Source organism: Triticum aestivum, chromosome 2B (assembly GCF_018294505.1).
Source record: "Triticum aestivum cultivar Chinese Spring chromosome 2B, IWGSC CS RefSeq v2.1, whole genome shotgun sequence".
NCBI classification, from domain to species: domain Eukaryota; kingdom Viridiplantae; phylum Streptophyta; class Magnoliopsida; order Poales; family Poaceae; genus Triticum; species Triticum aestivum.
In genome coordinates this window covers 786,573,639-786,644,917 of record NC_057798.1, presented here as the reverse complement: position 1 = coordinate 786,644,917, position 71,279 = coordinate 786,573,639, and the positions used below count along the sequence as shown (strand labels likewise).

General features: G+C 46.1%; 4 protein-coding genes across 8 annotated transcripts in view; all 4 read right to left on the bottom strand.

Moving 5' to 3' along the window:
• Nucleotides 1-11,358: 11,358 nt before the first annotated feature.
• Nucleotides 11,359-18,522, bottom strand: LOC123047412 (WD repeat-containing protein 44). The gene is made up of 7 exons (XM_044470960.1): nt 16,767-18,522; nt 13,355-13,445; nt 13,088-13,245; nt 12,948-12,999; nt 12,735-12,817; nt 12,490-12,583; nt 11,359-12,306 (listed from the first exon to the last, which is right to left on the bottom strand). Exons 1-7 carry the CDS (start codon nt 18,159-18,161, stop codon nt 11,714-11,716), a joined length of 2,466 nt encoding a protein of 821 aa, XP_044326895.1. The 5' UTR covers nt 18,162-18,522; the 3' UTR covers nt 11,359-11,713.
• Nucleotides 18,523-36,847: 18,325 nt separating this feature from the next.
• On the bottom strand, nt 36,848-41,159 carry LOC123042751 (mitogen-activated protein kinase kinase kinase 3). 4 transcript variants are annotated; one of them, XR_006418895.1, is made up of 11 exons: nt 40,990-41,159; nt 40,725-40,875; nt 40,429-40,643; nt 38,685-39,170; nt 38,496-38,583; nt 38,303-38,404; nt 37,871-38,031; nt 37,687-37,766; nt 37,545-37,604; nt 37,201-37,308; nt 36,848-37,117 (listed from the first exon to the last, which is right to left on the bottom strand). XR_006418895.1 is itself a non-coding variant. In XM_044465142.1 (11 exons), the coding sequence occupies exons 1-11, from the start codon at nt 41,076-41,078 to the stop codon at nt 36,926-36,928; spliced, it is 1,728 nt and encodes a 575-aa protein (XP_044321077.1). In that variant the 5' UTR covers nt 41,079-41,159; the 3' UTR covers nt 36,848-36,925. The 4 variants fall into 4 exon arrangements, 2 of the variants coding, with proteins under 2 accessions (XP_044321077.1, XP_044321078.1); XR_006418896.1 differs by having other exon boundaries at nt 38,342-38,404; XM_044465142.1 differs by having other exon boundaries at nt 37,691-37,766.
• Nucleotides 41,160-43,133: 1,974 nt separating this feature from the next.
• LOC123042750 (isocitrate dehydrogenase [NAD] catalytic subunit 5, mitochondrial) lies at nt 43,134-44,889 on the bottom strand. Its single transcript, XM_044465141.1, has 2 exons — nt 44,721-44,889; nt 43,134-44,425 (listed from the first exon to the last, which is right to left on the bottom strand). Exon 2 carries the CDS (start codon nt 44,398-44,400, stop codon nt 43,312-43,314), a length of 1,089 nt encoding a protein of 362 aa, XP_044321076.1. The 5' UTR covers nt 44,401-44,425; nt 44,721-44,889; the 3' UTR covers nt 43,134-43,311.
• Nucleotides 44,890-68,426: 23,537 nt separating this feature from the next.
• Nucleotides 68,427-71,279, bottom strand: part of LOC123047411 (uncharacterized) — an 8,869-nt gene continuing 6,016 nt past the window's right edge. The window contains exons 1-3 of one of the 2 annotated variants that reach the window (XM_044470959.1): nt 70,369-71,140; nt 70,054-70,259; nt 68,427-68,926 (exon numbers count right to left, since the gene is read on the bottom strand). In XM_044470959.1, the coding sequence (XP_044326894.1) occupies nt 68,668-68,926; nt 70,054-70,259; nt 70,369-70,458 (555 nt within the window). In that variant the 5' untranslated portion in view covers nt 70,459-71,140 and the 3' untranslated portion in view covers nt 68,427-68,667. Of the gene's footprint in view, nt 68,927-70,053; nt 70,260-70,368; nt 71,141-71,279 lie in introns of those variants that run through there. The other variant, XM_044470958.1, reaches the window with a different exon arrangement.

The following is a 71,279-nucleotide window of genomic DNA, read 5'->3' as shown; positions in this document are numbered from 1 at the left end:
TCTCAACCACCTACCTCATAGTCCCGCACGTCCCGCGTGACGGTTACCACGCGTTCCCGCAGTTGCTATGGTCTAGACCCTCTTCAATGTCCGTTTAACCGCAGTTGTCGTGGTTGCTCAACTGCAGTTGCCATCTCAGGTCAAGTGCCAGATGCCATTTTGGACAACTGCAGCTGTTGTCATGTATCGTCTGGTTTACTATAGTTGCCATGATTTGAAAACTTTAGGGGTTGCCACCTACTAACACTAGGCAGTTGCCGTGTATGATATGGTTTACTACATTTGCCATGATTTGAAAATCTTAGGAGTTGCCACCTACTAACACTAGGCAGTTGCCGTGTAGCACTACAAAGAGACATGGCAAAATAACATGTTTCGGGTAAAGAGAGAGTTGCCATCTGCTTACAAGCACACTAGGGCAGTTGCTGTATACCCTGCAAAACACATGGCAACTGACATGTTCGAATAAAAAAAGAGTTGTCATCTTCTTACAAGCACACTAGGGTAGTTGACATGTATACTGCAAAACACATGGCAACTGGCAGCTTTGGATGTGGGAGAGGAGACGGGCGTGTGGGCGAGATGGCAAATGCCCACACACCAGCCCTTGTGCGTGAGTGAAAACAAACATGTGGGCGAACTGCTAAACGCCCACACATCGGTCCTCCCGTGTGGTGAAACGGACGTGTGGATGAATGCCCACACACCAGCCCAGTCCTATGTGGCACCACAAATATGCCAAGATTCGTGCAACCACAAACGGACGTGGATCCACGCGTGTGGGCGAGATGCAAGCGCACACACGTGTGGGCGTTAGTATTTCCATAAACAAATAAGATGGCGGCTGCTACAAATCACCAGGAAATCAGCCGGGTCACGCGCCGTTCGATTCATCCCCTGACAGTCGTTGGATCAGGTCAGCGCACTAGTAGAAAAAGTCCCATTTGTCCCGATTCATAAGTCTCATTTGTCCCGGTTCACAAACCGGGACTAAAGGATCAATACTAAATCCCCCCCCCCCTCTCTTAGTCTCAGTTGTGTCACGATTCGGGACTAAAGGCCCTTCACGTGGCCGCTCTCTGGAGCTCCACCTTTAGTCCGGACTAAAGGATTTTTTTAAAAAATTTCTTTTTCTGAATATTTTTGGAATTTTTTTTGAATATTTTTTGATTTTTTTTCTTATTTTCAAATTTCTAAATTATTTGACAATTCAATCTCTAATAACCCACTCTAATCACTCCTCATTCCAAATCTTCTAACTTCCCAGCCGGTCACCCATCCTCTCACTACTCCAGCCTTAGCACGCTTAACTTTCGTGTTCTATTCTTCCTAGTTTTCAAGTCTGCACTTGTTGTTTTCCTAACAATACTAAGATGTTAATCCTATTAACCCTTAAGAGTTGAACTTGAGCATTAAGCATTGTTTGAGTTTGAAACTATTATTCTAAAAAAGCAATAATTATTTATTAACACTAATATTTCTTGAATAAGTAGTTTGACCATAGTTTGACCACAGTTTGACCAGATTTGAAAATAGTTTGACCACGGTTTGATCAGATTTGACCATAGTTTAACCAAAAGTCAAAAAAACTAACAGTAATTATTTATTAACACTAATATTTCTTAAATAAGTAGTTTGACCATAGTTTGACCACAGTTTGACCAGATTTGACCACAGTTTGACCAAAAGTCAAAACATGAAAATAATTATTTATTAACACTAATATTTATTGAATAAGTAGTTTGACCATAGTTTGACCACAGTTTGACCAGATTTAACAAGAATTCAAAAAACTAAAATTTGAGCATATCTTTTTTTTCCTTTCAGAATTTGAGGATTCTAAAAGTTTGCAAACAGGCCTACAGCAGTCAAAATCGGATGCGGATTTTTGTGCTGATTTTTTTGATATATTATGCGGGTTTTTTCGACATCATGTGCAAAAGATATGGCCGCTTTACTTTTTCATAACACTTTTTTGCAAAACATGTCCAAATTTAATTATTTTTTTAATTTTCCTAACTAGTAGATGTAGTAACATAACTACATCTCGAAGGATTTTAATTTTTGAAGTTTCTATCACTTTCTTTTGTTTTTTACAAAACTGAAAAGGCAATACACCAGGGGGCGGTAGAGTGTGAACCTTTAGTCCCGGTTTGAGTCTCAAACCACCTTTAGTCTCGGTTTGAGAAATGAACCGGGACTAAAGGGCATCGCACCCTTTAGTCCCGGTCCGTGTCTCAAACCGGGACTAAAGGTCCCATTTGAACTGGGACTAATGCCTTCCCGATGCCTTAGCCGCTCGAACCGGGACTAATGCTCACATTAGTCCCGGTTCGTGATCCAACCAAGACTAATGTGTACATTGAGCGGTGACCAAAGCCCTGTTTTCTACTAGTGACGCGAGCAACGACAGTGTCGCTGTAGGAACGCAATGCCATTGTAGGGACGCAGCGCCGCATGCTCGAGGCAGGAGCGCTCCCCTCCCATGCCGTCAATGAAGCTGCACTGCAGCGTAGGTGAAGTTTCATTGCAGCTCAAAGCCGCCGGCGAAGCTCCACTGCAGCCACCAACCCCACTGCCTCGCAGCTCATGACTACCGGTGAAGCTCCATTGTAGCACCGCCCCGTTGCATCACCGCTCCGGGCTCGCCGATGAAGCTCCATTGCAGCACCGCCCCGCTGCATCACAGCTCCGCGCTCACCGGTGAAGCTCCAGTGTAGCGTTGATGAAGTTTCATTGCAGCCGGCGCCAGCGCCAGCGATGCTACACTGCATCGCCTGCCCCGCTGCATCACAGCTCGAGGCAGCCGGTGAAGCTCCATTGCAGCCACCGGCGAAGCTCCATTGTAGCATCGTCCTCTGCATCACAGCTCCCGGGCTCACCGGTGAAGCTTTCACCGGCGTCGGTGAAGCTTCGTTGCAGCTCCGCGTACTCAAGCTCCGGGCGCCGCTGGTGAAAGCTTCCTTGCAGGACCGAGCTCCAGGACTCCGCACGGGCGCAGTATCGCAGCACCGCCACGCGCATGCAGCGGCGATGCCTGATGCGACGGAGTACTGCGATGAAGCTCGCGGCTGTCGACTTTGGATGCTGCGACGGAGCTGCTACGGCGGAGATGTAGCAGACAGTTGTCGTCGTCGTCCTCCGCTTCAAAGCGACGATGGGGTGGGGCGTCGCAATAGGAGCTTTCCTCTCCCGGCGTGAGGATCGGAGTGGAAGGGAAAAAGGAATGGATGAGAGCTGCCCGTGCGAAACGCTAAGATAAGGTTTGAGAGCAAGTACAATAAGGTGATGTAGGCGGGTTGTAAGACATTAAATATTATATTCTTGCTTACTTGGAAGAGAGTGAAGAGGAGAGAGAAGAGAAGCGGGCCACTAGTTAACAGCCGGCTGCAGCACGTGCTCCTAGGTACTTTGTGAGAGAGTGAGGTGGGCCATGTATCAACAAAGTAATACATATTTATATCTAGCTATTGTACTTGTTAGCTATAAACTTGACTATATGTAACATGGCAACATTATATAGCCAGCAGCTGGCTATATTATTAACCATGCTCTAACAGGAGAAAAGCGGTGGTGGGTCCACAAGGCACGTGTCCATCGCGGGACGCGGCTTGCATTCGGCAGTTTTCATCCGGCTTATAATAAACGTTTTCCAATAAATAAATAAATAAATAAGAGGATACGATACTTAGCCCGTATTGAGCTGCAATAATATGCAGCGCTAGCTAATTGTCTATGCATTGCAAATAAGATTTTTGATGCCCTGCTTTAAATTGGCCACTTAAAACGGCGGCAGAGATGGTTTCCCTGGTCGATTCTACCAACACATAATGGGGCAATTCTGAAAGCGAAGATTATTGAAGTGGTGTTGAATTTTTTTAATATGGGAGTTATGCTAGATAGGATTAATGACACGGCTATTATTCTAAGGAAAAGGTTTAAAAACAGCCAGAATATTTTGTGTCGTGTCAACGGCGCGCTATGAGCGCCACACGTCCTATTGGGGCATGCTCGCTGGGCAGTGTTATCTTCTTAGAGCATCTTCAACCGCCGCGCTATATAAGCACCGTGCCGCAAATTAGTGGTTTTTACCGTGCGCCCAGTCAGTAAACTAGCTCCAGCGGAGGCGCAATAACCGCGATGCCATTTTGCTCCGAGCGCTGAACCACTTATTCCGCGCGCGCGGTTTTCGCGCCTTCGCTGGAGTGCCCGGAGCGGCTGCACGCGCGCAAAAAAACACAAATTTTCCAACGCGGCGCTTATATAGCGCGGCTATTGGAGATGCTCTAACCCTGACGTGTATATTCTTCCTGTTTCATCCGTTTCTAAATATAAGTCTATTTTAGAGATTTGAATATGGATTACATACGGATGAATATAAGCGTATTTTAGAATGTAAATTCATTTATTTTACTCCGTATGTAGTCCATATTAGAAGGCGAGTACTAGACGCCGGCGTGCCGGCCCAAATTTAGGACGGACGTTCCGTGCTAGTCCGATGCGCTGCGTTCTAGCCGTCAGATCAGGGTGTGCTTTGTCCTCAAGCGCGCTCTTCTCTTTGGCTTTTGACGCCAGCGCAATGCGGGACCAAAACGAGACGACCGGCCTCCGGAGCTCACTAGACCATCGCTACTTGTCGGATCGCCGTCGTTAGCCGAACCACTGCGCTCGAAAGAGCACCGTCGCTGGCCGAATCGCCACCGCTCGCCGGCTTGCAGCCCTCGCTACCGTGTTGCATCAAACAACCTCCCCCCCCCCCCCCCCCCCCCGACCATCGTTCCAACAACCCCGACATCCTTGCAGCGTGTCTCGCCGTGGTGGTCGGCACAGTTCGCAACAGTGACCCTAACAGGGCTCTAAAAAAGCTTCGGTTGTTTCAGCTTTGGAATTGCTAGTTCTAGCAAAACTAGATGCTGGTTGAAGCAAATTTTCTCACTGGTTGTATCAAAAATTGTGTGTCGATCCCAACAGAGATAAAATCCATCGCCGCCGTGGGTGGATATAGCAAAATTTGTCTTTGGTTCCAGCAAAATCAAAGCATGGTTGTAGCAAAAATAGACTAGAAACACCATCGTGGAGCAATATAGCAAAATCTACAAAACACCAGTAGTAACAAAAATGAAAAATGGATGTAGCAAAATGGTTCGCCGGTTCCAGTAAAATCACCGTGGTAGCAAATTTTGGGTGGGTAGGTGGTAGCAAAACATGGGCTGGTTCTAGCAAAATTAAAGCATGGTTGTAGCAAAATCCTGCGGCGACGGCCATGAAGAGGAATGCAACCAGCTGCGGGCGGCCATAGCGATGAGCGCTGGCTGCAGCGCCCTCTTGATTGTAGCCCACTCAGCGTCGGCTACCGCTCGCAGCAGCGAGTGGCTATTTTTCCAGCACGCAACAAATCAGGGGAGAAAAGAAAAGGAGAGGAGAGAAGGACGGCCCGAAAAAAATCCATGGCAGTGCCATGGAACAGAGCCGCCAGGCAATGGAAGAGAGAAAATGTTGTGGGGAAGAAGATAAGTCGCGAGCTGCCCACGAGCTTCGGGGCTGCGTGGGGATGAAAAGCGGTGTGAGGGGCACGTGGCAACAGATGGGCATGCGGTTTCAGTCCAGATTCACGACTCACGCGTGTTGGCGGAACGTTTTAGCCGGCACTCCGGCTGAAAACGTTTTTCATGTTAGGATCTCTAAAAATACTTATATCTAGAAACCGAGGGCGGAACGTTTTAGCCAGCACTTCGGCTGAAAACGTTTTTCATGTTAGAATCTCTAAAAATACTTATATCTAGAAACCGAGGGGGTAATTTATACGAGGGCTTTGGCATGCATGCAAACCGACTGACAGTTAGGGCGTGTTTGGTTGTCGTGTGCTACAGTACATGCGTTGCATACCCCTCCTCACTTAACCTGGCTTTGAAAAAACATCTTAATATGCGACATCTACGAGTTGTTTGGTTGCCTACATGCCCTCTTACCTGCATGCAGCGGCGGAGCCAGCATAGAGCTATTGGGTTCAAGTGAACCCAATGAATTTTACCTAATACGTGTGTATATGTACGTATTTACTTGATGTGAACCCAGTAAAATATCTTGGCTGACCCCAACAAACAAAAATACATCTCACGTGAAACAAAGGACCCAAAAGAAAAGAGCCCACAAATCATTCACGCAAACATGCAGCCGCACGGGGCACGCCTCATGCCCTCATCTATCGTCTACTTAGCCCCTAAAAAAATCTAGCGTCTGCTTCTTTTCATTGTTCCCCTGTTTGTTTCTCCAATTTCCATCTAGCCTATTCGTGTTGCTCCGCGACTCGGCCGCCGCCGCACACCCGCGGCAAGCAGCGGATGCAGATTGACATCTGCAACGAATCCCAAAACTTAAGGTAATTAGATTAAATTGCCGCATCTTCTCTCTTTTGTATGTGTTCTATCTAGACTAGTAGCTTAGTACAAGTACAATAGCTTTTTTTTGCGGGGAGTACAATAACTATTGTTATGCCCTAGTCTTTTTTTAGAAAAATACTACATGAACTTTGATTGATATAGTCTACAGAGCCGTATTTTTTGAAAGGAACTCGCCCACTAGATTAGGCGTAGGCAAAGTGCATCAAATGTCACTGCAGCTAGTCTCCCAAAGCCTACTATTCATGCAAAAATTAACTTAGATGAGTTGCCTTATAATCCGGACGATCGGAAGAAAATTTTAGAGTACACAAGAAATCCACAGAAGCAAGATGAGATTAGGCGCAAATATTTAACGAGGGACCTTATAGGCCACCGTCTAATTTTAATTACCCATAGAGGAAGATTGGAGATACTCAAGAAAGATTTAATCCAGATTGTTGATGAATATGGTCCTTGGCTTGAGTATAGTGATAAAGTGCATAAGGCCTTGTGTTTATGCTGCTACCTTTTCAAATATTACAATAAGGGACAAGCTGGACTAGCGTATTTGCAATTAATGACTGGAACGGTTGGAACAAGAAAAACAGACTATATACTCATGATGGTAAGGCTAATGTTATTAGCTTTCGTAATGCTAGTAAAAAAGATGTGATGCTTTGATGAATCAAGTTGAGTCAATTAAGGTTGTCTTGATAAACGAACTGATCTTACAAAAAAGCAAAATCGAATCCGGCTTAATGCTTTCATTAATTCAGTAAGATACTTGTTGCATTAAGGCTTAAATTTCTGAGGCCATGACGAGTCAAAAGAGTCAAAAATATGGAAAATTTTTAAGAGTTAGTACATACTTTGGTAAACTAAAATAAAGCTATACGGAATGTAGTTATGGAGTGAACCCAATGACCAAATTTTCTAGCTCCGCCCCTGCCTGCATGGGCTTAACCACACTGCCTGGTGTTTGGTTGTCTGCATGTTAGTGGACAAATTCAAGGCATGGTGTTTGGTTATATGCAACGGCTGATGTGTGGTAACCTCTTTGGCTAGTTGGTGAGGTTACCAACACACTTCGGCACTACCATGTAGCACACATCATAAGTAGAGCAGAGTATAAACAGAGCATCAACTACTTAACAGCATAATTCAGATAAGCAGTACCACACTTCATAATAGTTCAACGCATAAACCATAAACAGTTCAAAGCAGACTCGATAATAATTAGAAAGGAGGTGCCCCGGCCCTACTCCTTGGTGGCGAAGGCTTCGTTGTGCTTCCCGCACTTGTTGACGACCTCAATGCCATCCTCGTCGAAGATGATGACCTTGAGGGTGTCGGGAGTGAGGAGCTTGGACGTCACCATGTAGCCGATCTTGATCTGATGAACGACTGCGTAGGTGGCCCAACCCTGATCCAGGGTCACCCTATCGTCCATCAGCTTCATCGTCACCTTCCAGGAGCAGTCAGTGTTGTTCCTGAGCTTGAACTCCACCGGCACCACGACGAAGTGCTTGGCGAAGTCCAGGGGCATGGGGATGCACTCAAGCTTCGGTGCAAGGATGACCTTGCAGAAGTGAGTCGGTCCATCCTCCTGATGGTAGTGGTCGTAGTTGCGGCGCTTGTTGCTGGGGGGGGGGGTCCTCCATGCCCTCGTCGTCGCCACCCTCAGGCGTCTTTGGGTCTTCCTCGGCGGTGGGCGGCAGCACAACCTCGTCGGGCATTGGGTGAAGGGGCTGCTTGCCCTTGTTCTCAATGGCCAGGAGCACCTCATTGCTCTCCTCGGTCTGCACACAATTCATGGAGTCAGGCACAGCACAGAGTTCATGGCTTATTGAAGAGCATGCAGTTAAAACGACATGACTGTCACTCTTCTCCTCCTCTCCATCGCCCCTATATTTACTCACCCTGCCCAACACTACTTACCCACCCCCTCTCTTCTCTCACTGTCAACCTTCCTCCTCCCATCTCCATGAGCTCTAGCTCCAGCTCCAACGCCAACCCCTTCCCTTGGGGTATTGGCCGGAGGGCCTTCTTCCTAGGGTGGTCGGCTGGTGACCGCACCAAGTTCAAGAACACCATGGAGGTGTGCTCGAACTTCGGCTCCATGCCTGACATGTAGAAGGAATCTAATGCAGTGCTCATAAAGGCCACTACAGAAGAGCTAAAGACGTTGATTCCTGACCTAGCGAAGGGCGCGATGGCAGTTGACATCATTCGTTGGGCCATGAACCAGGCCGTCTCCGAAGACGCTAAACAGAGAAATAAGTGGTGCAAGTACAAGAACTACTGGGCTCCTAATGACCGTTGTGCCACAGTGTACTGGGAGACGGCTATCGCGCCGCCGGCGGTCATCGATGGGGAGCCTAAGGAGGAGGAGGAAGAAGAAGAACCGGTGCAGATGTCAGCGAGGGAGTCGGAGCCAGGCCTTCGTACCTGGCAGATCGACCTCGACTCCGCCGAGGACGACGACGACGACGCGCCGCCCCGCACGCGATGAAGAAAAAGATGAAGGACAGCCAGTCGACCTGCCGCTCTGCACGCAGGCGACGGCGGCCGCGGTTATGCACCCCAATCCCCCTTCTACTATGAACTACTATTCCGATCTACCTCTATTCCGATCCTGCATGAACTACTATGAACTCCTAGGTACTTGTATGAACTACTATTAACTGTCATGCTTATCTACCTCTATTCCCCATTCCCCTCTACGCCGTGGATCGAATCTACTGTCGGATCGAACGCGAAAAACTAGTGTGACGAAAAGAGAAGTTCTTACCGCCATTGCCGCTGCCCGGGTGATGATCCGCTCGCCGGTGATGGAGTCCGGTGGTCTTCTTGCTCTGCTTCGATCCACTGCCGCCGGTGAGAGTTGGGAGAGTGGAGAGAATGGGGAGAGGGGGCGGTGAGGGGCGGTGAGGCTAATAACTGTCGGCTCTTAGTGTGGCCGCGCGCGTGCACCGCTCAGGCCTGGCCCTGGAGAAACTGCCGATTCGGGCGTTCCCAGGGAGCCATGCCCAGGAGTGCTTTAAGGTTCGTGCCATGCGGGCCGAACAGTGAAAACAGGCAATCAAACAGGCCGGATTCTTCCCGCGCGGGCTTGGTTGGGCCTCATGGAGGCAACCAAACACGCCCTTAGCGTGTGGAATGCCGAGTTGTAGTATATTTTGTTGAACTTCCAGGCTCAAATGTATGTTTGGACATTGAAACAGAGACCTTTTTTCCCCCTACCATGAATGAAAGTGAGGCTGTTTAACCAGTAGTAGAAGGAGGACTCACGCTCAATTTTTGGCATATTTCAAAATGCAGGAGCTGGCCACACATGCGCATTCATCCTATCCCATTGAGGGAGGTCTAATGGTCAAGGATTCTTTGGTGCATCGTATCACCTAACAACCCGTATCACCAGATGTTCTCTCAGCTCATACTCGGCGTGAACCCAATAACACCAAAAGAAAATGTAGATTAAGTTGGGTTGGTGCTTTTTGAATGATGATGGTTGCTGTAATAGACAGCGGTCAGTGGAACACTTCTGGCCTATGGACGTGTGTGAGATTTTGAAGATACGGTGCCCTTGCAACGAACCAATGCAAGGTCTATCACCACTTAGAGCATCTCCAACAGCCGCGCTGGAAAATTTGTATTTTTTACGCGCGCGCAGCCGCTCCAGCGGAGGTGCAAAAATCGCGTGTGCGGGGCGAAACGGCGTCGCACGCCGTTTATTTGTTGTGCCCGCTTCCGCCCGCTGCACACTCGAGCGTCTGTGTTGCACCCTCTCCACCGCGCCGCTTTCGCCCCGCCCGCGCCGCTGCCGGCGAATTCGCCCGATGGACGGACGCGCTGACATCCCCCTTACCCCTTTCTATACCCGCGACCCCTCCGCCGCCACCACGTCGCAAACCCTAGCGCGGGGAGCTTTGGCTTCGCCTCCGCTGGTGCTCCTCCAAGCACCGGTATCGCGCGCGGCCTTTTCATGCCGCCACGGACGACCTCGGCGGCTGGTGGCGTTGCGCCGGCGCCCGCTGTGAAGCCACGTGCCCCCCTCTCGAAGCTCCTAAATGCGGCGCGGGCAAAGGCGGGCAAGGTGCTCGGGAAGAAGAACAAGGTGGCGGACGGCTCCTCTAGGCGGCTGAAGAAGAACCTTGCAGGGCGTGCGACGGATGTGGCGGCGACTGAAGCGCATGCGAGCTCACTTGTTGTTCCGGCGACCGACGCGCACAAGGTGTACGATGAAATGCCCACAAGGTAAAATTTTGCCCACTTTTTGTTGTTGTTGTTGTTGTTTGAATGCATACATATGGATAGCTTATTTGCTTTGTTGTATAGACTTTGTAGTTTCAATGATGAGACATATATGTCAACTATGGGTGTTGGCTCCAACAATTCTCATTGGTAAACCAATGATATGCATTTCGATGATCATGAGTTTGAGGTGGACGAGGATGGTGAGGGCATCGTCGATGCACCGAAAGGAAGAGGGGCCAACTACACCATGAACGAAGACATCTTGCTATGCAATACTTGGTTGCAAGTGTCGAGGGATCCCGCCATTGGAGGAGATCAAAGTAGAGATGCATATTGGCTCCGGAAGAAGGGGCACTTTGAACTACACAACAAAAGTGGTCGACAATCCGAGATTGTCAAAGGTAGGCGGACGCACTTAAGTCAGTTGACACGTTGAACCCAAGTGGCACTAATAATAGAGATAGGGGCACTTTCATGATTCTTCCATATTTCACTGTTGAACCCAAGTGGCACTAATAATAGAGATAGGGGCACTTTCATGATTCTTCCATATTTCACTGCAGTTTAGCGCGTCCGCTGGACCGGCTCTCGCGCGCTATAACTCGCGATTCCGGCACAGTAAACGCTTGTTGGAGATGCTCTTAAGTAAGCAAAGGTAGGTGCCCGATCTGTGGTATTTAGCTTCCACACACTAATTACGTTTTCCCGCCGTAGTTCGATCTCAGGCACACACTAAAATTATGGTATATATTATATTTACAATAAAATTAAGATTGTTCCAATTCCCACAGCCACACTAGATAAAGATAAAGCTGTACAATGGTTAACGATCTTGCTCCGTGTTGGCAGGAAAAACTAGGAGGAAACAACCAAGATATGAACAAATAAATGCATTGGCCGTCAACCACACAACTACACAAGCTTGTATCAAAGTATAGTGTGGTTTTCGGAGGGAGCTCTCAAGGCATCAAAACGGAGAAAAACTTTCAGCTAGTTCAAATCCTAGGTGAACTGCTCAAGAACTAGAGATATCTATACAGTAACAAAACCAACAAGTCCCCTCTCTCATGCTTAATTTACACTTGAACCGGGAAACCAAAATTCTGAAACACTCTGATTTCTCCTCCCTGTCCCGCCGTGACGATCACCAGACCCCACGCGGACCGGCGCTGGACATCCATAGCTCCGATGCAAAGATCCGATGAGCTGTGACCAGGACTGCTCTTGGCAGACGGTAATTGGTCGTCGGGCAAGGATGGGGACGCTGCTTCGACCGGATGATTGCTGGTGCTTGTGCTCGCGCCACCTTCGCAAACTGGGCTCTCGATGTATCTCTGACTGTGAGCAGTTCCACTCGATCCATGCTCCTTGTTTTGTATAGGAGTTTCAGGAACAGAGTTCACTGCACCATCCGAATCGCTGTGCCTGCTGCTACGACACCCGAGCGATCCACGGGCTTCAGCACCGGGCCATGTGATTGCCACAGTTACATCACGGCAGTGGAAATGTTCATACGAGTTGGTTACATCAACTGCACTCCTGCTTCTGCTCGGATGGGAACTGTTGTCATGTCTCCAGACGTACACATGAGAGTCCTCACTGGCACAGACTACGTATTTCCCATTTGGAGCCACAGAAGCTGATATTTGGCTGCTAGTATTGCGGAACCCTGGTGAAAATATCAAACATCAAGTAAATGAATCTTATTCCATCCAAGTGAATCAGGACAGGACAAATCACATTACACAGAATGACATTTCTCATGTGCTCTAGCTTCGTGCAGAACAGAACTTTATTTTCATCAGCAAACATATCATAGACAATTTACAACGGGAGGAGAATGAGATGTTACCTTTAAATTTGTGAACAAGCTCATCGCCATTAACAACGCGGATTCTTGAATCTGCAGAAGTAATCAGGACTTCCAAGGAGCTTCCTGGAGCAAACTGTTGCATGAAACACAGATACTTAGGTGGTATTGCTGGCATCACATTAGCATTGTGAATTTTAGAGTCCAAATTTTAAAAATGCTAAGCATGTGTGTTTCAAAACAAAGTATTTAGTTCCCTAAAATGCATGCACTGCGCAATTATGTACCTGGAAGCCAGTAATCTTCTTCTGGCCTGACTTCTTTTTCCTGATTCTTAGGTCTATTTGGCTGTTGTACTGAAGCTTCTTTTCTGCAGTCATCGATGAAATAGAACACTAGGTAAGGTTACTTCATCTGATTACTTTTTTATATCAGGATACTGTTACTTAACTGTAACAAAAGATAAACAGATGCTTTTAACTACGATTAGAGTGGCATACCAGTTGTATCAAATAAATGGCAGCTTCCCTTGTGAGATCCCACCATTGCAACCTTCAAAAGTAACAGAGCATAAGCTCATCTAGGTTCATGGTCAGTTGGTCACTACACATGTTCACTACCATCATGAAAATAACTATACCTGTCCATCGGGGGAATAACATGCAGCGGTAACCATCTCATGTAGATCATTCCAATCTTCAATCTTCCGATCATGGACATTCCAAATACGAACTTTCTCATCCAGTGACCCACTAATGAAGAAGTTATCGTCTACCGGATTGAATTGGATGCAAGTCACTGCAACAAAATGGGTGCGCAGAAGGAAGTCAATTGTGTGGTTCCACCAAGCATATATAGTTAATGGCCAAAAGGTGTTATGTAGAAATGATCCTGCAACTAGACTGACCATAGTCTGTGTGTGAGAATGTCTTCAAACAAGTACTGGATGTGATGTCCCATAGCCTAACAGTTTTGTCCATTGAGGACGAAAGCAAGTACTGCATGAGAGACAAACAACTGGTTAGTGCCTTTACATAATACTGTTCATTTTAAGCTGGGGCCCCACAAAAGTCAAGTCTACACTGGGGTATGTTTAACAGACTCAACTACTTTAGTTTGGGAAAAAAATGTATTCAAGAAATTGTTCACATAAAAGGTTTTTAGCTGTTAATAACACAATGGGTTATATTGGAATGGTGAACACATCTGAACACACCATGGGTTATATTCAACTAGGCTGCACGATTGAAAGCCAAATATGAAGCAAAGACAAGATAAATATGCATATGGTGAACATATCAAACCTAAGTGACTTTATAACTACAGCTGATGGAAATGCAAAACGGTCCCAGCGTAATAAACAATTTTGCAAATGTCAAATGAATCAGGGAAAAGTAGGCATGTGTTTTTGCTTGTGTGCTTTTGGTTGTCTGCAAAATATTATGGTAAAAACAGAAAATACAAATTTGTGGCCTGTACCAATACAAATACAAATATACTGCTTTGGAAAAGGCCTTTTAGAACACATTTTTTCCTTGGGCCCAGATCACAGCTTATGCCATTTCTTGACCAAACTTTGCACGCAGATAGAAGATATGAACATGTATGTTGTCAAAAGAAATTAAGATTTTTTTGAATTTTTAAAATATATTTTTATGGTTTTACTGTTCATATGCTCCCGGGAACCAAAAAGGCATCCCTGCTGACGGAAATGCAAAATGGCTTCTGGGAGAATTCAAAAGAAGACAGTGTGCAAAAATGCAAAAGTATAGCACGCATGAATGCCAAAGAAACCTCCCTGGACACCGAAGGTCAATTTGCTACTGATGCATTTGTTGGTATTATTTTGCAAACATGTAGGGTCCCACTATGTTATGTTTGATATTATTCAATGCAAAGAAGATCAATTATTTTGCATGGTAGGGAGAAGTGTATAGTACGACAGGAAGGCTATTGTTTATGACTGCCTACTGTCTTGCTTGCCAGATCATGAACTACAATCATATGCTGTACACATCCTTTGGGATATGTAAGCTATATATAAATGGTAAGCATTTGTCTTTAGGACAGACATTTACGCACCGAATATAAGCACACCAATTTCAACCATATGCAACCATTAGTGTTCTTTACCAGTCTATTGATTATGAAAATGATACCCGGTTTTCAGGTCATAACCATAGTTAATCACGCATAAACAACTATTTGAACTATCTTTAGATCTGCAGTCTAAGGATTAATTAATAGTATTATTCACCAGTTTACAGAGCATTAAAATAATGTGACAATGGATAAATCAAATTTAATGCTGTAACAGATTCACCGCCAATACAGAAGAAGTGAATCTTACAGCAGTGCAAAAACTGAAGCACACAACAGCCAAGTCTTTGGTTAAATCGGCACTTCGGCAGGATGCAGTGTGTTGTTGCATGCTGAGGCCTATCACCCACCAGTTAGTGTAGCCAGGTGAAAAGTTGAAAGTGGCATTCCATATAGTGCATAGTTTAGATTTAGTCATTCTGATAATCATGGTCCTTACAGCCGTACCATACACCATCAATTTTTTTTACCATTCAGTTATGTTCTGAAGAAGGTTGCAGTGTAATTGTTGATTCTAAATTTTCAGAATGTCTAACAGAGTGACAAAAAAGTAAGATTAAGCAGTTGGCTATTCAATTAAGAAATACCATAGAAAGTCGATTTGCTGCTCGTGCATTTGAACACGACCGGGGCTGTAGTTTTTGTGAACAAGTAGGGTGCCGATACAATTATAGTTGACATCATCAGATGCAAAGAAGGCCAATTATTTTGCGTGGGAAGGAGAGAAGTGAATGGTAAGACAGGAAGGCGGGCTTATTCAGAGGGGACGACGAGGTTTTGCTGTGGAGGTCGCAGGGCGGGTAGATATAGTTAGCCTGGTTCTACGGTGGCGGGCGGCGTAACGCCCCCGATGTAAATATGCTTGTACGATGTGGATCTTGGGAGTCTTCCCACCCCTCTTTAATGAATGATACGCACACTCGTGCGTATCCGAGAAATAGTAAGACAGGAGGGCTATCGTTTATGACTATGCCTACTGTCTTGCTTGTCAGATCATGACTACAGTATACTGTACAGGTCATTTGGGATTTGTAAACCATATACAATGGTAAGAATTTTCTCAAGGACAGACATTTACACACGGAATATGTACAGATCATTTTCAACCAAATGCAACTATAAGTGTTCTTTACTAGTTTACCAATATTCAGGTTCTAACCATAGTTAATCATGCAGAAACAACTATGTGAACTATCTTTATATCTGCAGGCTGAGGATCAACTAATAGCATTATTTACCAGTTTACAGAGCATGAAAATGACAAAACAATGAACAAATCAAATTGCAACAGATTCACTACTCATACAAAAGAAGTGAATCTTACAGCAGTGGAACTGAAGCACACAAGAAACAAGCCTTTGATTCAGTCGGCAGGATGTAGTGCAACGTTGCATGCTGAGGCAGTGAGGCCTATTGCCCAGTTAGTGCAGCCAAGTGATAGAAGTTGGAAGTGTGCATAGTCCGACAGGAAGGCTATTGTTTATGACTGCCTACTGTCTTTCTTGCCAGGTCATGTACTACAACCATATGATGTACTTGTCATTTGGGATATGGAAGCCATATATAGATGGTAAGCATTTTTCTTTAGGTCAAACATTCACGCACCGAATATAAACAGACCAATTTCAACCATATGCAACTATTAGTGTTCTTTACCAGTTTACCAATCATTAAAATGATATCCAGTTTTCAGGTCATAACCATGGTTTGATCACGTGTAAACTATTAGAACTATGTTTAGATCTGCAGTCTGAGGATAAACTGATAGTGCTATTCACCAGTTTACAGAGCATTAAAATTGACACAATGGATAAATCAAATTGCATGTTGTAACAGATTCACCACCAATACAGAAGAAGTGAATCTTACAGCAGTGCAAATACAGAAGCACACAAGAGTCAGACCTTTGGTTCAATTGGCAGGATGCAGTGTATTGTTGCATGCTGAGGCCTATTGCCAACTAGTTAGTGTGGCCAGGTGAAAAGTTGAAAGTGGCTTTCCATACAGTGCATGGTTTATTTTTAGTAATTCTGATGATCACGGTTCTTACAGCCGTATTAGACACCATAAAAACTAAAAATTACCATTCTGTTTTGTTCTGAAGAAGATTGCAGTGCAACTGTTGATTCTAAATTTTTGGAATGTCTAACTGAAGTGCCGAAAAAGTAAGACTAAGCAGTTAGCTATTTTTTCAATTAAATATCAGACAGAGTATGTACCTGTGATTTGGACCATGATAGATCAAGAACATCAGCAGCGTGCCCCAGGAGCGAGCAAAATGGCTTATCTCTGAGCCCAAACACGCACTCGGGCACAACTAGATGATCAGAACCGACGGACTTGCGACTGCTCTGCACCCTCGGCCTCCTCTTCTTCTCCACAAAGCCCTTGTCTGCACTGCTGAGCGGCAGCATTGCCACCTCCGGCGACCCATTTCCAGCAACTGCCACAAACGGGCTGCCTCCGCCGCCGCTCTCCTTTGAAACCGCGCCTTCCCCGAGCAGCTCCCCCTTTCTCTCACCCTCGGAGACCTCCCAGACATGGATGACACGGTCCTCGCCGGCGCTCGCAAGGTACCGTCCATCGAGGCTGAAGTTGATGCACCACACAGAGCCGGAGTGCGCGGCCAACTCCTGTGTCATGAACATGCCGGTGAGCTCCTTGCACGTCTTCCCGTACTGCCGCACCTTGACCCTGCCCGCACTGCGCGTGCTGCTGCCGTCGAGGCTGTCGTCGGTGGCGGAGCTGAGGCGGCGTGCCTCCCTCTCCTTCTTCTCCTTCTCCCTGTCCCTGACCTCGGTGCTGCCGCGGCGCCCTCCGTAGGCGACGGTGCCGGCCAGGTGCCTGATGCCGCGCAGCCACCCGCCGGACTTTCGGCGGGGCTTGGACGACGCGGGGAGGTCGGAGGCGGAGGAGGAGGCGCCGCCTGCGGTGGTGGCGCGGCGCATGAGCTCGTGGACGATCGGGGAGCGGCCGAGGCAGAGCTCGAACTCCTCGAGGGTGAGCTGGCGGCCGGTGCCGACCTCGCGGACCACCTCCTCGTGCACCTCCCCGAGCTCGAACTCCGTGCCGTCGTCCAGGTTCCGGATCCGGCACTGCTCGCCGCCGCCAATGCTCGCGTTCCGGGCCAGCGGCGGCTTCCCGTGCCCGACGGATCTGGGAAGGCCGTCCTCCTCCGCGGGCCCCGCCGCCTCCTCCGGTGGAGGCGATGCGGGCGGCGGCGGGGAGGGAGAGCGGGAGCGGGGCGGCGGCGAGAGAGGGGAGGGGACGGAGACGGAGCGGCGGCCGGGGGAGGCGGGCGGCTGGAGGGAGCCGGACGCGGAGAGGCCGAGGCGGTTGAGCAGCACCCGGCGGCGCTCCGAGACGGAGGTGGGCTCGGAGATCCAGACGTCGTACGCGGGGTCCTGCTGCGGCGACTGCGGGTGGTGGTGCTGGTGCTGGTTCCCGTGGCGCCGGCGGCGGTGCAGGAGCAGGTCGGCGTCGTCGTCGGAGGCGGAGGTGGAGGAGCAGGAGGAGGAGAGGATCCGATCCAGCGACTCGTGGAACTCCTCATCCTCCTCGTGCCCCTCGTCCCCATTCCTCACCGCCGGATCCAGCGCCGCCGCCTCCGGCATTGCCCCGACGCCCGCACCAGAGCCGCCTTTCCCTCCCTCCCTCCTCGAGGCCGTGCTCGGCGGCGGCAGGCAGCGGTCGGCGGCGCCCCGGGTGAAAGCGCGGGGCTTTATACCGCGGGAGGGAGGCTGTGGCCCTCCACTCCTCCGCGCCGTGCCCGTGGTGGTGCTGTCAGCGGTGGTGGTGCGGCGCGCGTCGTCGTCCAGCTGGATGGGAGTGGGAGGCCGGCAGCGGGAACGAGGAGGAGGGGGAGGGGGAGCAGTGCGGCGTTGGTTTGTCGCAGGGGTGTGCGGTGTTTTGTTGGGGAGGGAGGCTGCCGGTGCGGGGGTGGCCACCAACACGACGAGACACCAACAGCAACAGCCCAACCTCCTCCTGGTTTCCCTCAAGCTATTGTTAAGTTGTGGGAGTCAGATACCTTCGATCGTTCGGAGATAGCTGCCATTCTTCAAGAGATCAGGAAGCTTTCTGATCAATTTGAGAGTTTTAGGCTGAAATTCATACGTAGAGAAGCTAATGAAGCGGCTCATTTATGTGCGAAGCAGGCGACAAGTATTAGAAGAAGATGTTTATGGCTTAATTACACTCCTGTTTTCCTAATGAACATGTTGTATCGTGACTGTTTGCCTGCTTAAGTAAGCAATAAAACTCTTTTATGTTGCAAAAAAAACCTCCTCCTGGTTTCCCTGGTATCCGGGAGCCGGTGCGGTGCGGCGCGGCGGCATATCCATAACCCAGATCTCCTCCTGTGCCTCACCATGACCGGCCCAAACAAACATCACAATCAGCTGCATGGCACTAACATTTTTCACCGTTCAAAATGCAAGGGGTACACTCCGTTTGCTACAAGACAGAGCTTTGCTTTCATTATGAATACAAGCTTGAAACATGTTTGTGGTTGCACTGGTTTTCAAAATTGTTTAGGACGCCGAGATTAGCACGATTTGACCCCGTTTCGGCGATGTTCGTTCGATACGAGGAGACGTTTCCATCAACTACGATGTGTTGTGACTTCGTCAATCCGCCGACTCGGCATCTCGGAGGTACTCGTAGAGATGAGTGTATTATATGTGTATGTGGACACTGCGTTATAATGTGTTAAAGAAACTACCCGGAAAAAGATCTGCCGCGTTTTGGTTGCACGGGAGACACTACGGACCATGGTGTATCCCCTGCCCCACCCTCACCGGCCGGTTGACCGCCCGACGTGCCAAAGGGAGAAACACCAGGATCCCTAGCGTTTAGCACCCCCTCCCCCTCCCCTACCCCCCCCCCCCCCCCCCCCACACACACACGCAACGCCACAATCCGTGTTGTTTTCGCTTGGAGAGGGTTAAGCCCCACGGGAGAGTCGGTGGGGCCCACTCCACTCACTCTCCCCAAACCCAGTCCAAGCTGGAAGAACTACTACTGCCCCCCCCCCTCCCCCAACCCAACTCTCTACCCCACCTCAAGCCCCCTCAAATCCACTCCAAAAGGTGCTTCTTTTCGGTGGATCTTTCCCTCTCCTTATTGTTTGAGGTAATCAAAATTAGTAAATGTTGTTATTTTGGTACCATTTTTTACATTAATGTGGAACCCTAGTTCATGTTTTTTCTCCAAATGCTAGTGTATTCGATTTCTTTGAATCCTTTGATGAAGTGTGGTAGCAATGGCATATGCATGGTTTGTAGTAGGGATATTACTTGGCATGTAGAAAGATTATGGTTAGGGTTAGTGTATATGTTAGGCTAAACTTAGGTTAGTGTATGTGTTAATTAATGGCAAAATTAAATGAATACATTACTAGTGATGTGATGTGGACATAATGCATTATCCAAGTATAGCTCCCGATGCAATACATTAGCCATGTTATTGATGCCTTAAGTTTATTCATATTTTACTAGACGGACAGACTCATTAATGTTCATTATTTGGACAAGATGGCATTCTTGAGTAACAATGCCCAGAATGTTGACGAAGCCACCATGGTATTTGATACAAGCCTATTTAAGAGGACATTGTTGAAAAAGTGAGAAATGTGTTGAAGTGGATGGACCCTAACGATGGTGCTAAACTAATATGAGGGTATGATGTTGGAGTTGTATCAAAATTTCAATTGAAGAGTATGCCTATCACCTAAGATTTGAAAATTCGATGGAAGATATTGAAAATTCTCGGTCGTGACGTTGACAGGAAAGACATATCTCTCAAAATTATATTCATCTTTATTTTAAGCTTCGAGCTCTGGCACCTCTGCAAATCAATGTTTCCTCTGCGAAGGGCCTATCTATTTACTTTATGTTATTTTACTTTTATTGTTGAGTCATCACCTTCTCATTCGAGCATCGGTTGGAGAGCACTATTGTCATTTTTATGCATTGAGTATAGTTAATATTTGGGTGCGACTTAACTGGATCTCCTCTACCATTACTTACACTATTTAGTCGCTGCTTAAACTTCAGAGGTGCTTTGCATTTATATTTTGCGGTCTCAAAAAAGGTTAGCGCGATACCATGTTATCATATTATATCATGATTGTTTTGACAAATTGTTGGCATCCGAGATATCTTATTATCGCTCGCTAGTTGGTTATGATATTGACATGGGTAATTGTGACTTAAATGTTATCATTCATATGGTTAGTTCATAATACTTGCTGAAAACATGAGCATTAGTTAAACATATATACAATAATAAGAACAAAAGGGGTTTGTAATTTTTTTTCTTTATCACTTCCAGTTTGCCAGCTGAACTGCTTGAGGATAAGCAATGAGTTAAACTTGGGGGAGTTGATACGTCCCAAACGTATCTACTTTTCCAAACACTTTTGTTCCTGTTTTGGACTCTAATTTGCATGTTTTGAATGGAACTAACCCAGGCTGATGTTGTTTTCAGCAGAATTGGCATGGTGTTATTTTCATGCAGAAATAAGAGTTCTCTGATTGGGTGGAAACTTTACGGAGAATATTTTTCAGAATTTTTAAAAATACTAGCGAAGAGAATTACCAGAGGGCGGGTCACATGGGCGCCACAAGCCCCCCCCCCCCCAGCGCGCCTGGAAGGCTTGTGGGCCCTTGGCAGCTTTGGCAACCCTAACTCCAACTCCATAAGTACCTATTCATCCAGAAAAAATCAGAGAAAAAGAATTATCGCATTTTATGATACGGAGGCTCTGCTGACCCTAATCTCGATACTATAAATTCATATTCCCAAAGATAAAAATAGGAGAAGTCTCATCGCGTTTTTGTGGATTTTTTTGGACCAGCAGACACCTATTGGGCCAAAGAAGTACCAGAGGGGTGCTCCGAGGGGAGCACAACCCACCAGGGCGCGCTTGGGGGCCCAGGCGCGCCCAGGTGGGTTGTGCCCACCTCGGTGGCCTCCCGCACCGCCTCTTTGCTCTATAAATACCCCAATATTCCTGAAACCCTAGGGGGTCGACGAAAATCAATTCCAGCCGCCGCAAGTTCCAAAAACACCAGATCCAATCTAGACACCACCACAGAGGGGTTCATCATCCTCATTGGTGTCTCTCCAATGATGCGTGAGTGGTTCATTGTAGACCTACGGGTCTGTAATTAGTAGCTAAATGGCTTTCTCTCTCTCGTTTAAATCTCAATACAATGGTCTCTTGGAGATCCATATGATGTAACTCTTTTTGCGGTGTGTTTGTTGGGATCCGATGAACTTTGAGTTTATGATCAGCTCTATGTTTTTATCGATGAAAGTTATTTGAGTCTTCTTTGATCTCCCATATGCATGATTGCTTATAGCCTCGTATTTCTTCTCCGATATTTGGGTTTTATTTGGCCAACTTGATCTATTTATCTTGCAATGGGAAGAGGTGCTTTGTGATGAGTTCGATCTTACGCTGCTTGATCCCAGTGACAGAAGGGGAACTGACACGTATGTATCATTGCTATTAAGGATAACAAGATGGGGTCTATTTCTACATAAATAGATCTTTTCTACATCATGTCATCGTTCTTATTGCATTACTCAGGTTTTCCATGAACTTAATACACTAGATGCATGCTGGATAGCGGCCGATCTGTGGAGTAATAGTAGTACATGCAAATATTCTTTGGCTTCCCTTGTGTTGAATCAATAAATTTGGGTTGAATACTCTGTCCTAAAAAATTGTTGCGATCCTCTATACTTGTGGGTTATCACACCCTTGATGTCGACTAGGTTATGGACGCACAGATGATGCTTGTAGTTCAGGCAGCAACACTGATAGCTGTGATTCAGGCATGGCTCATGTTGATCCACAAGAGAGTTGTTCGTCATAGTGATAAGCATGTCATTCGTTATAGTCCAATATTAATCCGGGAAATTTGAACTACATCTACAACTGCAAGGACACAAAGGCTCTGTGAATGCTTCGAGTGAAAAGAGCACCTTTCGACAGGCTTGTGTAGACCTTTAGGAGCAGGGGCAGCTACAAGATACATCAACATCAATATGGAAGAGCAAGTAGTCATGTTCCTCCATATTGTTGGTCATAACCAAAGATACATGGTTACGAACAACACGTTCAGGAGATCAATGGAGACCATTTCCAAATACTTCAAGAAAGTGTTGTATGTTGTTGGGGAACTCAGAAGAGAGATGATCAAGTCATCAACTAACCGGACTCCTAGGAAGATTCACACTAGCCCAAGATGGTATCCATACTTCAAGGTGAGCACTGATAGTATGTGGTTCATACCTTGACACTAGTAGAAAAGAGGGCTTTGGTCCACCCCGAGTTAGCCCATTAGTTCCGGTTCAGTCTAGAACCGGGACTAATGGGGGCATTAGTCCCGGTTCGTGCGCCCAGGGGCCACGTGGGCCATTTGTCCCGGTTCGTCTGGACCTTTTAGTCCCGGTTGGTGCCACGAACCGGGACTAAAGGGTGCGATGCCCATTAGTCCCGGTTCGTGGCACCAACTGGGACTAAAGGGTTAGACCTTTAGTCCCGGTTCGTGCCACCAACCGGTACTAATGGGGTTTGAGGCATTAGTACCGGTTCATGGCACGAACCGGTACTAAAGGTCCCATTTTCAAACTCTACCCCCCCCCCCCCCCCGTGGATCGCCTTTTCAGTTTTAAAAAAAATAAAAGAAAATGATGAAAATGTCAAAAAAATAAAAAAAAATAAGTTTCCCATGTGATATGTGGTCTAGTTGTTGGGAAATTTTGCAAATGTGAATTTCGACTTTATTTGCAAAATCTCTCGAGAATTTGTAAAAATGGGCATAACTTTTGCATACTGACTCGGATGAAAAAGTTTTTTATATGAAAAATCATCTACTCGAAAAGTTACATCCAAATTTAATCGGGGGAACCCCGTTAAACATTTTCAAAATCCTCAAAAACCTAACGGAAAAAAAGTTATGAGGCTTTTAAGATCTAGAGTGGAAAAAATCGAAAAAAATTCAAATTGTGGTCAAACAATGGTCAAACTAATTATTCTAGAATATTAGTGTTACTAAATAATTATTTCAGTTATTTTGAATTTTGGTCAAATCTGGTCAAACTGTGGTCAAACTGTGGTCAAACAATGGTCAAACTAATTATTCAAGAAATATTAGTGTTACTAAATAATTATTGTTTTTTAAAACAATAGTTTCAAACTCAAACAGTGAAATGTGTCACTTCATGCTCACGCAAAATTCCTGAGGGTTAATAGGATTGACATCTTACTATTGTCAGGAAAACAACAAGTGCAGACTTGGAAACGAGGGAGAATAGAACCCGGAAGTTAAGCGTGCTCAGGCTGGGGGAGTGGAAGGATGGGTGACCGTTCGGGAAGTTAGGTGATTAGGAATGATGAGGGGTGATTAGAGATTAGAGGATAAATTGAGCAGTGATGTGGGGTGGTGATTAGAGATTAGAGGTTAAAATAATTCAGAAATTTGAAAATAAAAAAAATTCAAAAAAATTCAAAAAAAATCATAAAATTTCCTTTAGTCCCGGTTGGTGTTACCAACCGGGACTAAAGGTGGAGCTCCACGTGGCCGCGACCTTTAGTCCCGGTTCCAGTTTGAACCGAGACTAAATGGGGGAGGCATTAGTAACGACCCTTTAGTCCCGGTTCAAAAACCAGGACACCAACCGGGACTAAAGGTGGAGCTCCACGTGGCCGCGACCTTTAGTCCCGGTTCCAGTTTGAACCGAGACTAAAGGGGGGGGCATTAGTAACGACCCTTTAGTCCCGGTTCAAAAACCGGGACTAAAGGGCCTTACCAACCAGGACTAATGCCCCCTTTTCTACTAGTGTGATATGCTTGTATTGTTCATCTATAGCCATAACACCATCTTGTAAGGCCATTTCATGACTGCAACGAGGCAATAGACGGTACTCACGTCACGGCTAGAGTATTGAGGTCATAATCTGCAGCATACAGTGGTAGAAAGCACTACATAAGCCAGAATGTGCTTGTTGATGTTGACTTCGATCTAAAGTCCACATATGTGTTGGCTGGCTGGGAAGGATTAACATATTATGCTAACATTCTAAGTGACAGCATGAGTCATCCTAATGGCATCATTATCCTCGATGGCAAGTTCTACCTAGTAGATATTGGATATGCATGTCGTCTAGGTGTTCTTCCACCCTTTAGGAAAATCAGGTACCATTTGAACGAGTTCGCTGGTAGGAACTATCCTAGGACTCCACAGGAGTTGTCTAATCTCAAACACTCCATCCTTAGAGTTATGATCGAGAGGGCATTTGGTGCTCTGAATAATAGGTTTAAGATCCTGGATCAGAAGCCATTCCACACTTTCCCCTCCCCAGGTCAAGCTTGTTCTTGTTTGTTGTGCTCTGCATAACTGGATTCTGCAAATGGGGGGGGGGGGTTGTGATGAACTGGTGCCAGAGGATGAAGATGTGACACCTGACGATGTTGTCAGCTCCGGCCATGGTGTAGAGGCATTTGACAACGAAACCTAGAAGAACAAAGGATGAAGTGGACACAAGGAATGTGGAAAAACAAAGATAAGACAAGGATCTAAAGAAGAAGAAGAGCAAAAGAAACAACAAAAGAGAACAAGCAGCGGATGAGGAGGAGGAGGCAAGCAATAACTGGCACCTCTCCGCCGACCGGGTCCCGATCCCGCCGGTCCCGATGAGCGGCCGTGCGCGCCGCGAGGAGATCGAGCGCCGCCGCCACCTCCTGTTGGACGACCTATACTACGACGACAGGTACGCCCCGACTCCCGGCTCTGGAACACGTGGCTCCAGGACGAGCACGACGTGCGGCGCGCGTCATTCTTCGTCGGCAGCTCGTCGGAGCCGCCGCGGCCACGTCGAGAGTGCGTAGCGCGTGCTCCCCAGGTGTGTGGGCGTACACGGGTGCGCGGCCTCACGCCCACGCCTTTGCCTTCACCGTCTCCGTCTCCACCACCACCACCTCGCATGACAGCGGAGGAGGAGGCCCGGCTCATGCAGCGTGTCATGGAGGACTCGATGCTCACGCACGATGAGCGCCAATGGGAGGGCCTCGAGGAGATGATGGCCCTCTCTGCGGCCGGCGACGTCGCCATCCCCGAGCTGAAGATGGTGAAGGCGGAGGAGGTGATGGAGGAGGAGCCGGTGGCCACGTTCCACCTAGGCCTGGTGGGCCAGCACTGGAGCTGGTTGTGCACGGCTCCGGAGATGGCCGACGCCGTGGGGGGGCGTGAATTGGTGCCCCACACCGTCGCGGTCACCGGAGGCGGAGGCCTCGCGATGGGAGGAGGTGGTGCAGGCACCTCCGGCCTTCCAGCCCTCCACCGTGTACCACGCGCCACCGTCCCACCTCTGGACGCTGCCGGATTACGTCGACCTTGTCAGCGACGACGACGACAATGGCGGCCACTAAAGACGGCGACGACCACGGCATCGACGGGCACGGCAGGAGCGCGCGGGCGGCTTTTTTTTGTTTTTTATGTTAATTATGACAACCTGAACCGTGGAACTGGGCCGTTTTGTGGCCGTGATGGTTAATTTATGTTTTTGTATTTGTGTTTATTTACATTTTAGTTTTTCTGTTTTTTAATCACGTCCACCCTGGACATGATTTGGGGTCCGGCCGCGCGTTGGGTGCACCGAAAACCTAACGGACAGTAGCGGACATGGGCGAATCCATTGCCGCCCCAAAGGGACGAAATCCGGCCAAACCGGACGTCCGTTTGGGGTCGTACGCTGGAGTTGGCCTCACGTAGCCAACCTAGATGTGGCCAACCAGTGGCGGAGCTAGGTAAAAACTGCTGGGGGGCCCAAGGCTAAAACATGGGTGTTTGAGGGTATAAAATGCTAGAAAAAATCTCATCTAAGCCCTCCTCCAAAAAAATTGTTCACAGTTTGGTCCAAAGTTGAGGGGCCACTGCACCCCCCTGCTTGTACATAGCTCCGCCACTGCGGCCAACCAAATTATATGCACATGCTGATTTTTGGACTATTTTACAACAGTCAGGCTCATCACATGCAATGCAGGCAAAATCGCACCACGCAAACAAACAATCCCTATGCCTACAAACCTGACGTTCACTGGATATTCGAAGCTCCTTTCTTAGTCCAGTGCATCGTGTTTCTTTTTCTTTCTTTTTTAGATGCAGTGCATCGTGCTGGTGGAGGGTTTGGAGACGGTTCAAGCGGCCCGCTGGCTAACCGTGTGGATTAGGCAACGCATCGTTCGCGGCGTGCGTGTCTGGCGCCGTGCATGCCGGCACGACGGCGATCGATCGGGACGCGGATCGATGGGTGTGGAAGGCATTACGTGGAGGGCAGTTCACGCGTTGCCAAAAGCAGGCACGCACGCAGCTGCAGATGGGCCTCCATCGCTCGCTAGCTAGCTGGACATTGCTTTGCTTGCCTTGTCCCCGGAGGGAGATTACTCTGCGATCCACCCAACACTTTGGGTCGCCACCAGCACGTCCGTGTCCTCGGAGGGCTCCTAGCTAATAGCTATAGCTTGATCCACCGTGTTTTTCTGGAGAAAGTTGATCCGTTGCATCTGTACACATTACTTTTTTTGAGGGAACGTTGCGTGGCATTTGTATATGATCGTGGATCCGCCAGGCCAAGGCCATGCATGCATGTTACTAGCACGGAAACGGAGGAACTATCCAGGTTGCTGCCGGCCGTCATGCCACATACGATCTCCCGTCCAACGCCTTAAGCATTTTGCAACACCTGTCGTCTCACAACACACAATAATGTGACAAGGAACTAAACAACCACATGATCACATACTCCACTCCTACGTGCACGTTGATTCCATTGATCTCCATGGACGTACAGATGCGTGCGTGCATGCACCACAATAATTGAGCGCGCGCGTCGGGGGCACGTTGCCATCCGTCGACCCATCGGTGCTACTAGCTTTTCTTTCTTTCTTCCTTCTTCTAGCAGAGATTGCAGATGAGATTCGAGTCAAAGGCAGGCAGGCAGGCAGCTGGGACGCTTTCTCTGCCTCATGGATGGACGATCATGCGCTTCCTCGGCGCCAATGGGGCTCATGGATCTCGTCAGAGGGGATTAACAAAAGGATTAGCCCAGCTGGCAGCACACTTAACAAGTGCTATTAGGAGTACGACTCCTACTCTATCTACTTTGATCCTCCTACTAGTGGCTAGTGGCTAGTTGATCCGTAGCTTCTCCTTACTTAATTGTAATCCATGCCCACCAGCTACATGGAACGGAGGCAACATTAGAATACGGGGGCTACACGTTCTAGGGCTCACCTGCCTCTTGGGTCTTGGCTTAACATAATCGCTTTAGTTAATTAACACCTGTCGATCCTTCACGAGATGGCCTGGGATTAGATTCCAACCTAGATTGGTAGACCGTTACAGCTAGCAAGCTAACCATGAGGTTAATCGCCACTGGAGGGGGAGGAATCCAGTCCGAGAGGGATCGTATATCCATCGAACGTGCGCTCTATTCACTTGGCTGTTGACACAGATCACATGCACGCACCTATATATACTGATTATGTCTGTACATTCTAGAACTAGCACTGCTGGTTATATTAGTAGCTACAGCTTCTTGTTGATGCGATCAAGTTGCATGCGCGTGTTAGCGTCAGAGTTAAGCGCAAGACACCCAATGATTGATGGACTAGCTAGCTGACATGCATGCACGCATACCTGTACCTGTACCTGTATACGTCCGTTATCTGCGCCTTTTTCCTCACAAGTTATTGGTCGAATCTTTCTCTGCATGCTGCTCACGGCCTAGCTAAGTTCATCTGCACATGCATGCCACCACCATCAAATTAAGCCCATCGATCACTTGACAGTGCGCTAATGGCAGTTCGAAAAGAGAGAAAAAAGTTGTAGGTTGATCACTAGCTAGCTCTGGGAGCAGCTGTCCAAGATCTCCCAGCTGCTGTTGATGCTGCTGGACGGAGCTAACTGGCTCCTAGGGTATATATAATCGTGTAGGCCATCGGAGGCATGTGTCAGCCGGCCGGACCCCTACCGGCACCATTTCCACGCCGCGCGATTCGATTCGACAAGCCCTGGTCATTCACTGTACGGACGGACGGACGGCGCATGCTTGTCTTATTCTTTGACCTACGTTGGCTTGCCTACCTACGGCCGTGCTAACATAAGCCTTGCATGTATGTGGATCATGCCGTCCCTGTGGTGTCGATCGCGATCATGGCCGAGAGCGAGATCCATTCATCCAAGCACCAAGATGAATGGCCTGCTAATTCACCCAGCCGCGTCCCCGTCCCAGTGGCGTGTCTAGGATCATCGGTAGGCATGTAGAGATGTGTCTTCAGTGGATCTATCTTTGGTGAATTTGCTCGGATCTGATCGTAGTTCATCTATGTTCGTGTCTCTTCGGGATGTATCTTTCCGATCTACGCTACTCTTCTTCAGCGGCGGTTGTTGTTCTACGGTGCTGGTCCTATGGGGCCTTAGCATGACGATTTCTCGACAGTCTACTACAAGTAGTTTTGTCTGGCTCCGACGAGGGAGAGGTGATGACGGTGACGTGTCTTTGGCTCGTTTCAGTGCTTGTAGTCGGCGCTAGGTGGCTATGAATTTGGATTTAATTTTTAATATTTACGGTGTTCGTTGTACCATCATGATTAAAAATGAATAGATCGAAAGTTTTTTTTTAAAAAAAGCATGGCTGCTGTTCCATCTTACTGAAAGAGAAGCAGCTGCATGATTGATTGGCTGCTGCCTGCTGGTAACGCACGCACGCACGGCAACGCGGCCGACCAACCGCGTCCCTGAGTTAACTGACTCGTTTGGTGCTGGCTACCTGGAGCGGAGAGAAGGGCAGAGCATGAACGCACGCACGCGGGGAGCCCGGCCACCACGGCGCCGCCGTTGTACCAGGCCGGCCGGTCGGCAGACGCCCGTCCTTGTTGCTTCTAGAGCGTGCAGGCCTGCTGCTGCCTCGGCATGTACCTTGAACTGAACTGAAGAAGCTCCCGTCACACCGCCTGGCCGGCCGCTATCTTGAACGCAACCGGAGTGACGCGGCATTGCAGCTTTGCCGGGACGAGCGGAGAACACTTCGGCCGCGGGGGACAGAGCCGTCTCAAGCACACCCTGTAAAAAAGCCCCAACCCGTAAAATAATCGTCAAAATGCAGGTCGACGCGGAAAATCACGTCCCAACAGATCACGCAAATGCGGCGGGTCCGTAAAATTTTTTGAGGGGCGCGATAAAATCTCGGCCCCAACCAGCGAATACGCAGGTTTCCGCCTCGCCCCTACGGTGCCTCGTATCATAGGAAAGCGGCTCCTTCCGCTGCCGCCCGCCATTGGTTCCGCCCGTCCGCCGCCGGCGAATCCGGCCAGATCCGCTGGCGGAATCGCGGCGCGGGGCCGTCCCCTACCCTCCACCACCGATACGCTGCACCACCCCTGGATCCGGCGAGACGAGCCGCCCCTGGTCGCCGTCTCCACCGGGGATCGACCGCCCTCGAGCCGCCCCTAGTCACCGCCCAGGATTGCCTGCCACACGAGCCGCCGGTGAGTGTTTGCCTGTGCTTTGTGCCGAGCGCTATGCATAATTTGTTGACGCGCGCGTGCAATTTTTGTTCATGTAGATGGAATTGAGCTCGTGCGAGAAATTTTTGCTTGACGACTTGTCTGATTCGGACGACTCGGATGTTGAGACGCTGCTTGCAAACTATCGGCAACAAACGTTGGTGAGGGCCCTTGCCGTGAAGGAGCACGGAGACGAGAACCGAAAGAGGCAGCGAGGATCGACCGTCGGGTGTCTTTGCATTGCTCAAAATCGCCATCTCAGGAACAAGATGTTGATGCAAGACTACTTCGCGGAGAATCCAACATATCCACCGCACCTCTTCCGGAGAAGGTACCGAATGCGCCGATCTCTCTTTGTGAAAATTGTTCAAGCTTGCGAGGCAAATTATCGGTATTTTACTCAAAGAAGAAATGCCACGGGCTTGAAGGGATTTATTGCATATCAAAAAATCTCGGCAGCTATGCGGGTGCTTGCATATGGCGTTCCGACTGACTATGCCGATGAGTACCTTCGCATTGATGAAGATGCCACAATTGAGTCAGTGCGTAGGTTTTCCAAAGTGATCATCCGTGTCTTTGGTCCTGGATATCTTCGGGCACCCAACGAGAATGACACAAAAAATTTGATGACATCTAATGAGAGGAGAGGTTGGCCTGGCATGCTAGGTAGCATTGATTGTATGCATTGGACTTGGAAAAATTGGCCGAAGGCATGGCAGGGAAAGTATTGTGGCAAGTCTTGTGATGCAACAATTGAGCTAGAGGGCGTAGCATCCGATGATTTATGGATTTGACATTGCCTTTTTGGTATACCGAGCACTCTCAATGATATCAGTTTGTTGCAACGGTCTCATTTGTTTACTAGGCTTGCTAGTGGTGATGCTCCTCCTTGGATACTATCTTACCTTTTTGGTATACCGAGCACTATCAATGGGCATGAATACACAAAAGGATACTATCTTACAAATGGTATATACCCTCCTTGGTGCACATTTGTCAAGAGTATCAAAGAACCCAAAACTAGAAACAATGTGAATTCGCAAGGGTGTAAGAGGCAGCCCGAAAAGACATTGAAAGAGCATTCAGAGTTTTGCAATCTAGGTTTGCGATTGTGCGTGGTCCTGGTCGTTTTTGGGACAAGCGGACCTTGAAAAACATCATGACATGTTGTGTTATCCTTCACAATACGATTCTCGAAGATGAGAGAGGCATGAACTTGTAGTTCTTCTACGACAATGTGGGTAGCCATGTCAAACCAGCTAGGGACCCTAACCTCATTAAAGCTTTTCTTCAGACATACAAGGAGATTGAAAATGCAAACACCCACTTTTAGTTTGAGGAGGATCTCATGGAGCACCATTGGCAAAGGGCTGGGCAGTAACAAACTCATTTTTCTATTCATTTTTATTTAATTCATGTGTTATTTGTATTCGGGACAAGTTATATATTGCATTATTTAGTTTGCTTCGGTGATTTGAATAATTATTTGTAATGTGGATGATTGTTGTATTGTGTTGGCATTGATATTTTTTCTGAATAATTATTTTGTAGCGTGGATGATTGTTGTATTTTTATGGTGTGGTATTGATATTTGCGGACCGGCGGCAGCGGCGCAAGAGCAGACCCTGCAAAGCAACCCGTAAAAAAGTATATTCCGCGAATATCCTCTTATACGGGTCCGTTTTGCAGAGTCTGCCTCTGCGGCCGTCCACGCCGACCCACAAAGCCGTTCTTTCGTGAACTGCAAACGCGGTTTGTGGGTCGGCGTTACGTGGGGTTCCTCTAAGAGCAGGAGAAAACTTACACAGTATGTTTGAAATCGTGCCAAGTTTAGCCAGCGAGGCACGCAGCGCACCACGTAACAGCAGTCATGGTCATGGCGTCATGTCCATTGTCAAATTAGGCAACGCTGGTGATTCTCCAAAACGGCCATCGGTGGCACTGCGCGTACGTAGGAGTACGTGCCAGGCCGGCCCCTACCACCACCTTTGCATTTCCACGCCGCCGCGTGATTCGCTCCATACGACACCGCTTGTCCGTTTACTGTGCGGACTGCGGACGGCGCGCTCATGCTGCTTGTCTTATTTTTTTTTTTTAAATGAAGGACGACCTCCGGCCTCTGCATCTGGACGATGCATGCAGCCACTTTATTAATTATTCACACAAGACCTTACAAAGTCATACAAAAGTAAAACTAAAGCCACCGTTTAGGCAACATTTGTCGCTATTTCTATCCAGATGATCAAAGGATATGATAGTCTGGGCCTAATGCATAGACCTCGCAGCCAAACCTAACATCTAAGACCTGAGGTCTCAACCAGGACGTCTGCCGGGTATGGGGCACCCACAAGTCCGGCGCACTTCTCAACCTGGACGCCTGTCGGGTATGAGGCCGCCGCAGCCACCTGCCACCAATCCATCTTTAGTGCTATACTGCTGCATGTACCTCGCCCGGTCTAGCTGCCGTCGACGCCACCACGACGCCAGACAACGCCACCATCCTGCGCTCGTCTATCATCACACGCCCACCGGCGAGACCCCGCTGCTCCATGCCGCTGAGACCCGCCGTTGTCGACGTGTCAGATACCACGCCGGTCCTCCTCTTGTCCCCTCCGGCCAACACTTGCTCCAAAACGATGCCCCCAGGAGGGAGAACGACATCGAAACGTCACCATCGTCTGATCCGGTAGATCCAGATCTAGGGTTTCCCCCGGAACCTTCCGATCAGGTTGACGTGACCTGCAACGACGATGCCTCGAGAAGGAAACGACGTCCGAGACGCCGCCATCGTCCGCCATGACCGCAGTCAGACGCGATTTTCACCGGAAGCCACGGCGTCCCGATCTCGCGGTTGGCTGGAACGGAGCCCTCTGCCGAACCGGTGACGTCGCCGCCGATCCGGTCCCACCGCCGTGCGGCGCCCCTGATGGAGATCCCGATCGAGATCGAAGACGACCTCGACCCAAACCCCGCCACCAGCACCGCCGCACCGCGCCACCTCCTCCTAGCCCAGTCGCCGCCGGATCCAGCCGTCCCCGCCTCCGGGAGACCAGCCGGACGAGGCGCCCCTTGTCCCCGATCAGACGACCCGCGCCGCCGCCACGAGGACCAGAGGAAGGAGGGAATGCCCCGCCGCCGCCCGCGCCGCACGGGCTTCGCCCGGCGGGCGCACTCCGGCGGCGGCGAGGGGAAGGAGACGCTGACGAGGCGACGGCGGCGGCGGCCGATCGAGATCTCCCGAGGCGCGCGCGGGGGGCACGCCGCGGGAGCGGGAGCGCTTTTGTCCTGCCTGCGGATAATATACGCTTATATCCGCTGGACTTACCTTGCTAATCACGAGCGGACAAATTCGCTGTCTTGACACTTTTTTCTTAACTTAAGCACGATCTGATCCTATGTGCAAATTATTTTTGAATTTCACCTTTTTTCTGCCGTCATTGTCTTTAGCGGTATGGTAGCACATGGACTGTGGTGTTAGAGTCTTTTTTGCATAAAATCAAAATGACAGCGCAGGGAAGTCCTACCGTCAAAGGCCTTGGCGGTAGGATGTGTTACCCGACCGTCAAGGACAATGACAATAGAAAAAGAGTCAGATCCAAATCAATTTTGCGCATAGAGTCAGATCGTGCTAAACTAACTAAAAGGTGTCAAAACAATGAATTTGGCCACGGAGACCGTGCCTATAGCTTTGTGGTAGTCTCAATTTTTCTTCTTTTGAAAGTTTTTGTAGTCTCAATTGATCAATCTGTGGAGCTACTGAACTACTACGCCGCCGTAGCAGCAGCGAGTCGTACGTGGCCATGACCTGTTCACCCAAACAAGACCAAGCTTCCATGCATGATTGCTTGGGCACGGGCCGGCCGATGAAGCAAGCACGAGCAGGGCGGCGTGCGCGTCCACGCCCATCGACCAGCAGCGTACGATCAGCAGAGCCGCCGACTTTGCTCCCGTCCAGGCATAACTTTGCCCTTTGCTCTTTGCTAGCGTGTTGTGTGTGTGTGTGTTGGCTATGTGCATTCTGACTATACAAAGGCGGGGTTTTCAATGTGTGCTAATTATGTTTATATCCACTTGATGCTTTATTTCGAAACAATAAAATTCACCCATGGCAAAACAAACCAATCCAAATATTAGCGCCATGGGCATCCAGAACACGCACTCCTCGCTATCCGCAGGTCGCCTTCGTTTGGTGTAGCCTCTATTGCCCGGAACTTCAGATTTCACCCCGCTCGCTTCCAATGAGTTGTTACCGGGCCTCCCACATTATTGAAAAAATGTTTATACAATTTTCTACAAAAATCTTGTACTTCAAAAACAAAAAAAATCTATTGTAACATTAAAAATAGATGTAACATGTTAAAAATGTTAACGCATTTCAAATTAAGTTACTCATATTTTTGCGAGATGTTTATACAATGTAAAACACTGTTCTTGTAGTTTACAAAAAATGTGTTGTGTCATTAAAAATGATCGATGTGTATTTGAATAATTATTAACATGTATTTGAAAAGTGTATTACAACCATGTATTCGGAAAATTCTAAATCATATATTTCAAAAATGTTCAACGTGCTCCACAAGTATGTGAAAAATGTACAATGTGTATTGAAAAAAGTAGAAATGTTTTAAAAAACAAATAAATAACCCAACCAGAAAGAAATACATAAAAAAGAAAAAAAACTGAAAACTAAAAATAATGCCGAAAGAAAACTGGAGGAAAAGCCGAAGAAAACCGTGCGATGCTATGTTACATGTTAGGCGATGCATAACTTTGCTTGGGATGCTGTATTTCGCCCGTATTGATATGTATTACGTCTCGCCTACATGGCACATTATTGGCCCGGCTCCATACTGTAGCATTGTTTTGACTATTTTATATTTGTTTCTTCGGCTTTTTCTTTCGATTTTTCTTTTGCTTTGATTTTCTTGTTTCTTTCTCGGCTCTCATCGTTGTTTTTTTCATTTTCACTTTGTTCTACTTTTTTCTTCGGTTTACATAGTTTTTTATTTTTATTTTATCAGCACATGTCTACTTTTTTCACACACAATGCAAAATTTGTGTATACATCAGGAACAATTTTTTATACATATTACAATTTTTAAAATACATGATTAACTTATTTTATAATATATATTTTGATGTCCAAATTTTGTACACATCAGGATTGTTTTAATAAACGTTTAACTTTAAAAAATATGTGATTACATTTTTAATATATGTTTTAATGTTAACCTTTTTTTTCATACACACTGTACATTTTCTATATACATATGAACCATTATTTCAAATTACTTTTGTATGCTACTTTTTTCATATATATTGCACATTTTTGGTATACATAAGGAACTTTTGTTTTATACATGTTTACTATTTTTCAGATATATGTTTACTTTTTTGCAAATGCATGTTTTTAACTTTTATTTTCAAATACATGTTAAATATTTTTGGAATACACGTTGAAAATTTTATTTCAAATGCTATCAACATTTTTTTGAAGTTGCGATAATATTTTTAACCCTGCACATTTTTTTTCCAAACTTAAGTAATTGTTTGTGGATTATATGTATTTTAGTTTTTTTAGAACATAAACAAAAGAAGAAAGTGAGAGGAAAAAATGAAACAAAGTGAAGATATGCACAAACATGCTACTCGGCCGGCCCACTAGGGGCATTCCGCTACTGCACACAGGCCCTAAGCAAACAGTTTAAATACCTTTCATTGACACAGTTTCCAACCGTCACCTTACTAAGGTGTGCGATAGGAAGGGTCCATCGCACACGACCCACTTTATTCATCTGCGATAGTGCTCGAGAATGCATACATTCTGGCAAAAACAATCGTATGCGACGCGAGAACCTATCACACACACTATAGTCGCGACAGACGCATGGAATTGGTCATCCATTGCACATGTCTTATATGGGTTAAGCGTTTGTGTGCGATAGTGCTCGAGAATGCAGACGTTCTGGCAAAAACAATCGTATGCGGCGCGGGAACCTATCACACACACTATAGTCGCGACAGACGCATGGGATTGGTCGTCCATTGCACATGTCTTATATGAGTAATATTTTACAAATTGCTCACAGAAAGCAGACACAGAATCAACGCAAAACATTTGTGAAATATTACCTATGACACACAAATTTCACAAGGGAACTTTGTGCAATGTCTTGAGCATCGCACACATGTCTTCGATTGTTAATGTCTGCCATGTATGATACCATCGAATGCGGTCCACATACAATTTTCAGGTGAGATGTGGCGCTATTGCACACGATTTAAAACCTACTGTTGTTTAAAAAAGTGTGCTATTTTTAGTGCATCACCCACGGTTCTATTCTTATGTGTACTTTGGTTGTACATCACACACGGTTCCACCATGAGTAAAGTGTGCTATTTACGTGCTCTTAGTTTCTTGAACCGTGTGAGTTGTACATGGCAGACGGGAAGGGACATGTTCATCCGCACATTGGATGCGCTGCTGGAGAAATCATATGAACAGTCTCTGTTAGACAAGGGAAGAGATGTAATTTACCATATTTTTAGCAAAAGTAGTAAAAGAGAACATACATGGCAGACACCCTGCGAGTTGATATCTCACTGGCACTGCTACGTTTCTCATCCTGAGATTATTATCAACAACTCCACGCTTCTCTTTACCTGACATTTAATCACAGCGGTAAGAAATTATAGGACACCAAACTCAATCTCGAGGGTAACCAATATGAGAGATAATGTCATCTACCCATAGATGGCTATCATACAGAGTACAAGCAGATTCCTAATATAAACCACTATTTGACAGGAGCCTTGGTAACTGATGCTTGGTCTTTCACCCACGGATGTACGATTAATTGATCAGCAGTCGGACGCGCAGCAGGATCACGCTGCAAACAGAGTTTCAGAAAGCTTTTTGCTTCAGAAGAAAGATGATCTGGGATACCAGGTATGTCTTTGCTGTTTGCAATTTTGAATATTGCAGCCACCTGTGAAATTGATTACAAAAGGTAGCACACAATGATGAGAAGAATAACCATCATAGCCATGCAAAATCTCATAACAAACTCACCCCTTCGTACTGACTCCAAGGAGGCCTTGCACTTGCCATCTCAAGAATGGTGCAGCCAAGGCTCCAAATGTCCACTGAAAGGCTATATGCATTGGTATTCATGATAACCTGGGAAATAAATAGACATCACTTGATGTTCAACTAACAATGGAAAATACAGAGGAAAATTATACTCCCTCTGTTCCTAAATATTTGTCTTTTTAGAGATTTCAAATGGTTACCACATACGGATGTATATAGACATATTTTAGAGTGTAGACTCACTCATTTTGTTCCGTATGTAGTCACTTGTTGAAATCTCTAGAAAGACAAATATTTAGAAACGGAGGGAGTAGTAATCTTACCTCTGGAGCCATCCAGTAAGGGTTTCCTTTGAAGGATCTCATCGATGTGGCTGCTGATATCTGTATAAATAAAATCCACATTTAACAAAATGATGTCTGTATGAATAAAATAAATGTCAGATCATTGTGAGAGTATTAGTACTTACATGATTGGTCATACTGAAATCTGCGAGTTTGATGTCACCATTACAATTTACAAATACATTTGCTCCTTTGATATCCCTGTGAGAAACGCAAGTTTTCATCAATAAGAATTAATAATACATGATGTTTTCTCAAAAAGAAATGGCCATCCTATTCTATTTACTTTGATGACTGCCCAATACCTGTGCACTATATTCCGCCTATGCAAGTATGCAAGGCCAGAAAGGATCTGTGCAGTGTAATTCCGGAGGACTGCCTCTTCAAATGGACCATATTCTCTAAGCAACTTACGTATAGAGCCCCCAGAAACAAACTCAAGATAGAGCGAGAGTGTTTCACTAGACTGCATTGGAATATGAAACTTATTCAGGCAAAATGATAAAGTTGCAAATAAATGGGACTCTTCATAGTTTACACTATGATTGGAAATAAATATATTCTAATATATCTAACCATTGTAGCACCACCTAACTTTCAGATAACATATTGTAGTGACTGTGATTGCCTTGGTAATTTATGATACTGTCACATGTTCAAGACTAGATTGGTAATTTATGATATTGTCACATGTTCAAGACTAGATCATGGAAGATAGCCATTTCTTTTGTATTTACCAGTTCACTGCCATAGTAACCCATTTCTTTTGTATTTACCAGTTCACTGCCATAGTACCGCACAATATTTGGATGAGAAAGATGATTTAGGAGCATAATTTCCTGTTCATAAGGAGCATTGTTAGTACGAAAGAACTAACATTTGTTACATGACAATCATAATGACTAGTCGAATAAGCTCCAAAGATGATACCTGATTTAGCTGCCTCAGACACTCTTTTGACTTTGAATCGCCAGCAATAACCTTAATCTCTTTAATTGCACACAGTTGGCCACTTTCACTGCATTATATTTAGAGTGCAATTAAGTATACTGTACAAAGGAAAGGTTCAGTTGCTGAAGAACAGGAGAAGATAAAATGCTCTAGGATCAGACTGTGCACCTGTTCACTCCGAGGTATACTTGCCCAAATGTACCACTGCCTAATAACTTCCCCTTCTTCCACTGCGAATGGAGGAAACAGGAAGATGTGCAAGGGACGCCTGGAGGAAGAGGAAGAGGAAGAGGAAGTGGGTGTGGTGGGCTTATGCTCCGTGCATCATCCTGCCACGCAGTAGGGTATCCTGGGCGCCCAAGTGCTATTGAATGCACATGTGACCTTGGACAGTGTTTGCCTCTTGAACTAGGGGGAGAGTTCGGCAACCGTGTAGGGACCAAAATTTCTGTTGATTTTTGGCCACGGTAGGATGTCCTTTGATCACTTGGAAGATCCAAGATGTTAGGGTGAAATTCTTTTCTTGGAGAAACTGAGGGTTCACACAATCTGTTATTCTCCAAAGTCAGATTATTTACGAGAAAGCGCACTTCTTCTAGCGCAAGACTTTGTTTCTGGGAATCAATGGCTGGTGTTCTATTTGCATCTGATATCCTATTAAATTGAGCATGAAAATCAAGTCAGTTTAAACACACATATATGAGCCAATCACTTGATATCACTAGTTTTTTAAGCATTCTAGAGTTATCACATATCTTAACACCATAATTGGGATTGAAAGAATGTCGTTTTAGCAATATTCTTTTTTTGAAAGGAGAAAAGGTTGACAAGCATAGTCTCATATGCTTGTAGCACACGGCAATAAGTTGGGTCACAGAATTTCAGATTAATTTGCACAATAACAAATTTCAGATGATTGGCAAATAAAATAAGCTGTTGGAACTGCCTTGAAAAGTCGATACAAACACCAGTTATAAGAACAAAAAAAAAATCACCGTAAAGACACTGCTAGAAGCACGGAAAGCGGAGTTGTTACCGGCTGCCGAAATAGTTCTTATTTCCTTGATCACTTACCGGTTGCCAGCAGAGTTATTTGTGAGCACTACTGATATTGACTTCAAAAGAAGAGCACTAGTGATGTAGTGGTGACACGAGAGTGTCTCCTGGGCTGGGATTACTCGTCATGCCTTTTATTTCCTTGCAAACATGTGTTGCCTTTCATGAGTATAAGTTTGTTCTAAACCTTAAACTCGAAAAGCCAGTTGAAATTGAACTATGGACTCCTGGTACCTAGAAACATAACTTTGTATCTATTGTTCCTTTAATTTGCTTCCAAACCAGGATCACTGACATGGGCAAGGTTAACCATGGCGTTGTTAACTCATTTCGCAAAACCTCAAAGCCAATCTAGTAAAGAAAAACTCAAATCCAAACCCCCAGGAATCACCAACCACTTTTGTGCTTATGCCGAGCACTCCATACAACCGCACATTTCTGCCATGGTCGCTGCCCTGACCAACAGCAAAATATATTGGTTCTAAATGTCAAATGAGCGTGCACATATGAAAATGATTAATATGAGTTATATCCTCATAAAAAAAGCAGAAATTTGTATAAATAGACAAATATTATGAAAACGTGCGTGCGCACACCTCTAGTTACAAATGAAAGCATCAATGCTCCTTTGTTAAAAAAACACACATATATGTGTGCGCATGCACACTTATAATTTAGTACAAGAGCAGTGCTAGGTGTACGACGAATTTTTATACGATGTGTGTCCGATACTAGTAAACCACCCTGAGATGACCCCCCTACTTGAACCACAAACGTAGGATCCTAGTCTCTTACGCGGGTCGCATACATAAGGCTATATTCAAAGCAATTTCGCTAGTATAATTGTGTTAATTACCTTGTCCATCGGTGATCAGGGTTCAACTCTTCGATTACAGTTTCACTCTCGTTCAGTTCATTGATAATATCCAGTATACTGGGTCTTTTGAACCTATCACAATCCATGCAGCTCAGTGCTATTGTTATGCATATGTTCACTTGTTGGCAATATGCTTGTAGTAGTTCGGAATTATGCCATTTCTCCTGGAACCTTTTCCTCCAGTTTTCGTGTACCTATGGAATCAAGTATAAAGATAGGTTTGTGAAAAATAATCATTAATCTTTTAATAAAGCGAAAGAGATAGCGGTTTGTACTTGATCAAGAAAGTCTTGGTAATCCATCTCAGCACTTAAGGAATTGCCTCTAGGACCTGCAATTATCTTTGTCATTACAACACCTAAGCTGAATATGTCAAACTTCTCGGAGACGACCTGATGAGAATAGTATTCGGGCGGCACGTACCCACTGAAGATGGCAACACAAATACAACAGATATACAATGGTTAGTTTTTTTTAACAATACAGTGGTCACGTTGTAAGCACATTTTAATTTACTGGAAAAGAAATTCACTAACTTACATTGTTGCTGAAAGATTCTTTGAGATAACCATGGTTAGTCCTTTGCCAAAGAGTTTCGACGAACCAAAATCAGCAAGTTTCGGTACCATATTCTCATCTAGCAGTATGTTTTCAGGTTTTAGGTCCAAATGGTAAATTGGCTCCTTGAATTCTTCGTGGAGGTATTTTAATCCTTCGCAAGTTCCCTTGATAAATTTAGGTTCTGTTGTACCTTTGGACAAGCAGAGAGTAACGACTGGACTAGATTACGAGCCGCCCTACCACTTGTGCTACCGGACTATCCGGACATGGTGTCATGGCGGCTCGCGCCGACGGCGGAATATTCGGTGAGCACGACATACCATGCTCTGTGCCCGCCATATACCACCCCCTGGCTTTCTTCGCTGTGGAAAGCACTCATACCCTTAAAGATTTAGATTTTCATGTGGCAGTTATTATGGGATTGCCTCCTCTCGGAGACAGAGGTACTTAAGCGGACCGAGTGATGGCTTATGCCCCCTATTTTGGCTTATTTTTGCGGCAATGTTATGGACTCTTTGGACGACTCATAATAAGTTGGCGATTGAGAAGTTTTTTGTTTAGAAAGGCGTCCGACTCCTTCAAATTCCTTGCTTTTCTGCAGTTTTGGCACCCGCTCTCGAGGCAGCGTGATCACGACAAGCTCGACCACATGTTGGATGCGCTCCTGGCTTCATTGCGCCGATTATCTTCATCATAGTGCAGTTTGGCGGCTGCCACTAGGTGGCTTTTTTCTATTTCTCTTATGTTTTCTTGGGCTTGAATGTGTTGTGGCCCCAGCCGTGGTTCTTCTGGTAATGTTCGGATGTTGGTTGTATGGACCGTTGCTTTATTTATAAAGCGGGCGAAAGCCTATTTCGAGAATTTAGTGTCACTGATCCTGTTGCTGTGGTTTCACATCTATAGGTTGGAAGTTGGAACAAGTAAAAAAGTTCAGACGGAATTATTGAGAGAGAATCCTTCATTCACGATGACTTTGTTGTATTTGTTTGTTTTGTGGCGAATCTAATTTCTAAACATGTATTTCTGTTTGTATGCCAGTTCTAAACCTCTAATAGATAAATCACACGATTTTGCTTCCAAATTGTGAGGTACAAAAAAACAAAAACTACTCTAAAGATGGACCTGAAAGACGGATGGAACGATCTGGCTCATGTGTACGTGAGGCAAGCATGGTGTCTAGGTGTGTGTCGTCTCCATCCAGACGCGAGGCGGCTTCATCCACGCACGGGCGACAGATTCGTATGTACCGGGCATTAGTAGAATGTCTCGAGATACTGCCAAGATCTAAATGCATGAGCATATATAATCAGTTTTTGATTTTCCACTGCACTCACCCATGAAATTCAGTGTACAATGTCTCGTTAATTGCTCGCTATAGCACCCTAATAGCATATTTTAAGGGCCATGCTATTTTGTCATCGCACGCTATTTTTCTCATTGTCAATTAGTCCTTGAGTGATGGCCAACAAGCTTCATATCCCAAACTGGAGCAATAAATTGTACTCGTGCATCACATAAATTCAAGACCAAGTAGTAGAGTCCAGGCTACAAACTACAACCCACACGAATGATTAGTCCCGTCCTGAATCCTGATCTAGCTTCAGCTGTTCACTAACAATGCTCTCACAGAATCACAGACGGAATCCACACACACGGACATGCTGCAGGAGGTTTATCAAAGGTGCTGTCGATGATGCAGTCAGATGCGAATCATGTGATGCCGCCACCGTTGATGATGGGCGTTGTGTAGCACAGGACGAATTTTCGCTTCCCGGTTCCGTTGAGTACAGACTAGAGAGTAGATTATTATTGACGATTAACTTCAAAGTTCAGTTCTCAAAACATACGCCCGGCTAACGAGCTATTCTTTGCTTTGGAAATCTATTTAAGTGGATGCAAGACGAGACGAAGGACAGAATAGGGTTTGGTGATTTACTGGGAAAACGTAGGAGGGCATTAGAGAGAGCAGGCTTGATCTGACCGCAATGTTTGCCAGACAAGACAACAACACTCAAGAGAGGGGAACAGCAACAGAGGTAACAGAGACGGCTAGCTAGGTTTATTTTTACATATCGAAATCCAGTTCTTCAACAACTTGAACGAACAAACTATATGCGCTGATGCTGCCAATCAATGAATATTATGGACGACCTTGACTACAAAGTTGGTAAAACTTTTCCAAGAACAAAAATGCGACGATTATTCTTCGACGGTCTTAACTAAACCGTGTCAAATATGATAGCAAACAAAATTTGGAGAATAAATAAAAAAGAGAAAGAAAGAGAGGTGGTGCATGCTCAATCAGATATGGCCGCAAACTGCTTTAGTGTAGTCTGATGTCGACGACTTGCCACCAAGATCAGCGGTCCTGTACTTGCCGTCGGCGATGGTGCGGAGGATGGCATTGTGGATGCGGTCTGCCTGGTCGTTGAAACGCAGGTGGCGCAGCATCATGACAGCACTCAGCATAAGCGCAGTAGGGTTTGCGAGGTTCTTGCCGGAGATATCAGGCGCAGAGCCATGAACGGCCTCCGCCAGACAAATGCCACCTTCACCAATGTTGCAGCTGGGAGTCAGGCCCAGGCCTCCGATCAAACCGGCGGACAGATCGCTGATAATATCGCCGTACAGGTTCGGCATCACCAGCACATCGTACGTGCCAGGGTCCTTGACGAGCTCCATGCAGCAGTTGTCGATGACGACCTCCTCGTACTTGATCTCAGGGTACTTGGCAGCTACCTCGCGGCAGCACTGGAGGAAGAGCCCGTCCGTCTTCCTCATGATGTTGGCCTTGTGGATGGCGGAGACCCTCTCCCTGCCGTTGGCCTTGGCGTAGTGGAAGGCGTACTCCGCGACCCTCAGGCTCGCCTGGCGGGTGATGATCTTCAGGCTCTCCACGACGCCCTTCACGACCTGATGCTCGAGGCCGCTGTACTCCCCTTCAGTGTTTTCACGGATCGTTACCAGGTTCACATCATCATATCTGGTCTTGTAGCCCGGGAGGCTGTTGCAAGGTCTGACATTGGCGTAGAGCCCGAGCTCCTTCCTCAGCGTGAGATTCAGAGAGCGGTGGCCTTTTCCGATGGGCGTGGCCATGGGGCCTTTCAAGCCAACCTTGTTCCTGCGCACGGACTCCAGGCTTTCCCATGTCAAGAAGCTCTGTGTTCTGGGATCAACCTCCGTGCCAACGTAATGCTCTTCCCATTCAATTGGCACGCCTGCAACATTGATCACCTGCTTCACCGACTCGGCGATCTCCGGCCCGATGCCATCGCCGGGGAAGAGGGTTGCACGGATGGCCTCCGTGGACGTGGAGAAGGAGGACGCCCCAACACACCGGCCCGTCGTCCGCGGCAGAACGACCCCCTGAAGCAGCCTCCGCATTGCCATGCCTCCTCCTCTCCACGGAACGACTCTGAAACAAGCACACAGGCAAAAACAACAATCAAACGACCTAGCTAGACTCCAGATTTGTAGGCAGGCACGGGCGAATTTCCACATACTTGATCGAACTGGATAGAATAAACGCGCATCATGCATGCATCGATAATCACCGATCGATCTATCGATCGGCTAATAGGGCACGGAAGACCACGCCCGATGGTCCCCGATCGGAACCGCGATTTCTTTTTCGTTCCCTTTTTGCCATGGAAACAGTGAAATTGAGGAGGGAGGGCGGATCGATGGAAAAGCGACGGTGAGGAACGTACCGGAAGAAGGAGATTCGCGGCGAGTGTCGACGGCGGCAGAGGCGGATGGGATGACGATGAGAGGGAGGGAAGGGATGAGAGAGACGGCTAGGGTTATTTATGGATGGCTACAACAGATCAATCTTCTCGACTCATGTTTTTGTCGAAGTGCGTTTCATCGTGATCATGTTTTCTTAGGCAATCCAACGTGATCGTGTAAGCCTATCAAACTGGGCTTTTAAATCAAGATATACAGCCCACAAACAAAAATATGGCCCTAAACAAGTTAGGAAAATTACTAATTAACGAGGACTTTTTGCAAAGATCACTCCTCCCCACTAGCTAGGTTGTGACAAGGGTCGCCACTGGTCGCAACCTGTAAGGTTTCTTTTTTTACATCTGTTTATTCGAAACATTTTCTCTCTCGAACCGTTTTCGCTTTTGGATTCCTCGGGTAGAGATCCTCAAAACTAGATCTCATGTTAATAGATTTCGATGAATTTTTTTTTTCGAAAAAGCCAAACCGGGAGTATGTTTTTTCCCTTTCCGAGAGGCACAACCGCATAAGCAAATCGTGCCTTCCACAGAAGGAAAAAAATATTTTTCTTCTTTTAAAGAGGCACATCCATGCTTCTCGCGGAAGCAAATCCGTGCCTCCACGAGAAGTAATTATATGCCTCTCGCAAATGAAAAAAAATATTTTCCCCTTTTCGAGTGGCACGATCATGTCTCTCGTGGATGTAAATCCATTCTTGCACGAGAAGTAAATATGTGCCTCTCGCTGAAGACAAGAAAAAGAAAACACATTTTTCCCCTTTTCGAGAGACACAACCATGCCTCTCACCGAAGCAAGTCCGTGCCTGCACGAGAAGTAAGTTTGTGCCTCTAACAAAAGAAAGAAAACACGTTTTTTTTCCTTTTCGAGAGGCACCACAATGCCTCTCACGGAAGCAAATCCATGCCTCCACGAGAATTAAACATGTGCCTCTCACAGAAAAAACAATACTTTTTTTCTTTTTCCGAGAGGCACGACCATGCCTCTTTGCGGAAGTAAACCCATGCCTCCATGAGAAGTGATTCTGTGCTTTCTATAGAAAAAAGGTGATTTTTTCCCTTTCCGAGATGCACGGATGTGCCTCTCGCGGAAGCAAATCCATGCCTCCACGAAAGTAAAATTATGCCTGTCACGGAAGGGGAAAAGGGAAAACACGTTTTTTTTCATTTCGAGAGGCACAGTCATGCCTCTTGTGGAAGTAGATCCATGCCTCCACTAGAAGTAAATATGTGCCTCTCACGAAAGGATAAAAAAACACGTTTTTCCCTTTTCCCACACGCACGACCGTGCCTCTCACAGAAGCAAATCTGTGCCTCCATGAGAAGTTAATTTGTGCTTCCCACATAAGGAAAAATAAAACATATTTTTTCTCTTTCTGAGAAGCACGACCGTGCCTCTCACAGAAGCAAATCCGTGACTCCACTAAAAATAAATATGTGTCTCTTGCGGATGGAAAAATAAATAAAATGCGTTTTTCCCTTTTTGAGAGGCACTCGCGGAAGCAAATCCGTGCCTCCACGAGAACTAAATATATGCCTCCCACGGAAGGGGAAAATGTGTTTTTCACACAAAAAAGTGGAAAAATCTAAATCCTAAGAAAAAACCAGGGGAAAACCGAAAAGCTGAAAAAACAAAAATCATTTAAAAGTAGAAAATGTGTACAAAAAAATTAAAAATATATCTAGAAGGAGCGTCTAGAGCCCGAAACGTTGCGAAGGCTGAGAGCGTGCTTCCAGCCCACCCCAAATGACCTTTGTGGGGCTCCCAAAGCAGTACTCCTTAATTAGTTGCTCCTATAAATTGGACCAAGAGATACAACCCACAAACACACCCTAAGCAAAAGGGCAATGTTTCGCCTTCTCTACACGTTGCGCCCCTATGTCTTGCATTATGCAAGACAGTGTAAAAGTAAAACACACGATCACTACCAAAAATTATTAGGCATATGTGAGAGAAGCATGGTGGACCGCACCCCAACAATTTCTCTTGGTTGTTAGCCGAAATCAATTGCAACAATGCCCAATTTTTGTGGGACAATTCTCAAATTGATTGAACAAAATTAAGACCAGATCCAACTACTATTGGACATATGCCCCAATTAAACCCAGTACAATAACTGCATAGAGAATCACCAAGATCATATGTCATAATGGGGTTGCCTGTCAACATTAGTTGACTGTGTTTTTAAATTTTTCAATAATCATATCCGAGTTGGTTTGGTGATTGCATAGGTGCATCGCCAAGTGACTATTATAGTTGTATCATCAAAGTCTCCTCCAATATAGTTCATTATCGTCTCATCAAAATATTGGGACACCCTTGTACCTATCATCTTGGTGACTCTAGCATGCTTTGTCTTTGCTCTGGTGTGCTATTGCACAAATGAAAGGATCGATGTGGTTGACTAGAGGGGGGGGGAGGTGAATAGGCAACTACCTATTTTTAGCTTTTCTTAACAAATTAAGATTAACAACAAATAGATTGTCTAGATATGCAGCTAGGTGAGCAACCTATATGATGCTAGAACAACAACAACACAATCAAGCAAGGATACAACACAAGTAAAGCTTGCTCAAAGTAAAGGTAAGAAGTAACCACAAGTGGAGCCGGTGGAGACGAGGATGTGTTACCGAAGTTCCTTCCCTTCGAGAGGAAGTACGTCTCTGTTGGAGCGGTGTGGAGGCACAATGCTCCCCAAGAAGCCACTAGGGCCACCATATTCTCTTCACGCCCTCACACAATGCGCAATGCCGTGATTCCACTAGTGGTGCCCTTAAAGACGGCAATCAGACCTTTAAAAACAAGGTCGGTGCACTCTCCATAACTGAATTGGAGGCTCCCAGCAACAGCACGAAGCATCACCACAATGGAATATGGCTCCGAGGTGACCTCAACTGCCTAGGGTGATCAAACACCCAAGAGTAATAAGATCCGCAAGGGATTAGTGGGAGGAATCAAATTTCTCTTGGTGGAAGTGTAGATCTGGGCCTTCTGAACCAATCCCTACAGAATCAACAAGTTTGATTGGCTAGGGAGGGAGATCGGGTGGAAATGAGCTTGTGAGCAACAGTGGAGCTTGCGTGAGGAAGAGGTAAGTCAACTTGGGAAAGATGCCCCTTATATAGTGGGGAATGAAATCCAACTGTTATGCACCCATAGCCCATGCACAAGCGGTAGTAACGCTCGGGTGAGCGGTACTTCCGCTCGCACGAAAGTTCCAGCCACTGTGTTCAATTGAGCAGTTCAGGGAGGCGGTAGTGTCGCCGGAGTGGTACTACCGCTCCTGAAGGAAATATGCCCTAGAGGCAATAATAAAGTTATTATTTATTTCCTTATTTCATGATAAATGTTTATTATTCATGCTAGAATTGTATTAACCGGAAACATAATACATGTGTGAATACATAGACAAACGTAGTGTCACTAGTATGCCTCTACTTGACTAGCTCGTTTATCAAAGCTGGTTATGTTTCCTAGCCATGGACAAAAGAGTTGTCATTTGATTAACGGGGTCACATCATTAGGATAATGATGTGATTGACATGACCCATTCCGTTAGCCTAGCACTTGATTGTTTAGTATATTGCTATTGCTTTCTTCATGACTTATACAAAGTTCCTGCAACTATGAGATTGTGCAACTCCCGTTTACCGGATGAACACTTTGTGTGCTACCAAACGTCACAACATAACTGGGTGATTATAAAGGTGCTCTACAGGTGTTTCCGAAGGTACATGTTGGGTTGGCATAATTCGAGATTAGGTTTTGTCACTTCGATTGTCGGAGAGGTATCTCTGGGCCCTCTCGGTAATACTCATCACCTAAGCCTTGCAAGCATTGTAACTAATGAGTTAGTTATAAGATGATGTGTTACAGAACGAGTAAAGAGACTTGCCGGTAACGAGATTGAACTAGGTATTGGATACCGACGATCAAATCTCGGGCAAGTAACATACCGATGACAAAGGGAACAACGTATGTTGATATGCGGTTTGACCGATAAAGATCTTCGTAGAATATGTAGGAACCAATATGGGCATCCAGGTTCCGCTATTGGTTATTGACCGAGAATAGTTCTAGGTCATTTCTACATAGTTCTCGAACCCGTAGGGTCTGCATGCTTAACGTTACGATGACAGTTTTATTATGAGTTTACAAGTTTTGATGTACTGAAGTTTGTTCGGAGTCCCGGATGTGATCACAGACATGACGAGGAGTCTCGAAATGGTCGAGACATAAATATTGATATATTGGACGACTATATTCGGACACCGAAAGTGTTCCGGGTGATTTAGGAGAAAACCGGAGTGCCGGAGGGTTACCGGAACCCCCCCCCGGAGAGTTAATGGGCCACATGGGCCTTGGTGGGAAGAGAGAGGGGCGGCCAGGAAGGGCCGCGCGCTCCCTCTCTCTCTGGTCCGAATTGGACTAGGAGGGGGGGCGGCGCCCCCCTCTTTCCTTCCCCTCCTCTCCCCCTTCCTTCCCCTCCTAGTAGGAGTAGGAAAGGAGGAGTCCTACTCCTACTAGGAGGAGGACTCCTCCTCCTGGCGCGCCCAACAAGGGCCGGCCGGCCTCCCCCCTCCCTCCTTTATATACGGGGGCAGGGGGCACCCCATAGACACACAAGTTGATCTACGGATCGTTCCTTAGCCGTGTGCGGTGCCCCCCTCCATCATATTCCACCTCGGTCATATCGTCGCGGAGTTTAGGCGAAGCCCTGCGCCGGTAGAACATCATCATCGTCACCACGCCGTCGTGCTGACGGAACTCATCCCCGAAGCTTTGCTAGATCGGAGCCCGGGGATCGTCATCGAGCTGAACGTGTGCTGAACTCGGAGGTGCCGTACGTTCGGTGCTTAGATCGGTCGGATCGTGAAGACATACGACTACATCAACCGCATTGTCATAACGCTTCCACTTACGGTCTACGAGGGTACGTGGACGAACACTCTCCCCTCTCGTTGCTATGCATCACCATGATCTTGCGTGTGCGTAGGAATTTTTTTGAAATTACTACGTTCCCCAACAATGGTATCAGAGCCAGGTTTTATGCGTTGATGTTATATGCACGAGTAGAACACAAGTGAGTTGTGGGCGATACAAGTCATACTGCTTACCAGCATGTCATACTTTGGTTCGGCGGTATTGTGAGATGAAGCGGCCCGGACCGACATTACGCGTACGCTTACGCGAGACTGGTTTCACCGTTGCGAGCATTCGTGCTTAAAGGTGGCTGGCGGGTGTCTGTCTCTCTCACTTTAGCTGAATCGAGTGTGGCTACGCCCGGTCCTTGCGAAGGTTAAAACAGCACCAACTTGACAAACTATCGTTGTGGTTTTTATGCGTAGGTAAGAACGGTTCTTGCTAAAAGCCCGTAGCAGCCACGTAAAATTTGCAACAACAAAGTAGAGGACGTCTAACTTGTTTTTGTAGGGCATGTTGTGATGTGATATGGTCAAGACGTGATGCTATATTTTATTGTATGAGATGATCATGTTTTGTAACCGAAGTTATCAGCAACTGGCAGGAGCCATATGGTTGTCGCTTTATTGTATGAAATGCAAACGCCCTGTAATTGCTTTACTTTATCACTAAGCAGTAGCGATAGTCGTAGAAGCAATAGATGGCGTAACGACAACGATGCTACGATGGAGATCATGGTGTCGCGCCGGTGACGATGGTGATCACGACGGTGCTTCGAAGATGGAGATCACAAGCACAAGATGATGATGGCCATATCATATCACTTATATTGATTGCATGTGATGTTTATCCTTTATGCATCTTATCTTGCTTTGATTGACGGTAGCATTTTAAGATGATCTCTCACTAAAAATTATCAAGAAGTGTTCTCCCTGAGTATGCACCGTTGCCAAAGTTCGTCGTGCCCAGACACCACGTGATGATCGGGTGTGATAAGCTCTACGTCCATCTACAACGGGTGCAAGCCAGTTTTGCACACGCAGAATACTCATGTTAAACTTGACGAGCCTAGCATATGCAGATATGGCCTCGGAACACGGAGACCGAAAGGTCGAGCGTGAATCATATAGTAGATATGATCAACATATTGATGTTCACCGTTGAAACTACTCCATCTCACGTGATGATCGGACATGGTGTAGTTGATATGGATCATGTAATCACTTAGAGGATTAGAGGGATGTCTGTCTAAGTGGGAGTTCTTAAGTAATATGATTAATTGAACTTAAATTTATCATGAACTTAGTCCTGGTAGTATTTTGCAAATTATGTCGTAGATCAATAGCTTGCGTTGTTGCTTTTCATATGTTTATTTTGATATGTTCCTAGAGAAAATTGTGTTGAAAGATGTTAGTAGCAATGATGCGGATTGGATCCGTGATCTGAGGTTTATCCTCATTGCTGCACAGAAGAATTATGTCCTTAATGCACCGCTAGGTGATAGACCTATTGCAGGAGCAGATGCAGACGTTATGAACGTTTGGCTAGCTCAATATGATGACTACTTGATAGTTTAGTGCACCATGCTTAACGGCTTAGAATCGGGACTTCAAAGACGTTTTGAACGTCATGGACCATATGAGATGTTCCAGGAATTGAAGTTAATATTTCAAGCAAATACCCGAGTTGAGAGATATGAAGTCTCCAACAAGTTCTATTGCTAAAAGATGGAGGAGAATTGCTCAACTAGTGAGCATGTGCTCAGATTGTCTGGGTACTACAATCGCTTGAATCAAGTGGGAGTTAATCTTCCAGATATGATAGTGATTGATAGAGTTCTCTAGTCACCATCACTAAGTTAGTAGAACTTCGTGATGAACTATAGTATGCAAGGGATGACGAAAACAATTCCCAAGCTCTTCGCGATGCAAAAATCGGCGAAGGTAGAAATCAAAGAAAAATATCAAAGTGTTGATGGTGGACAAGATCACTAGTTTCAAGAAAAAGGGCAAAGGGAAGAAGGGGAACTTCAAGAAGAACAGCAAGCAAGTTGCTGCTCAAGTGAAGAAGCCCAAGTCTGGACCTAAGCCTAAGACTAAGTGATTTTACTGCAAAGGTACTGGTCACTGGAAGTGGAACTACCCCAAGTATTTGGCGGATAAGAAGGATGGCAAAGTGAACATAGGTATATTTGATATACATGCTATTGATGTGTACTTTACTAGTGTTTATAGCAACCCCTTGGTATTTGATACTAGTTCAGTTGCTAAGAGTAGTAACTCGAAATGGGAGTTGCAGAATAAACAGAAACTAGTTAAGGGTGAAGTGACGATGTGTGTTGAAAGTAGTTTCAAGATTGATATGATCATCATCGCACACTCCCTATACTTTCGGGATTAGTGTTGAACCTAAATAAATGTTATTTGGTGTTTGCATTGAGCATGAATATGATTTGATCGTGTTTATTGCAATACGGTTATTCATTTAAGTAAGAGAATAAATTGTTGTTCTGTTTACATGAATAAAACCTTATATGGTTACACACCCAATGAAAATGGTTCATTGGATCTCGATCGTAGTGATACACATATTCATAATATTGAAACCAAAAGATGCATGATAGTGCAACTTATTTGTGGCACTGCCGTTTAGGTCATATTGGTGTAAAGCGCATGAAGAAACTCCATGCTGATGGGATTTTGGAATCACTTGATTATGAATCACTTGATGCTTGCGAACCGTGCCTTTTGGGCAAGATGACTAAAACTCCGTTCTCCGGAACAATGGAACGAGCTAGTGACTTATTGGAAATAATACATACCGATGTATGCGGTCCAATGAGTGTTGATGCTCGTGGCGGGTATCGTTATTTTCTGACCTTCACAAGATGAATTGAGCAGATATGAGTATATCTACTTAATGAAGAACAAGTCTGAAACATTTGAAAAGTTCAAAGAATTTCAGAGTGAAGTGGAGAATCATCGTAACAAGAAAATAAAGTTTCTGCAATTTGATCGCGGAGACAAATATTTGAGTTACGAGTTTGGTCTTCAATTAAAACAATGTGGAATAGTTTCACAAACTCATGCCACCTGGAACACCACAGCTTAATGGTGTGTCCGAACGTCATAACCGTACTTTATTGGATATAGTGCAATCTATGATGTATCTTACCGATTACCACTATCGTTTTGGGGTTATGCATTAGAGACATCTGCATTCACGTTTAAATAGGGCACCATCTAAATCCGTTGAAACGACGCCTTATGAACTGTGGTTTGGCAAGAAACCAAAGTTGTCCTTTCTTAAAGTTTGGAGTTGCGATGCTTATATGAAAAAGGTTTTTCAACTTGATAAGCTCGAACCCAAATCGGAGAAGTGTGTCTTCATAGAATACCCAAAGGAAACTGTTGGGTACACCTTCTATCACAGATCTGAAGGCAAAACATTCGTTGCCAAGAATGGATCCTTTCTAGAGAAGAAGTTTCTCTCGAAAGAAGTGAGTGGGAGGAAAGTAGAACTTGATGAGATAATTGTATCTACTCCCTTGTTGGAAAGTAGTTCATCACAAGAACCGGTTCCTGTGACAACTACACCAACTAGTGAGGAAGCTAATGATATTGATCATGAAACTTCAGATTAAGTTACTACAGAACCTCGTAGGTCTTACAGAGTAAGATCCGCACCAGAGTGGTACGGTAATCCTGTTCTGGAAGTTATGTTACTAGACCATGACGAACCTATGAACTATGAAGAAGCGATGGTGAGCCCAGATTCCGCAAAATGGCTTGAGGCCATGAGATCTGAGATAAGATCCATGTATGAAAACAAAGTATGGACTTTGATTTACTTTCCCAATGATCGGCGAGACATTGAGATTAAATGGATCTTCAAGAGGAAGACGAACGCTGATAGTGTTACTATCTACAAAGCTAGAATTGTCGCAAAAGTCTGTCTGAATCATGTTAGCAATTGCCGCATTTTATGAAATCTGGCAAATGGATAAACAAAACTGCATTCCTTAATGGTTTTCTTAAAGAAGAGTTGTATATGATGCAACCAGAAGGTTTTGTCAATCCTAAAGGTGCTAACAAATTGTGCAAGATCCAGCGATCCATCTATGGACTGGTGCAAGCATCTCGGAGTTGGAATAGATGCTTTGATGAGTTGATCAAAGCATATGGTTTTATACAGACTTTTGAAGAAGCCCGTATTTACAAGAAAGTGAGTGGGAGCTCTGTAGAATTTCTAATATTATATGTGGATGACATATTGTTAATTGGAAATGATATGGAAATTCTGTATAGCATGAAAGGATACTTGAATAAGAGTTTTTCAAAGCAAGACCTCGGTGAAGCTGCTTACACATTGAGCATCAAGATCTATATAGATAGATCAAGACGCTTGATAAGATTTTTCAATGAGTACATACCTTGATAAATTTTTGAAATAGTTCAAAATGGAACAGTCAAAGAAGGAGTTCTTGCCTGTGTTACAAGGTGTGAAGTTGAGTAAGACTCAAGACCCGACCATTGCAGAAAATAGAAAGAGAATGAAAAGTCATTCCCTATGCCTCAGTCATAGGTTCTATAAAGTATGCTATGCTGTGAACCAGACCTATTGTATACCTTGCTCTGTGTTTGGCAAAGGAATACAATTTTGATCTAATAAGTAGATCACTGGACATGCGTCAAGAATATCCTTAGTGAGGACTAAGGAGATGTTTCTCGATTATGGAGGTGATAAAAGAGCCCATCGTAAAAGTTACAACAATGCAAGCTTTTACACCAATCCAGATGACTCTAAGTCTCAATCTGGATACATATTGAAAGTGGGAGCAATTAGCTACAGTAGCTCCGTGCAGAGCATTGTGGACATAGAATATTTGCGAAATACATACGGCTCTGAATATGACAGACCCGTTGACTAAGCTTCTCTCACGAGCAAAACATGATCATACCTTAGTACTCTTTTGGGTGTTAATCACATAGCGATGTGAACTAGATTATTGACTCTAGTAAACCCTTGGGGTGTTGATCACATGATGATGTGAACTATGGGTATTAATCACATGGAGATGTGAATATTGGTGTTAAATCACATAGCAATGTGAACTAGATTATTGACTCTAGTGCAAGTGGGAGACTGAAGGAAATATGCCCTAGAGGCAATAATAAAGTTATTATTTATTTCCTTATTTCATGATAAATGTTTATTATTCATGCTAGAATTGTATTAACCGGAAACATAATACATGTGTGAATACATAGACAAACATAGTGTCACTAGTATGCCTCTACTTGACTAGCTCGTTTATCAAAGATGGTTATGTTTCCTAGCCATGGACAAAAGAGTTGTCATTTGATTAACGGGGTCACATCATTAGGATAATGATGTGATTGACATGACCCATTCCGTTAGCCTAGCACTTGATCGTTTAGTATATTGCTATTGCTTTCTTCATGACTTATACAAAGTTCCTGCAACTATGAGATTGTGCAACTCCCGTTTACCGGAAGAACACTTTGTGTGCTACCAAATGTCACAACGTAACTGGGTGATTATAAAGGTGCTATATAGGTGTTTCCGAAGGTACATGTTGGGTTGGCATAATTCGAGATTAGGTTTTGTCACTTCGATTGTCGGAGAGGTATCTCTGGGCCCTCTCGGTAATACTCATCACCTAAGCCTTGCAAGCATTGTAACTAATGAGTTAGTTATAAGATGATGTGTTACAGAACGAGTAAAAAGACTTGCCAGTAACGAGATTGAACTAGGTATTGGATACCGACGATCAAATCTCGGGCAAGTAACATACCGATGACAAAGGGAACAACGTATGTTGTTATGCGGTTTGACCGATAAAGATCTTCGTAGAATATGTAGGAACCAATATGGGCATCCAGGTTCCGCTATTGGTTATTGACCGAGAATAGTTCTAGGTCATGTCTACATAGTTCTCGAACCCGTAGGGTCCGCACGCTTAACGTTACGATGACAGTTTTATTATGAGTTTACAAGTTTTGATGTACCGAAGTTTGTTCGGAGTCCCGGATGTGATCACGGACATGACAAGGAGTCTCGAAATGGTCGAGACATAAAGATTGATATATTGGACGACTATATTTGGACACCGAAAGTGTTCCGGGAGATTTCGGAGAAAACCGGAGTGCCGGAGGGTTACCGGACCCCCCCGGAGAGTTAATGGGCCACATGGGCCTTGGTGGGAAGATAGAGGGGCGGCCAGGAAGGGCTGCGCGCCCCCTCTCCCTCTGGTCTGAATTGGACTAGGAGGGGGGGCGGCGCCCCCCTCTTTCCTTCCCCTCCTCTCCCCCTTCCTTCCCCTCCTAGTAGGAGTAGGAAAGGAGGAGTCCTACTCCTACTAGGAGGAGGACTCCTCCTCCTGGCGCACCCAACAAGGGCCGACCGGCCTCCCCCCTCCCTCCTTTATATACGGGGGCAGGGGGCACCCCATAGACACACAAGTTGATCTACGGATCGTTCCTTAGCCGTGTGCGGTGCCCCCCTCCACCATATTCCACCTCGGTCATATCGTCGCGGAGTTTAGGCGAAGCCCTGTGCCGGTAGAACATCATCATCGTCACCACGCCGTCGTGCTGACGGAACTCATCCCCGAAGCTTTGCTGGATCGGAGCCCGGGGATCGTCATCGAGCTGAACGTGTGCTGAACACGGAGGTGTCGTACGTTCGGTGCTTGGATCGATCGGATCGTGAAGACGTATGACTACATCAACCGCGTTGTCATAACGCTTCCGCTTACGGTCTACGAGGGTACGTGGACGAACACTCTCCCCTCTCGTTGCTATGCATCACCATGATCTTGCGTGTGCGTAGGAAATTTTTTGAAATTACTACGTTCCCCAACAGCTCCCACCAGCGGTACTTCTGCTTGGTGTTGAACAACAGCCGGAACCAGCGGTAGAAGAGAAAGGCAGGGCGGTAGTGCTGCCCTGGGCGGTACTACCGCTAACAACTGCCGCTCTACTTATGCTCGCGGGACTGATCTTTCATGTGTTGGAAATATGCCCTAGAGGCAATAATAAAATGGTTATTATTATATTTCCTTGTTCATGATAATTGTCTATTGTTCATGCTATAATTGTATTAACTGGAAACCGTAATACATGTGTGAATACATAGACCACAACATGTCCCTAGTGAGCCTCTAGTTGACTAGCTCGTTGAGCAATAGATGGTTATGGTTTCTTGACCATGGACATTGGATGTCATTGATAACGGGATCACATCATTAGGAGAATGATGTGATGGACAAGACCCAATCCTAAGCATAGCACAAGATCGTGTAGTTCGTTTGCTAAAAGCTTTTCTAATGTCAAGTATCATTTCCTTAGACCATGAGATTGTGCAACTCCCGGATACCGTAGGAATGCTTTGGGTGTGCCAAACGTCACAACGTAACTGGGTGGCTATAAAGGTGCACTACGGGTATCTCTGAAATTGTCTATTGGGTTGGCACGAATCGAGACTGGGATTTGTCACTCCGTGTGACGGAGAGGTATCTCTGGGCCCACTCGGTAATGCATCATCATAATGAGCTCAATGTAACTAAGTAGTTAGTCACGGGATCATGCATTACGGAACGAGTAAATTGACTTGCCGGTAACGAGATTGAACGAGGTATTGGGATACCGACGATCGAATCTCGGGCAAGTAACATACCGATTGACAAAGGGAATTGTATACGGGATTGCTTCAATCCTTGACATCGTGGTTCATCCGATGAGATCATCATGGAACATGTGGGATCCAACATGGGTATCCAGATCCCACTGTTGGTTATTGACCAGAGAGCTGTCTCGGTCATGTCTGCATGATTCCCGAACCCATAGGGTCTACACACTTAAGGTTCGGTGACGCTAGAGTTGTTATGAGAATTAGTGTGCAGTTACCGAATGTTGTTCGGAGTCCCGGATGAGATCCTGGACGTCACGAGGAGTTCCGGAATGGTCCGGAGGTAAAGATTTATATATGGGAAGTCCTATTTTGGCCACCAAAAAATGTTCGGGATTTTTCGGTATTGTACCGGGAAGGTTCTAGAAGGTTTCGGAGTGGGGCCCACCTGCATGGGGGGACCCACATGAACGTGGGTAGTGGGGGAAAGGCCCCACACCCCTGGTCAAGGTGCACCAAGATCCCCCCTTAGAAGCAATAAGATCATATCCCGAAGGGATAAGATCAAGATCCCTAAAAAGGGGGGATAGCAATCGGTGGGGAAGGAAATGATGGGATTTCTTTCCTCCCACCTTTGCCAACGCCCCAATGGACTTGAAAGGCAAGAAACCAGCCCCCTCCACCCCTATATATAGTGGGGAGGCACATGGGAGCTTCACCCCTTGCCCCTGGCGCAGCCCTTCCACTCTCCAACTGCACCTCCTCCTCAGTAGTGCTTGGCGAAGCCCTGCTGGAGAACTGCAAGCTCCACCACCACGCCATCGTGCTGCCGGATCTCTCCCTCAACTTCTCCTCTCCCCTTGCTGGATCAAGAAGGAGGAGACATCCCCGGGTTGTACATGTGTTGAACGCAGAGGCGCCGTCCGTTCGGCGTTAGATCGGATCTTCCGCGATTTGAATCGCCGCGAGTACGACCCCCTCATCCGCGTTCTTGTAGCGCTTCCGCATCACGATCTTGAAGGGTATGAAGATGCACTCCCCTCTCTCTCTCGTTGCTAGTCTCTCCGTAGATTGATCTTGGTGATGCGCAATTTTTTTTAATTTCTGCAACGATCCCCAACAGTGGCATCATGAGCTAGGTCTATGCGTAGTTTCTATGCGCGTGTAGAACACAAGTTGTTGTGGGCGTTGATTTTGTCAATTTACTTGCCGTTACTAGTCTTATCTTGATTCGGCGGCATCGTGGGATGAAGCGGCCCGGACCGACCTTACACGTACGCTTACGTGAGACAGGTTCCACCGACTGACATGCACTAGTTGCATAAGGTGGCTAGCGGGTGTCTGTCTCTCCCACTTTAGTCGGATCGAATTCGATGAAAAGGGTCCTTATGAAGGGCAAATAGCAATTGGCATATCACATTGTGGTTTTGGCGTAGGTAAGAAACGTTCTTGCTAGAAACCTATAGCAGCCACGTAAAAACTTGCAACAACAATTAGAGGATGTCTAACTTGGTCTTGCAGCATATGCCGTGTGATGTGATATGGCCAAAAGGATGTGATGAATGATATATATGTAATGTATGAGATTGATCATGTTCTTGTAATAGGAATCACGACTTGCATGTCGATGAGTATGACAACCGGCAGGAGCCCTAGGAGTTGTCTTAATTTATTGTATGACCTGCGTGTCATTGAATAACGCCATGTAATTACTTTACTTTATTGCTAAACCGTTAGCCATAGTAGTAGAAGTAATAGTTGGCGAGACAACTTCATGAAGACACGATGATGGAGATCATGGTGTCATGCCGGTGACGATGATGATCATGGCGCCCCGAAGATGGAGATTAAAAGGAGCAAAATGATATTGGCCATATCATGTCACTATTTGATTGCATGTGATGTTTATCATGTTTTTACATCTTATTTGCTTAGAACGATGGTAGCATAAATAAGATGATCCCTCGCTAAAATTTCAAGAAAATGTTCCCCCAAACTATGCACCGTTGCGAAGGTTCGTTGTTTCGAAGCACCACGTGATGATCGGGTGTGATAGATTCTAATGTTCGAATACAATGGGTGTAAGCCAGATTTACACAAGCAAAACACTTAGGTTGACTTGACGAGCCTAGCATGTACGAACATAGCCTCAAAACACAAGAGACTGAAAGGTCGAACATGAGTCATATAGCAGATATGATCAACATGAAGATGTTCACCGATGATGACTAGTCCGTCTCACGTGATGATCGGACACATCCTAGTTGACTCGGATCATGTATCACTTAGAGGACTAGAGGGATGTCCATCCGAGTGGGAGTTCATTAAACTAGATGAACTTAATTATCATGAACATAGTCAAAAGGTCTTTGCAAGTTATGTCGTAACTTGCGCTTTAGTTCTACTGTTTTAGATATGTTCCTAGAGAAAATTTAGTTGAAAGTTGATAGTAGCAATTATGCGGACTAGGTCTGTAAACTGAGGATTGTCCTCATTGCTACGCAGAAGGCTTATGTCCTTAATGCACCGCTCGGTGTTCTGAACCTTGAACATCGTCTGTGGATGTTGCGAACATCTGACATACACATTTTGATGACTACGTGATAGTTCAGTAATGTTAAACAGTTTAGAATTGAGGCGCCGAAGACGATTTTGAAACATCATGGAACATATGAGATGTTCAAAGGGCTGAAATTGGGATTTCAGGCTCGTGCCCATGTCAAGAGGTATGAGATCTCTGACGAGTTTCTTAATCCTGCAAACTAAGGGAAAAAAGCTCAATCATTGAGCATGTGCTCAGATTGTCTGAGTACTACAATCACTTGAATCGAGTGGGAGTTAATCTTCCTTAAGAGATAGTGATGGTTCTCCAAAGACATTGCCACCAAGCTACTAGAGCTTCGTGATGAACTATAACATATCAGGGATAGATATGATGATCCTTGAGCTATTCGCGAATGTTTGACACCGCGAAAGTAGAAATTAAGAAGGAGCATCAATTGTTGATGCTTAGTGAAACCACTAGTTTCAAGAACGGCAAGGGCAAGAAGGGATAATTCATGAAACGGCAAATCAGTTGCTGCTCTAGTGAAGAAACCCAAAGTTTGAACCCAAACCCGAGACTAAGTGCTTCTGTAATGAGGGGAACGGTCACTGAAGCAGAACTACCCTAGATACTTGGTAGATGAGAAGGCTGGCAAGGTCGACAGAAGTATATTGGATATACATTATATTAATGTGTACTTTACTAGTACTCCTAGTAGCACCAGGGTAATAGATACCGGTTCGGTTGCTAAGTGTTAGTAACTCAAAATAAAAGGCTACGGAATAAACGGAGACTAGCTGAAGGCGAGGTGACGATATGTGTTGGAAGTATTTCCAAGGTTGATGTTATCAAACATCGCACGCTCCCTCTACCATCGGGATTGGTGTTAAACCTAAATAATTGTTATTTGGTGTTTGCGTTGAGCATAGACATGATTGGATTATGTTTATCGCAATACGGTTGTTCATTTAAGGAGAATAATGGTTACTCTGTTTATTTGAATAATACCTTCAATGGTCTTGCACCTAAAATGAATGGTTTATTGAATCTCGATCGTAGTGATACACATGTTCATGCCAAAAGATATAAGATAGTAATGATAGTACCACCTACTTGTGGCACTGCCATTTGAGTCATATTGGTATAAAACGCATGAAGAAGCTCCATGTTGATGGATCTTTTGGACTCACTCGTTTTTTGAAAAGTTTGAGACATGCGAACCATGTCTATTAGTATGTACGCATGAAGAAACTCCATGCAGATGGATCATTTGGACTCACTTGATTTTGAATCACTTGAGACATGCAAATCATACCACATGGGCAAGATGACTGAAAAGCCTCGTTTTCAGTAAGATGGAACAAGAAAGCAACTTGTTGGAAGTAATACATTTTGATGTGTGCAGTCCAATGAGTGCTGAGGCACGCAGTGGATATCGTTATGTTCTTACTTCACAGATGATTTGAGTAGATGCTGAGTATATTTACTTGATGAAACACAAGTCTGAATTATTGAAAGGTTCAAGTAATTTCAGAGTGAAGTTGAAGATCGACGTGACAAGAGGATAAAATGTCTATGATATGATCATAGAGATGAGTATCTGAGTTATGAGTTTGGTATACAATTAAGACATTGTGGAAATTGTTTCACAACTAATACCGCCTGGAACACCATAGTGTGATGGTGTGTCCGAACATCATAGCTGCACCCTATTGGATATGGTGCATACCATGATGTCTCTTATCGAATTACCACTATCGTTTATGGGTTAGGCAATAGAGACAACTGCATTCACTTCAAATAGGGCACCACGTAATTCCGTTGAGATGACAGCGTATGAACTATGGTTTAGAGAAACCTAAGATGTCATTTCTTAAAAGTTTGGGACTGCGAAGCTTATGTGGAAAAGTTTTAGCCTGATAAGCTCAAACCCAAAGCGGATAAATGCATCTTCATAGGACACCCAAAACAGTTGGGTATACCTCCTATTTCAGATCCGGAAGCAAAAGTGATTGTTTCTAGAAACGGGTCCTTTCTCGAGGAAAAGTTTCTCTTGAAAGAATTGAGTGGGAGGATGGTGGAGACTTGATGAGGTTATTGAACCATCACTTCAACCAATCTATAGCAGGGCATAGGAAGTTGTTCCTGTGGCGCCTACACCAGTTGAAGTGGAAGCTGATGATAGTGATCATGAAACTTCGGATCAAGTCACTACCAAACCTCGTAGGTCGACAAGGACACGTACTGCTTCGGAGTGGTACGGTAATCCTGTCTTGGAGGTCATGTTGCTAGACAACAATGAACCTACGAGCTGTGGAGAAGCGATGGTGGGCCCGGATTCCGACAAATGGCTCGAGGCCATAAAATCCGAGAGAGGATCCATGTATAAAACAAAGTGTAGACTTTGGAAGAACTACTTGATGGTCGTAAGGCTGTTGGGTACAGATGGATTTTAAAAGGGAAGACAGACAATGATGGTAAGTGTCACCATTAAGAAAGCTCGACTTGTCGCTAAGATGTTTTCCGACAAGTTCAAGGAGTTGACTACGATGAGACTTTCTCACTCGTAGCGATGCTAAGAGTCTGTTGAAATTATATTAGCAGTTCCTGCATTATTTATAAAATCTTGCAGATAGGATGTCAAAACATTGTTTCCTCAATGATTTTCTTGAGGAAAGTTTGTATGTGATACAACCGACCAGAAGGTTTTGTCAATCCTAAAAGATGCTAACAAGTATGCAAAGCTCCAACAATCCTTCTAAGGACTGTAGTAAGCATCTCGGAGTTGGAATATACGCTTTGATGAGATGATCAAAGATTTTGGGTTTATACAAAGTTTCTGAGAAACTTGTATTTCTAAAGAAGTGAGTGGGAGCACTATAGCATTTCTGATGAGTATATGTTGTTGACATATTGTTGATCGGAATGATGTAGAATTTCTGGAAAGCATATAGGGTTATTTGAAAAGTTTTTTTCAATGGAAAACCTGGATTAAGCTACTTGAACATTGAGCATCAAGATCTATAAGGATAGATCAAAATCGCTTGATAGTACTTTCAAATGAGTACGCACCATGACAAGATTTTGAAGGAGTTAAAAATAGATCGGCAAAGAAGGAGTTCTTGGCTGTGTTATAAGGTGTGAGTATTGAGTAAGACTCAAGACCTGACCACGGCAGAAGAGAGAGAAAGGACGAAGGTCGTCCCCTATGCTTTAGACGTAGGCTCCACAGTATGCTATGCTGTGTACCGCACCTAAAGTGTGCCTTGCCATGAGTCAGTCAAGGGGTACAAGTGTGATCCAGGAATGGATCACAGGACAGCGGTCAAGGTTATCCTTAGTAACTAGTGGACTAAGGAATTTTCTCGATTATGGAGGTGGTAAAAGAGTTCGTCGTAAAGGGTTACACCGATGCAAACTTTGACACTAATCTGGATGACTCTGAGTAGTAGACCGGATTCGTATAGTAGAGCAGTTATTTGGAATAGTTCCAAATAGCGCATGGTAGCTGCATCTAGGAGATGACATAGAGATTTCTAAAGCACACACGGATCTGAAAGATTCAGACCCGTTGACTAATAACCTCTCTCGCAAGCGAGATATGATCAAACCCAATGGGTGTTGGATTCATTACAATCACATAGTGATGTAAACTAGGTTATTGACTCTAGTGCAAGTGGGAGACTGTTGGAAATATGCCCTAGAGGCAATAATAAAATGGTTATTATTATATTTTCTTGTTCGTGATAATTGTCTATTGTTCATGCTATAATTGTATTAACTGGAAACCGTAATACATGTGTGAATACATAGACCACAACATGTCCCTAGTGAGCCTCTAGTTGACTAGCTCATTGATCAATAGATGGTTATGGTTTCTTGACCATGGACATTGGATGTCATTGATAAAGGGATCACATAATTAGGAGAATGACGTGATGGACAAGACCCAGTCCTAAGCATAGCACAAGATCGTGTAGTTCGTTTGCTAAAAGCTTTTCTAATGTCAAGTATCATTTCCTTAGACCATGAGATTGTGCAACTCCCGGATACCGTAGGAATGCTTTGGGTGTGCCAAACGTCACAACGTAACTGGGTGGCTATAAAGGTGCACCACGGGTATCTCTGAAATTGTCTGTTGGGTTGGCACGAATCGAGACTGGGATTTGTCACTCCGTGTGACGGAGAGGTATCTCTGGGCCCACTCGGTAATGCATCATCATAATGAGCTCAATGTGACTAAGTAGTTAGTCACGGAATCATGCATTACGGAACGAGTAAAGTGACTTGCCGGTAACGAGATTGAATGAGGTATTGGGATACCGACGATCGAATCTCGGGCAAGTAACATACCGATTGACAAAGGAAATTGTATACGGGATTGCTTCAATCCTTGACATCGTGGTTCATCCAATAAGATCATCGTGGAACATGCGGGAGCCAACATGGGTATCCAGATCCTGCTGTTGGTTATTGGCCAGAGAGTTGTCTCGGTCATGTCTGCATGATTCCCGAACCCGTAGGGTCTACACACTTAAGGTTCGGTGACGCTAGAGTTGTTATGGGAATTAGTGTGCAGTTATCGAATGTTGTTCGGAGTCCTAGATGAGATCCCGAACGTCACGAGGAGTTCCGGAATGGTCCAGAGGTAAAGATTTATATATGAGAAGTCCTATTTTGGCCACCGAAAAATGTTCGGTATTTTTCGGTATTGTACCGGGAAGGTTCTAGAAGGTTCCGGAGTGGGGCCCACCTGCATGGGGGACCCACATGAACGTGGGTAGTGGGGGAAAGGCCCCACACCCCTGGTCAAGGCGCACCAATATCCTCCCTTAGAAGGAATAAGATCATATCCCGAAGGGATAAGATCAAGATCCCTAAAAAGGGGGATAACAATCGGTGGGGAAGGAAATGATGGGATTTCTTTCCTCCCACCTTTGCCAACGCCCCAATGGACTTTTTTTAGGGCAAAGCAAATGCTTTATAACTTAACGGTGCTCTGGTAAATCACCCAGAACACAATCAACCACATGGGCTGGTACATCCGACTCCCATTCTACAAGTCTATTTGGTTCACAGGAGCGACCCAAAGTAGCCAGCTCGTGAGCGACAGAGTTGGCATTGCGCCTACAGACAGAGATTACAAATTTTGAAAACCACATCTTCATTTGATACTTAGTGTCCTCAATCACTGCTGAGTATGCCGACGAGTCCGCCTTGTGCACATCCAGGGCTTCCTGTAGTAGCTGAGAATCGGTCTCGAAGATCACCCGAGTCGCGCCCATGTCCGCCGCCATAGAAACAACTTGTGTCATGGTGAATGTCTTAGCAGCGAAAGGATCAGAGATGTGGTCCTGCCGTCCTGTTCGAGCACACACCAGCTCACCCTTGTGCGTTCTTGCCACCACGCCCCATCCTGCAAAGTTTGTGCCATGCACAAAAGAGCCATCAAAGTTGAACTTCAGCATATCCTCGTCCGGTGGTCTCCAGCGGGCATCATTCACATCTTTGGGAGCTTCCTTATAAAACTACAGGTACTCGAGCACATTGGCCCGCGTACTTCTCGCAAGCTTGATGGAGTCGTCTGGTTTCTCTCCCTCTCGAAGCTTGTTACGGTTACTCCACCAGAGCCACCAAAAGGTCAGCACGAGCAGCCTCTTGTTTAACTCTAGCCCCCACAGATAGTCCAACATCGCGTGCACTGATGTTATAGCCTCCAGCTCCCTTCTTTCCTTCTCCATAACCAGCTCTCTCCAGACAACCTTAACTGATTTGCACTTGATGAAGAGATGGGCTCCATCCTCCGCTCCCCTACTGCAGAATAAGCAGTTCGTGTCCTTGATCGGGATACCTCTTCTCTCCACATTTGTTTTGAGAGCAAGAGATTCGTGCTTGAGCCTCCATGCAAACATTTGTATATTTCTTGGGCATGGCAGTTTCCACAGTCTCTTCCAAGACTCATCGTCCACTCTATCTAGGCGGTTTGCATCATTCGCACTGCTCCCCTGTCCTCCGTTCTTCTTCTGATCCTATAACTGAACATGGAGTTTATAAGCACTCTTCACGGAATGAACTCCTTTGCCATCTAGCTGCCACGCCATAAAGTCTTGCACCCCCTCTCTCAAGGGGATCTGTAGGATGTGTCTGGCATCGTCCACCCAGAATGTGTCACGCACAAGCCGTTCGTCCCAGCTTCCAGAGATGGGATCAATGAGATCACTGACCCACTCAAGCAGGTTGCCTCCCCTTGGAGTAATGACCCTATGCGCCCATAGTCATGCTATCCAAGGATCTGACCATATTCTGACTCCCGTTCCGTGTCCAATCCTCCACACGTATCCTTCCTGGATGAGTTCCTTCCCTTGTAGGAGGCTGCGCCATGCGTAAGAAATCACATCTCTTGGCTCGGCTCGAAGAACATCTCCATGTGGAAAGTATCGGGCTCGCAATATTCTTGCACACAAAGTCTCAGGGTTTTGGATGAGCCTCCAAATCTGTCTAGAAAGCATTGCGATATTAAAGCTGTGCATATCACGGAAACCAAGCCCTCCTCTCGCCTTAGGCATAGTGAGTTTTTTCCAACTAATCCAATGTGTTGTATTCTCTTTCTCTTGCTGGCTCCACCAGTAAGTGCCTATGAGTGAGCTGATCTCATTGCAGAAAGACTTAGTCAGATCAAAGCAAGACATCGCATAGGTGAGAATTGCCTGTGGCACTGCCTTCACCAATGTTTCTTTCTCCACCTTTGCTATAAGTTTTTCTTTCCATCCATAGATTCTGCCAGCAATGCCTCCCTTTACATAAGCGAATGCTTTCCTTCTTGATTTGCCGACATGCACTGGGAGGCCAAGGTATTTGTCATTCCAGGACTTGCTTGAAATTTGAAGTGCACCCTTTACTGTGTTCTTGCTATCCACAGATGTATTCGGACTGAACATGATGGCAGATTTCTCAAGGTTGATGCACTGGCCCGAGCAGTTCTCATATAAATCCAGGACCCTTCGTAGCTCTGTGGCCTCCGCTTGATCCGCTTTAAGCAGCAGCACCGAGTCGTCAGCAAACAGGAGATGGGAGACAACCGGGGCTGCTTGACAGATTTTAACTCCGGTTAACGTTCTTGCCCTCTCAGCATCATGAAGAAGTGTGGATAATCCTTCTGCACACATAACAAAAAGGTACGGCGATACAGGATCGCCTTGGCGGAGACCCCTAGATGGACTGAATTGTTGTGTTAGAACTCCATTGACCTTGATTTGGTACCGGACAGAAGTAACACATTTCATGATGAGTTCCACCCAGTGATTCCCGAAGCCCAACTTACACAACATGGCTCGTAGGAACTCCCATTCGACTCGGTCATAAGCCTTGCTCATGTCCGCTTTAACCGCAGCAATGCCGCTCTAGCTCGCCAATGTTTCAGTAAAATGGTGAAAGCGGTTTGGGAAGAGGAAAATTGGAAGGATTGCAATGGTAAATTGACTGTAATTTTTGTCAAGTAGAGGGTTAATGTGATGATTCAGATAAAATAAGCAACGAGAAAGCTTGGGAAGCCTGCTACACTTCCCGGTATGTACAGAAAAATAGAGTAGCCTGTTTTAAGCTTTGAGTTAGGTATCTTAGGGTTCGGGTAAGGTTTCCGGGTGACGGCGGTGTACGGCATATCTGCCTTCAAAGGTGTCGCCCAGCGGAATGGGCAACTGCCGCGCACTTCTCTGCTTGGTGAAGTTTGCGAGTAGTTGGTGAGTTTAGCTCTTTCCAGATCAAGGGTTGTTGTCCAGCCCTCTCAAACACTATTTCTCCAGGACGACAATCTGTTTCTGAGATCACTGTCCGCTGGCGTATTTTGGTTTTGACTAGCAATTTTCTGTCACCGGTCCGCCTTGTCTCCAGTGGCCTTAGAACCATGGGGTCGCGGTGGATCCCGACCCTTGCCGGCGGGAGAGATCCATTTTTTAACGTTTCTTTGAGTTTTTTTGTTAGGTTTGTGTCCTACTCAGATGACGGTGACTCCCTGAAGTTGGAATAAGGTTCTCCCCACGTAGCCCCCGTGCCGGTGGTGCGTCTAACATCGTCGGTGGACGTGTGGACGTATGTCTCCGGTGGATTTATCTTTTTGGTGTATCTGCTCGGATCTGGTCGTCAATCGTCTATGTTCGTGTGTCTTTAGGTTGGATCCTTCTGATATATGCTACTTTTCCTCGGCGGCGATTGTTGTTCTGGTGCATTGGTCCTATGAGATCTTAGCACAACGACTTTCCGACTATCTACTACAATAAGGTTTGCCCGGCTCCGGCGAGGGAGGGGCGATGACGGCGGGCGCTTCCGGTTCGCTTCAGTGCTTCTAGTCATCGGTAGGTGTTCTACGAATTTGAATTTAATTTAATTTTTTATTTTTTTCTATACTGCCATGATTGAAGATGAGTAAATCAAAACTTTTTTGGCAAAAAAATAAAAACATGTTACTGGCTTCGCTAAGGACATGTGTGCAATTTTCTGTTTTTCAAAGATGGTTTTGTAAGGATTTGTAGGTTTTAAGATATGATCTTTGCCCTTTGACAGATAAAATACAGTAAATATAAGGCGCACGAATGTAAAATACTTAGACAAACAGACTGATCTCTTCTACGCACACTCCACAACCCCACATGATCTATTCAGCTGTTCACTAACACTAGCAACCACGCACAATCTGTTCTCGGCACACAGAGCCACACATTCACCCCACACTTATCCTACAACACACGACACGAACAGGCATCGCTCCACGGTCAGATCAGAGCCACAGGGACGGATCAGATGCGGGTCATGCCGATGCCGCCGCCGTTGATGATGGGCGGGGGCGCGGCGCGGGCCTTGGAGTAGAAGACGTAGTGGAGCATGACGAAGAGCGTGGTGAGGAAGGCGAAGGCGGCGCCGGCGGCGAAGACGCCCCTGCGCAGCATCGCGCAGGGGAGCGCCCCTCCGTCGTAGTAGCCGCTCACGTACTTGGTGTGGTACGCGTTCCGCACCGACCCCGCCAGCAGGCACACCTCCGCGATCACGAACGTCAGCCTGCAAATTCAGAAGTTCAGATAGATTTCCAGAAAGAAACTGCCGACGGAGTCGTTGCTGGTGTAAACTGTACTCTGTTTTATAGTGTGCTGAACAGAGTTAGGAAACTGCATTGCAGACTATTCAAAACTGTACTCTGTTTTACCGACCCTGTCGACAGAGTCATTGCTATTCAAAACTGTACTTACACTAACAGTGTGCTGAACATACAGAGTTATAGGAAACCAAAAAAAATAATGTTGTGTGCTTATACTACGTTATTCTGTACGGCAGTGCAGAGAGTCATTCGGGTTAGTTTAGTGTGGTATGGTCAAAGGATATAATGACATTTATGAACCATAAACCAATGTGAGATGAGCCCACCAAAATTTGGTGAGTATTATCCTAGCATGTCAAGTACTCCCTCTGTCCAAAAATAAGTGTCTTAACTTTTAGTACAAAGTTATACTAGTAACCTTAAGATAGTTATTTTGGGATGGAGGAAGTACTAGTATTTAAGAGCAAATAACGTGGTCGAAGTGCCAAGTAAATGAAAATTGAGGGTGTAACATTAATACTGAGGGTGTACATTACAGTCAATAATACCCACAAGTTCAGAGTTTGAGAGCAAGGAACAACCGACCTGGGTCGGTACCGGTCTAGATTGTACAACCTCCGTTCAAAATTAACTGTTGATGAAATAGACGTGTATTAGTGTGTAGATTCACTCATTTCAGCGACAGTTTATCCCTAGCTGTAGTTTTTGTTGAGCAGAGCTAACTGTACTACTGACAGTGTGCCTTGACATGTTTATATGTTATCATGTTTAGGAATCAACTACTACTGTGTACTTATTTCTGTCCATCTCTGTCACATCCAAATGTGATTAAACATACGCTCGAATGCCTATAGCACACCGACAAGTTTGATTAAACATATCCCAGAATCCAGATGGTGCTTGCAATAATTAACTAGCACCGGCGCACCGCTCGATCAGGTATACGACCGCAAAAGGCTCGAACTACAGGGGGGCAATTGCACGAGCAAATAAGCAGCAGGAGTAGATGCTAATCAAGAAGCTGTGGAGCGACCATGGATACGGATCGAGATAATTAGCTACGAGTGGTGGGTGAATCGGTCGAGATTACCAGCAGAGGACGAAGAAGAGGCCGGAGAAGAAGCGCCAGCGGCCGGGGGAGAGCGCGCGGCCGCAGCAGAAGCAGCGGCTGGCGGCCATGGCCACGGCCTGCCCGACCAGCAGCAGGGCGAGCGCGCCGACGCCGTACCAGGTGGACGCGTCCGTGTCGTACATGCAGTACCGCCTGCCGCCAGGCTCGGCCTCGCCGAGTTGCGCCTGCGCCCAGTTTCCCCAATCAAGATTCAAGAACCCGTTGCTTCTGGCCAGAGCACGTACGAACACGTAGATACTACTTGATGAACTGGGTAGGAGATGGCTTGCTCACCGTGCTCCGGCGGCGCTCGGCGCCGATGGCGAGGACGAAGGCGAGGATGTCGAGGAGGAGCACCAGCCCGATCACGACGATGGACGCCATGGGGTCGCCGGCCGATCAAGACCAGATCACGCCGCTGGCTGCCTGGCTAGCTAGCCTCGCACCGGCGATCGATGGATGGGCTGATGGATGGAATCGAACTCGCTAAGCAGAGCACGGAGAGCTCGCCGGCTTTCCTCTGCTTTGGGGGATAAGAGGAGGGTGGGAAAGCGGGGCGATGCGCATCGGAGATGTGGCTCGCCACTACTGCCGGGTGGGTCTTTCCGAGGTCGACGTCCCCTCCCGCTTTGTATTCTTCCTCTCGCCACCCTACTGATTGCCGTGCTGGGCTGTAGCCTGTGTAGTCTATCGATGCCGCCGCCTACTCTGCTGGCTGCGTGATTAGCAAATAAATTACTCGTAGAATACACCTATACGATTCCACCGGGGCGAGCTGGCGGGTGTCCTGGCTTGGAGATGAAACAATTTCGCTGTCACTTTCTCATCTTTCTGTCTTGTTTAGACCACAGCTTCCCTTTCCTTGCGAGCGAAGGATCCGATCGGTTGCCGGGTGCTTCTGGCCGTTTTGTGCACGTACCGACCGATGCGCCGGCCGGGTGGCCGCCAGATGTCCGTCGGCGAAGGTGGTTGTTCTTCCGGGCGACGGCGATACCCGTTTCGCGCGCCGGTGCGCTTTGCGGTGGCGAGTAGCTGGCGAGCAAAGCGAAGGGTGGGCGCTGGGCTCCAAGGAATCGAAGGAGGAGGTCGAGGCGGAGGTGGGCGGTCCTTTTCCCTGCGGGTATACCGCACCGGAGGAAAACGACGGCTGGATCAGTCAGCAGCCAGCGGCAGGGCCTTGCCTCCGGCGTGCGCGGCACGGGGTC

Excerpts from the sequence above, each read along its gene's own strand:
- LOC123047412 (XM_044470960.1), bottom strand. The coding sequence starts at position 18,161 with ATGCCGGAGGCGGCGGCGCTGGATCCGGCGGTGAGGAATGGGGACGAG. Across the intron at positions 13,000-13,087 it reads GTTATTCCCCCGATGGACAG|GTTGCAATGGTGGGATCTCA; the intron begins GTATAGTTATTT and ends TTACTTTTGAAG. Across the intron at positions 12,584-12,734 it reads AGAAGATTACTGGCTTCCAG|TTTGCTCCAGGAAGCTCCTT; the intron begins GTACATAATTGC and ends TTCATGCAACAG.
- LOC123042750 (XM_044465141.1), bottom strand. The coding sequence starts at position 44,400 with ATGGCAATGCGGAGGCTGCTTCAGGGGGTCGTTCTGCCGCGGACGACG.
- LOC123042751 (XM_044465142.1), bottom strand. The coding sequence starts at position 41,078 with ATGGTACCGAAACTTGCTGATTTTGGTTCGTCGAAACTCTTTGGCAAA. Across the intron at positions 40,876-40,989 it reads AAGAATCTTTCAGCAACAAT|TGGGTACGTGCCGCCCGAAT; the intron begins GTAAGTTAGTGA and ends TGCCATCTTCAG. Across the intron at positions 37,767-37,870 it reads AGGCGGAATATAGTGCACAG|GGATATCAAAGGAGCAAATG; the intron begins GTATTGGGCAGT and ends CGTTTCTCACAG.